The sequence below is a fragment of the Rhincodon typus genome, chromosome 5 (genome assembly GCF_021869965.1).
Source record: "Rhincodon typus isolate 14 chromosome 5, sRhiTyp1.1, whole genome shotgun sequence".
Lineage (NCBI taxonomy): Eukaryota > Metazoa > Chordata > Chondrichthyes > Orectolobiformes > Rhincodontidae > Rhincodon > Rhincodon typus.
In genome coordinates, this window is record NC_063336.1 from 94,317,784 (window position 1) to 94,389,872 (window position 72,089).

A 72,089-nucleotide genomic window follows, 5' to 3' on the forward strand; every position below is an offset into this window, starting at 1 on the left:
CACTAGTCAATGAAAGCAGGTGAAGTAACTCAACAGAGTTATTATCCAGTCACCCTTTCTTTACATGTGGAGAGTCATTGACATTGACCCTGCTCCCTCAGAGCTAGGTCTCAGAATGAACAGAACCTCTGACACCCCTGTTTATATCTGACAGCCAGGGCTCCCTGATTGGACCAGATTAACAGCCCCAATCAGAGAACTCATATTCCATGAGGTCCACTTGGCTGACCTCATTACAATCACCACATCTCTCCCTCTTTGAGTCTGAGGGCATAGGCCTTTGTTTAATTTGTAGCTTCTTCTGAGGTGTTTAGCAGCCCGTCAGGTTCTTCTGACTCTGCCTCTGATACGGGCAGTGTTTAACGCACAGTGCCTCTTACACTTGGAGCTAAATGGGAAAAAATTCATTCCTCTTCAGGCAGCAAAGGCAACAACACTGCAACAGCCGCTGTGTCCATCGCAGATTCTGAGATATTGCCAAAGCTTGACAGAGAGGGAGAACCCACAGGTTCCAGATAGTCAGAAAGCCAGTCGAAGACCCGGGCATGTTTTGCTCCAGCACTATTTGCAAGTTTGCATCTTTCATATGGTCCACATACTCGTTCAGTGCCATCACACCGACCTGAACTTTATTTATACATCACTGGACCTGCCCTCGTGTCAACCTTGCCTCTTACCCATGCAGGTACGCATGGCTCATGTCCAGCTTTGTGAAGAACAGTCCCCCTGCCAGCTTTGCATATAAATCCTCTATGCATATGGATTGGGTATTTTTCCAGCTGCAAAAAGCAGTTTACCAATTATTTAAAATGCTCACAAAGGAAAATCGACTCATCAGGCTTCACAATCAGTCCGGCTGGTGCTGCCCATTCCACAAACTGGACTGTTTTGATGATTCCTTCACTTTGCAGCCTTCTGGTTTCTGCCTCTACTTTTGCCCATAAGGCAAATGGCACTGGGCGGGCCTTGCAGAATTGCTTCCTGATCAATATACAAGATGGCCTTGGCTCCTTTGACAGGCCTTCTGAAAAACTTCCGGGTATTTAATTAGGACTTCACTCAGGCAGTCATTTTCTGATTGGCTCAATAGTTTTCAATCTCGGTGAACCTTTCTCAACCAATTTCACCCCAACAAGCTTAGGCCATAAGCCTTTTACTACAATCAGTCAATTCTCAAAAGGTTTCAGTATCTGGTGCCTCAGGGAAAGTTAGGCTCCTTATAACAAAAACAAAAGTGTGTGTCCACAAGCAGTCAGAAGAATTACTCATTGCTTTTCATCTGCCCCAAAGTCATTTGCCCAGAAGAAAAATCACATTCTTTCCACATACTGGGCCCAGTCTTCATCAGCAGGATCAAATGAGTCAAGCTACCCAAATAATGGCGTAATGCCAGAATTGCTTACCCTAACTCAAAGATGACTGTTATGAACAAATTTCTTCAGGTGCTGGCTTTTGTCTCAGTGCCACTTGAGGCTGGTATCCTGTCACCAAGTCACCCTTTATTTACACGTGGAGACTCTTTGACACTGGCCCAGCTAGCACAGAGTGGACTCCTGGCTGAGCAGAATGCTTGACTCTCCTGTTTATATCTGTCAGCCACCAGTCCCAATCAGAGAACTCATTTTCGATGAGGTCCACCTGGCTGACCTCATTACAATCACTATAGCAGGAAGGTGCAGCAAGAAATAAGAAAGGCAAACGGTATATTGGTCTTCATAGCAAAAGGATTAGGGCCTTTGTGAGACCAAACCTGAGGAATTGCGTACAGTTTTAGTCATCAAGGAGAATATAGAGAAAGCAGGAATATGACATTGAGATAGAGGATTAGCCATGATCATATTGAATGGCAGAGCAGGCTCAAAGGACGAAGTGGCCTACACTTGCTCCTTGTTTTTTGTGTTACAAGGAAATGAGGGGGACCTTGATGGTTGCTCTTACTATTTCAAGGTCCAAAACCGTTCTCGCTACATTGTCATATTGGATAACGCTAAGTGAACACATCAGAATTAACGCTTTCAGACTCCTACAACAAAACAAAAGAGCAAAGACAAAGAAAGGAACAGTGGACCAGAGCAACCAGAGCAAGTGAAGGTGAGAGCTGTAGGGCTGTGTACTCCTCTGTAAGTTAAACAGTATTCTGATTTGGAACAATACTGCTATTTTTTCACTGTCACTAGATCCAAGTCCTCAAACTCCCTCCCTGACAACACCGTGGGTGAATGTACAGCACACGGTTCAACAAGGTGACTCACTGTTACTTTCACAAGGGCAATCAGGGATTCATGATAAATGCTGTCTTAGCCAGTCATTTGCCAAGAATAAATGATAATATGCAGCAAGTAGAAAGATTAGATGCTTTTTCTGGAAACTACGTAAAAGACAAATTAGATACCAGACTGAGATGACAATTGCAGTAACAAATGGTTGCTATCTCAGTGTAGCACATAACAGAATACTCTATTAAACTACAATTGTTATCCTCTCTGTGAATGATTAACAGGGAGTGTACAAGTTTGAAAGGTGTGAATCGCTATCTCACACAAAGCATTGAACAATAATGTCGTAGGAGGTGAATTGAAAAGTATTACTGTGGCAAGTGTCACAGTAAAAGAATATCTGATTGGAATGTTGCTAGCTGGGGCTGGAATAAGATCTTTTTTTCTAATATAGAAGTTGCTGACGAAGAGGACCCTAACATGTTTATGTGTAAGAGTTGAGGGTAGGGGCACAAGAGAGCTTTTCAGGAATTATCTACTGCAGTGAAAGGAATCTTGGATGAAAAAGGGAATGGAGGGATTTCTGAAGTTCTGATGAGCAAAGTGCCATTAAGTGTTTGTTCATCCTTCATCTCCCAATGAATCTTGCTGCTTACATCACTCATACGTCACCACAGGATTTGTGACAAATAGATGACAGATAATAGATGAGAGAAAGCTGTGAGCGTTACTTGTGCATGAACTGGATTAGTGTGAGGGAGAGCTGCACATTCTCAGCCTCAGCCTCTTACCTGCCTGGTCCAGTGGCAGGACAAGTTTAGCTGGCTTGAGATGCATCCAGATAATAGATTCAGAGTGATCCAGGGATGAAAGGCCTGTCTATAAGAGCAGTGGTTGAATAGGTTGGGTTTGTACTCACTGGAGTTCAGAAGAATGAGGGTGGAATCTGATTGAGATGCATAAAATGCTAAAGGGGATTGATAAGATTGAACAGATGCTCCCCCTTTTTTGGCAGTCTCAAACAAGAAGACATTGATATAGAGTGAGAAGAGGTAGATTCAAAACTGAGATGAGGTGAAATTACTTTTCTGAGGGTTGTGAATCTGTGGAACTCACTGCCCCAGAGTGCAGTGGGCGCAGAATGAATCAACAAATTCAAGAAGGAAATAGATATGTTTCTGATGAAAACTGGGATAAAAGGCTTTGGGGATCAGGCAGGAAAGTGGAGTTGAGATCACGATAAGATCAGCCACGATCATTTAAATGGCAGAGCGGGCTCAAAGAGCTGAATTGCCTACTTGCCCTCCTAGTTACTATGCTCCAATGAACTGGGTGAGCAGGATGTCTTCTTTGTCATTGTTGAGCTTTGTGTGTCTCATGGTGCTGATCCATCTCCAAGGATGGTATATTTTAGATTGGATCTCAGTCTGCTGAGATCAATTTTTACATGCAGACAAATCCTTAAGTCACCAAAGGTAGGAGACCTAATGGCCACCCTCACCTAGTCTGGACCGCTTCTCAAAGCAGTTTGTCAGGGTGTGGTCACTGTGACATGCTATTGGTGCCACTGTGAGAACTGGGTGACACCAAGGACCTGTACAGGGTGACTTGCTGTAAAGAGTGTGAAGAGCGAGCTTGTGATCTGTTCTCACTGATACTAAGTGAAATGGAACCGGAATTAAATTCCACTTAGGCAGTGAATTTAGGTTAGTGGAATCCAGATAGTTGTGGAGTTGGTGATCTTGACATGTGTCAGTGGCAAACCATTTGTGAAGCCCTTAAAGACAAATTGAAGAATTTTATAATAATTGCTCCACAGAATTGGCATGGTCATTAGTTATCCTTTCCTGCAAACGAATATATTTTTATGTGAGATAGTCAATGCAAATGGTTTTCCGCAAACAAAAACTGCTGGAGATCACAGTGTGTCAAGCAGCATTCATGGAGAGAAGCAAGCCAGCTTCGAGTTTAGGTGTCCACAGATGCTGCCGGTGTCACAAAACGCAAAACGTTTTTAAAGATATACGATAGATATTTATACTAAAGGCACCATGGGCAATCTAAGCTGTAAAATTTTAAGATTACCACACGGCAAGATGATTATGAAAACAAAAGAACGGCAGACTGCCACGTGCAGTGCCTGACTTGGATGTGTCTGAAGTCTTGGAGCTTGACTTCCCTACGTCATCCTACAAATGGTCTTGGAGGTTTGGCCTAGCAGGGGAGTGTAGCTACGTCATATACCCTAGACCGGCGGAGCGGTCCTCTTCTAGGGGGTCATCCTCTGCGACCGAGCGCTGAGCTTCGGGAGGGACGCACATGGAGCTGTGAGGGAAGGGGGACACCCGCCTAGCCAGCCAGATCAGCCGAATCAACCCTAGCGATCAATGGGGTGACAGATGTCGCAGCCAGATCGCCCTCACACCCACAGTACTAAGGATGCAATTTGCTATATAAATCTCTGAAATCTTCTCCTCTTTTTAGTCAGGGTGAAGTACTTGTTTCCCATCGGCCTTTGCAAATATGCAGATCAGTTGCGCTTCTATTGGTCAAGTCGACTCCTCCTTCTGCTATTGCACTTTGCAACACTTGTTGCCCAGATCGCTACAAATACCCAGCGTTGTAGGTGGTGAGTGAGGTTTGTCGGAAGTTAGGTAATGTATAGAATTTTCCGTTATAATGCAAGCTTAGACTTTGGTTTTGTCTTTGTAAAATGTACGTTTTTTTTCTTTGGCTACTTACAGAGAGACGTAATATCTGAAATTTCACTGCTCCTGACTTTCTGGGTTAATTTTCTGAATTAAATCCTCTTTTAATTTTGCTTTCGTTAGTTCAGAGAAAATGTTGAGAGACAACTTCTCTGGGTTGGCAGGGACCGCTGAAGTGTTACAGTCAGTATGTTTCTTGAAATAAAAACATGATGGAAATATCGTTTATTCACCTGCTCAATACGTTCGTGTTGTTCCGGTTTTTAGCAACGCCAGCCGTATTTTAAGTTTTTTTTTTACTTTTTGTGACTATTCAAAGCCCCTGCATTGATTCTATAATCCGTCATTTTTTAACTGGTGACTCGTCGTAGGTAAAATATATTAATATTATATTCCAGTTTTGTCATTCACCTGCATATTCTGGGATCCCACTGCTCCAAGGTGTGGAAAATGGAGTTCCAAGAGTCCAAGTCCTTGCAAATCAAAGAATTGAATTAGCCTCATTGTCACATGTACTTGACATGAGTACAGTGAAAAGTTTACAAGTCACCACTTATGGCACCATCTTAGGTACCGAAGTGCACATACTTGAGTACAAATTCTTAGGAAAAGAAATTTAAAACATTGGCTGAATGACAAAAGACAGAGAATAATGGCCAACACTTGATTTTTTTTTTGGTAGGAAGAAGGAACTTGGGGTTCCCTGGAGTCGGTACTAGGATCAGAGTTTTTGCTGATTTGTATTAGTAAGATGGGCTTGGATGTATTAGGTGAAATTTCAAAATTTCCAAATGACAAAATTGAGAATTAAAATCAACAATGTGAAAAATATGGACATCAGTAGGGCACAGAAAAGCTGGTCATATGGGCAGATGCCTGAGAAACAATTTGTAGTGCAACAAGGAAATGGCTGGAACAAAAACAGAAATTCAGGACAAACTCAACAGATCAAGCAGCATCTGTTGAGAGAAAGCAGAGTTAGTGTTTCAAGTCCAGTGACCCTCCTTCAGAACTGATAATAGCACAGAAAAGGTGATATATATAAAAATACTGAAGATGGGGGCTCTGGGTGGGTGGAAAGAAGTTAATGGACAGTTGGAGATGGAGCCCAGAGATGGAGAATGACAGTTGGGCAAATGAAGTGATAGATAATGGTAAGCCAGCTTGGGGGTGAGGGAGGAGTGGAGAGAAAGCTGATAACGGGAGGCCATAAGAAAATTGGCTGTGTTGAAAGCAACCTGGGGTATGGGGATGGGTAAAGTTCATTGAAGAAGATGTTTAGGTTTAAAGTTATTGAACTTGATATTGAATTCAGAAGGCTGCACGGACCTCAAGAGGAAGATGAGGTGCTGTTCTTCCAGCTTGTGCTAAGCTTTGCTGGAGCACTGCAGTAAGCCTGAGACAGAGGTGTTGGCAAAGGAACACAGTGGTGTGTTGAAGTAGCAGGCAACCAGAAGCACAGGGTCAATTTTACAGAAAGAACATAGGTGTTCCACAAAGTGGTCACTCAATCTGTGCTTCACCTTCCCAAGGTAAAGGAGACGACATCGTAAATGCAGTCGACTAGATTGAGTGAAGTAAGGGTAGTTTGTTGTTTTACCTGGAAAATGATTCTGGGGCCTTGGATAGTGAGGAGTAAGGAGGTAAATGATCAGCTGTTACACCTTCTGCAAATGCATGGGAATATGCTGTGACGGTGTGGGGAGGTGTTGGGAGTAGAGGAGGAGTGAACCAAGGTGTCCCAGAGGGAACTGTCCCTGCAGAAGGCTGACAAGGGAGGGGAGGGGAATGGGAGTGGTGTCATCCTGCTGGAGGTGGCAGAACTGGCAGCCTATAATCCTTTGGAGTCTGGTGGGGTGGTAGTGGGAACTAGGCAGACCCAATCGGTGTTGTGGGATGAAAGAAAAGGGGTGAGGACAGAAGTCTGGGAGATGGGCTACTCGTGGCTAAGGGTTCTGTAATCCTCCGTTGACGAAAAATATGGTCAGGGATTGCATAATCATGGTAAAGAGGAGGCAGCTAGAGCTCATGAACTGGAAATGCTGAAACTGACATAAAGCATCAGAAGAATCGCGGATGCAACTGGGTAGGGACTGGACAAGGGGAGAAAATATTGAGCCAAGATAGGAAAAGATAAGTTCCATGGAGCAGAAACAATATGTCTGCCTGGGTAGTCCTGTTTGTGGATTTTGGGAAGAAGGTAAAAGGGGGCTGTGCAGGGTTGTGGTCTGTGAACTTGGAGGCTGTTGGGGGGACGATCCCTAGATAAGATGGAATTAGTGACACGATATCCCGATGTTCGATGGTAAGGTTATGGTCTGGGGGACGTGAGAGGCAGTGTCCGAGAGGTGGCACTCAGCCTCTGCAATGTAGAGATCAGTACATCTTTGATGACAGCTTGATCACAAATAGCTGGGATGGGTGTTGAACTATCAGAGTTGCTGTTGCAATGAACTGCAAAAACATGGGTGGAGAGCCAAACGGCTCCTTCTGTAACTGTAATCATTTTGTAATTTGAAACCTGTTATGAAAGATAAAAATATGTAAATGTGGTTGTTTAAACCAGCTTCGCCATAGAGCTGCTGTTTGAAACAAGCCCAGCTTTCTACAAGCTCTTCTCAGTAGCAAAAAGGCCACTTGTCTCTTGAAATCAGAGAGTGGAAGTACAGAATGCTAAATGTAAAATAGCCCTATGTACACTTTGACAAGCTTTTATTATTTTTCCTTTAGAAATAAATGTAAAACCAAAACGTAATAAAAATAAGTTATATTTAGTGACAATGTCTTTAATTGTAATTGAAAGAATTAACTAATTTGCATTTGTCTTCCCACTTTCATGCCAATTCCCATTCTCACGCCAATAAAAGATGCACCCTTTCTGCTGATGTGATCTAGTGTGGACTATGCAGAGTGCTGTGTATCAATGCTGGATATAGCTGTAGTCCCAGCCCCCAACAGTCAAATAACTACTGGCATCCATAACCCAGACTTGGATCCAAAATTAGTTCTTCAGGGTTGTTGTCAGCTGCAGATCTATGCCCCATTATTGTGTTGAGGAAGCTGGCACAGAAGGAATGGGTCACAGAGCTGATTTCATGTTACATCTTTTTCCCTTCTTTATAGGAAAGTATAACAGCACAGAATGTCCAAGCCCAAGCTCCATTATTTTAATGGAAGAGGAAAAATGGAGTCTATTCGCTGGCTTTTGGCAGCTGCTGGTGTTGAGGTTGTGTATAAAAAGAACTAACTGTATTATGCATTGTATCGAAGTTAATTGCTCAACCTAAGAATATACATGGTCATGTTATCAGACTCAAAGTGTGTATAAAATTACTCATTCATGAGCATCAAAAACTAAGAAGCTATGAATGATTATGGGACTAGGTACACTATAATGAGTGTAACTCCAAATTACAGCTCAATGACAGAGGTTTTAAAGTGTTTCTCTCTGTTGCACCATTTGCAGGTATTGGGATCTTCATGTGGTTCTGTTGCAAAAGTGTTATCTTCAAAATAATGTTATCATTGGACAAAGCATTTTTAATCAGTGTATATGGCTGTAATGTGCTATCAAAGACCAAAACTACCTCCTCCTTCATCATCCCATCCTCCACAATCTATGACGCAGGCACCCCAGTTTGAAGGTTTTTTTTTAAATTTAACCTATTTTTTCTAATCAACCTTTTCACATCTCTGGAGCAGGTGGGACTTAAACTTTGGTCTCTTGGTTCAGGGATAGGGACACTACCACTGCAGCGCAAGAGTGCTCCTAAACATTTACTCTTGAATGCTGTTTTCAGTTGATTACAGCTGACATTTAAGGAGTTACAAGTTTGAATGCTAATGTATGACACTGTGTTGTTTCCAGTCACTCACTATGGATCAAGAGAGTAAGTACATTTACAGTAATTATCAATTCTTCAGTATGTCTGTCATACAGGAGGGTCTGGGTTTTTAACTGGTAATAGAGGGTAGGAAATCACAAAATATTGAAATTGTCTCAAAACTTATTTCAAATTTCAGAGCCTTCCTGACCATGTACTGTTTTTGCGTGGCAGTTGTGTTGGTCAGGAATGCTTTGGGTCACAATTCTGCACACACCTCTTCACATTGTGGGAGATTGCTAGTTGCAAATTAGCTGCTGCTTTTCCAACATTACAACTTCATTGGCTGGATAATGTTTTGAAATGTCTTTCCATTGACTTTGTGAATTGCACTAGGTGTTTGTACTTGTCACCCACATGAAAATAAAGTGAAGAGAGTAAAGATTAAGACTGATTTAAGAGTTTAACTTAAGAGTTAAATATGATGTCTGGTGTGTGGACGAAGCCACATGTTGAGATTTTGTGCTGAGTTATCTGTTTTCAGATACAGCAGCACAAGCTGACATTAGAATTGGTCTCCATGTTTCTAACATAGCAACGAGAATGATCAGCTATAATTCTTCCAACTATTTGGTATCTAATTACACCCATGTTGTAGAAACAATAGATTAATTCAAATTTTCTTTTTAGAAGAATTCTTGATCATGACACTCCAGAGAAATACAGCCCGTCTTTACTATGTTCAGTTCTAAGTACAGAATAAAGGCAGTTCACAATCATTTGACACCACAGACCTTAAACCTGCTCAAGTTTAGAGTCCATATGATTCACATCCACATTGAGATTGCACAAGATTCTGAATGCCCTTCATTTTGCACTTTGAACTAAATCAATGATAGTAAGTAAATATTTGATGAAATCACTGAATGCACTCTTACTCATATTAACTATGGCCAGAATTGTTCATAAGTTAATAGTATGAAAAGGCTGGCATAGATCACAGCACACACCTAGGGGGTATTGACTTGAAGAATTGGACCTTCAACACAAAGGTGTTAAAACAAAGGGTGTCATTTGTCAGTCTATTCTGCCTTGTTTCGGTGTCCCTATCAGAACTTAGTTACAGTTCAAAAGAGTCACCTTAAGCAATCACGCAGTTCGCTCTGCCCTTGGCCTGCCTGTGCTGGCAGGTTGCATTTAGCTGCGAATAATTACACCAAACCCTGTTGTGTATACATTGGGTCATTAAAGGATCAAGCCCAAGCTCTATTATTTTAGTGGTATATATAGACTAGGATGTGTTGTGTTATCCCCCTTTTCTTAAGTTTCTGCAGTATATTCTTTCAATGTATTTTGTAGCAAACATATTGTATTACACATTTAAGTAATTAACTAGTTACCTTAAATAGTTAACTATTAGCTGCTTTCAAGCAAGATTTTCTTTTTGTAGTAACCTGAGAGTATAGTGAATGTACAAGAATAGCCTTTTTGTGGGTCAGGAGTCCTCGGGCCATGACTCAGCATGCACCTCTTCTGAGGTGGTGGTCACCATTTGTGAACATAGAACATAGAACATAGAACATTACAGCGCAGTACAGGCCCTTCGGCCCTCGATGTTGCGCCGACCTGTGAAACCAATCTGAAGCCCATCTAACCTAAACTATTCCATTATCATCCATATGTTTATCCAATGACCATTTAAATGCCCTTAAAGTGGGCGAGTCTACTATTTTTGCAGGCAGGGCATTCCACGCCCTTACTACTCTCTGAGTAAAGAACCTACCTCTGACATCTGTCCTATATCTATCACCCCTCAATTTAAAGCTATGTCCCCTCGTGCTAGCCATCACCATCCGAGGAAAAAGGCTCCCACTGTCCACCCTATCTAATCCTCTGATCATCTTGTATGTCTCTATCAAGTCACCTCTTAACCTTCTTCTCTCTAACGAAAACAGCCTCAAAACCCTCAGCCTTTCCTCATAAGACCTTCCCTCCATACCAGGCAACATCCTGGTAAATCTCCTCTGCACCCTTTCCAATGCTTCCACATCCTTCCTATAATGCGGTGACCAGAACTGTACGCAATACTCCAAGTGCGGCCGCACCAGAGTTTTGTACAGCTGCAACATGACCTCATGGCTCCGAAACTCAATCCCTCTACCAATAAAACCTAACATACTGTACGCCTTCTTAACAACGCTATCAACCTGGGTGGCAACTTTCAGTGATCTATGCACATGGACACCGAGATCTTTCTGCTCATCCACACTACCAAGAATCTTACCATTCGCCCAGTACTCTGTATTCCTGTTACTGCTTCCAAAGTGAATCACCTCACACTTTTCCGCACTAAACTCCATTTGCCACCTCTCAGCCCAGCTCTGTAGCTTATCTATGTCCCTCTGTAACCTGCAACATCCTTCCGCACTATCAACAACTCCACCGACTTTGGTGTCATCCGCAAATTTACTAACCCATCCTTCTACGCCCTCATCCAGGTCATTTATAAAAATGACAAACAGCAGTGGCCCCAAAACATATCCTTGAGGTACACCACTAGTAACTGAACTCCAGGATGAACATTTCACATCAACCACCACCCTCTGTCTTCTTACAGCTAGCCAATTTCTGATCCAAACCGCTAAATCACCCTTAATCCCATGCCTCCGTATTTTCTGCAATAGCCTACCATGGGGAACCTTATCAAACGCTTTACTGAAATCCAAATACACCACATCAACCGCTTTACCCTCATCCACCTGTTTGGTCACCTTCTCGAAGAACTCAATAAGGTTTGTGAGGCACGACCTACCCTTCACAAAACCGTGTTGACTATCCCTAATCAAATTATTCCTTTCTAGATGATTATAAATCCTATCTCTTATAATCCTTTCCAACACTTTACCCACAACCGAAGTAAGGCTCACTGGTCTATAATTACCAGGGTTGTCTCTACTCCCCTTCTTGAACAAGGGGACAACATTTGCTAGTCTCCAGTCTTCTGGCACTATTCCTGAAGACAATGACGACATAAAGATCAAAGCCAAAGGCTCTGCAATCTCCTCTCTAGCTTCCCAGAGAATCCTAGGATAAATCCCATCCGGCCCAGGGGACTTATCTATTTTCACACCTTCCAGAATTGCTAACACCTCCTCCTTATGAACCTCAATCCCGTCTAGTCTAATAGACTGTATCTCAGTATTCTCCTCGACTACATTGTCTTTTTCCTGTGTGAATACTGACGAAAAGTATTCATTTAGCACCTCTCCTATCTCTTCGGACTCCACGCACAACTTCCCACTACTGTCCTTGACCGGCCCCAATCTTGCTCTAGTCGTTCTTTTATTCCTGACATACCTATAGAAAGCTTTAGGATTTTCCTTGATCCTACCTGCTAAAGACTTCTCATGTCCCCTCCTGGCTCTTCTTCGCTCTCTCTTTAGGTCCTTCCTGGCTAACTTGTAACTCTCAAGCGCCCTCACTGAGCCTTCACGCCTCATCTCTACATAAGCCTCCTTCTTCCTCTTGACAAGAGATTCAACTTCTTTAGCAAACCACGGTTCCCTCGCTCGACCACTTCCTCCCTGCCTGACAGGTACATACTTCTCAAGGACACGCAGTAGCTGTTCCTTGAACAAGCTCCACATTTCAATTGTGCCCAGCCCCTGCAGTTTCCTTCTCTATCCTATGCATCCTAAATCTTGCCTCATCGCCTCATAATTGCCTTTCCCCCAGCTATAACTCTTGCCCTGCTTTATATACCGATCCCTTTCCATCGCTAAAGTAAATGTAACCGAATTGTGGTCACTATCACCAAAGTGCTCACCTACCTCCAAATCTAACACCTGGCCTGGTTCATTACCCAGTACCAAATCCAATGTGGCCTCGCCTCTTGTTGGCCTATCTACATACTGTGTCAGGAAACCCTCCTGCACACATTGGACAAAAACTGACCCATCTGAAGTACTCGAACTATAGCATTTCCAGTCAATATTTGGAAAGTTAAAGTCCCCCATAACAACTACCCTGTTACTTTCGCTCCTATCCAGAATCATCTTTGCAATCTTTTCCTCTACATCTCTGGAACTTTTCGGAGGCCTATAGAAAACTCCCAACAGGGTGACCTCTCCTTTCCTGGTTCTAACCTCAGCCCATACTACCTCAGTAGACGAGTTGTCATCAAACGTCCTTTCTGCCACCGTAATACTGTCCTTGACCAACAATGCCACACCTCCCCCTCTTTTACCACCTTCCCTGATCTTACTGAAACATCTAAACCCCGGAACCTGCCACAACCATTCCTGTCCCTGCTCTATCCATGTCTCCGAAATGGCCACAACCCTTTAGGAAAATTGAATAGGTCAAGAGGAGAAGGATAAAACCTCAACCAGGGTACAATTCTAATAAATCTCTTCTGTACCTGCTCAAATGCCTTGATGTTCTGTATAAAGTGTGGTGCCTATAACAAAGCACAGTTCTCCTGCTGACGCCTGACACATGTTTCATAAAGATTTAACGTAATACCCTTGCTTTTGCTGTCCATGCTTCCATTCATAAAGCCAAGGATCCCTTATATCCTTTTAACAGCCTTCCCAACCTTGTACTGCTTCTTTAGAGATTTGTGTACACACATTCTGGCATCATCTTTAAAATTATAGTGCATGATTTACCTTGCCTCTCCTTGTGCCTTCGATTAAAATATATCACTTCATACTTGTCTGCATGAGAATTCACTTAACCGGCCTGCATTTTAGTCATCTGTTAAGTCGTCTTGAAACCTGTTTTGGTCATGCTTGACTATATTTTTGAGTTCTCCTTCAGCTGCAGGCTTTAAAATTATGCTGTAAATAGCCAAACCCCATTTGGCAATGAATATTGAAAAGCAGAAAGCACTAAAATGATCCTGTGACCGTCACTGTGCACACCTCCAGTCTGAAAAGTATCTATCCGTCGTTCAGTCCTGTATGCTGTACCTAAAGACTCATTGTCTGCTGATGCTGCATCCTGACCTGTTTTCAGTGGGTGATTTGCCATTGCCTTCCACCCACAGGAATGAGTTGAATGCACTGCCTGTGGGGACCTCACTGCCCATGCCTTGCCAGTAATAAGCAAATGAAGCTGGTGAACCCTTTACACCCTCTGCTGCCAGCCTCATTGAGAGTGGCATGATTCAGGCAAGATTGAATTTCCAGGTCACAATCTGTAAACAGCTAACCTATCAGAAGTCCTGAAATCAAGGCCCAAGACTCAATGTGATGCTCCATACTTGTTTTAGACCTAACATAAGAACCATCTGTCCATGTGGAAATGTGTGTTTGACTCTTCTGAATGAAATAATTAAGATTGCAATTATCAACTTACAATACAAGGCTTCTTTATAAAAGTCTGGCCAAGTTTGTATCTTTCACAATAATCTGAAGGCCCTCAATTTGCTTGTCTAATTTACATTGTGTGTTACAGTAACCAGTCAAAGGACAGTGGGGTCAAGTTTAATTTTAGATGAATGACAAGTGGCTGTCAAATAGAATACACACACAATAGCGATCACTTTGAGGTCAGGGCTTTGTTCCCAAGAAGTGCATTGGCTCTCCAGATTGCAGGTTGCCAGAGGCAGCATATTATCCAACTCTGCAGATAGAATGGTGGAAACGATCCAGGAGGTGAGACCTGTAACGGTGAGATTCTTTTTGAGCCATTGCGGGGCATTTTGTTGTTCCTGCCTGTTCTGCCCACCTCCTTGTGGAGTTAAAAGTTTCTTCAGTTGTTTCCAGTTATCCCTTTAACAACCTTTGTTTAGGCAGCTTAATGTATCCATCTATGTTTGGACCATCAGCCATAGTCAGTGCAATTGGTCAGTTTACATCTCAAATGTATGTTGTGGGATCCCAATTTTTACATCACAAGTGGTCTCCTGCCCAAACTCAACACATGTTCCAGTTGTTTGAACCTTTCCTAGTTGGCAATGCTTACTACTATAGATAGAAAAGATGTCACTTTACCCAATGCCATTTCAGGCCATATTACTCCAGTTATGCCAGGTTCAGGCAGTTAATATTGACCCCTGTAGGTGTTCAGTTGTGCAGTTACAAGAAAATAATATAAATGAGGGCAACTCTGAAATTGGACTTTCAGATTCCAGAGAGCTTTCTTTTTATTGAGCTGAGAGATCACTTGCAGGCATGAGGAGCTTTGCTTATCACATTTGGTTTAACTTGTGTGCCGATTTCTTTCCAGTAGTAAAGTCTAATTGCCTGATGCTTTTCCATTTATGAAAGAGGATGGATGCTCAAGATGGGCAATCCATGTGGAGTTCCAATGTGAAATAAATCAGTGATAGAGCAATTAATAATTCTTGCAGCATGCTAACCTTTCACTCCACTCATTTGAAGAAAACAGTAGGTCTAGGTCTAGGGAGGATATGGAAGTTCATGTCAGCTATTTGTGACACATCATGCGAAAGTCAGGAAGCTTTTGAGAGAATGTGGCATATTATTTGTAGCTGGGATACGAGGTTTGTTCCAACTTTGGCACTAAATTTGAAATAGTCAAATACCTAATTGGATGACTGCCTATTATAAATCTGTGCTGGTCTTCCATTCCATGTAAGTCAACAGGAAGGAAAATCAGTTGTGCTGAACATTGGATGACGCCACAATGAATTGGTTAATAATAAAAGAATCTCATAATTAGACTGAATGTTATGCAGTTTCAGTATTTCAGACTAACCTTCAACAAAAGTTTGACAGTGAAAGCTGTCAGTTTTTAGTGTTTGGATATAAAACTCACCCTGCTCAATATACATCCATACAGATTGTTCAGTATTTCTTTTCCAGAGTTGCAACAAAAAAATCTGCATGTTTAAAATATTTTACCAAGTATCTTGTACGAATTATTTATTTCAGTTTGAGGAAGAATACCTTGAGACCAGGGAACAGTATGAAAAGCTACTGAAAGGTATGTAGTATCTATTAAAAGTCAGTGGGGTAGAAATTGGGATATTGTCTGTTTGGGCATAAAATGAGTTCAAAGCATGCCAGTTTAGGAGTGGGATTTGTCACCACTCACTGAGTTAGCCTGCTGGAAATCAAGTCCTGCTTTTCCCAGAATCATCTAATAAGTTAAAAACTTTTAAAAGAAGTATGTAAAAATCCTCAAGCTACCTGATATTCAGGCCCAGGTCAGTAGAAGGTATGGACCTGGTTTTTGTAATTAACAAGAATCACTCTTGATTACAGGTTATTAGATTCTAGGTTCAGGTAAACAATTCCACTAAATTAAATAAACTCTATGAATTAAAATTCTAAACCCGTTACAAAGTCCCCTTTATACACAGTCAGACAGTCAAGGAAACAAATAAAGAAAACAACACACAAGCGGAGATGAAGTGGGGAATATAGTCATTGTTCACATGATCTGTTGGGTTGGTTCAGGAAATTTTAGTTTCTACAAGGATGGGCCAATTTTGAGTGATGCTTCAGCTTCTGTCTTTAGGATCAGATGAAAACACTTCTATTTCAGGACGGTTTTTACACATTTCAGATTTGAAATTTGCTTTATTTTATCTGTACTTTATTTCCGATTTGAGTACCTTTTTAATTGCAATTATTTTCTGACTACAATGCATTATTTTTGAATATTTGTAATTTTTTTGATCAGTCCTAAGACTATATTTCGTTTTGTTCTTCTTGACAGATGGAGCTCTCCTGTATGAGCAGGTACCTATGGTCGAAATTGATGGAATGAAATTGGTCCAGACCAATGCTATTCTGAACTACATTGCAGCAAAACACAATCTTTATGGAAAAGATATCCAAGAAAGAGCACTGTAAGTCACGTTTGTACAAGTCTTCTCATTTGAAAAATTCATGTTGTTAAAAGTGAAAACAAAACTACGCCATTAATCTTGTTTGAGCGCTCAAGGATTTGCATTTTTAGTCTAAGCCAATTACCAGTGCAATGCTGAGAGAGTGCTGCATTATTGGAGGTGCTGGCTTTAAGATTAATGTTATGATGAAAGCTGTTCAGATGGGGTGTTACAATTGAAGGAATTGAATGCGCAAGCTGGAAATAATCTACCAATCTTTGAGGCAAAATACGATTGAGCAATGCTAAAAAGAAACAGTTAACATAGTACCTGTATAACAGATCGGCACAAATGGTGAGGAATAATGTGGCAGGTCATTTGACCCATTTAGCCTGGCCTTGTTTTGAAACCCAATGTCTCACGAATGACTCTAACATTTGTGACTCTGGCCTCCTACCTAGATGATTATTGGCCAATATTTGTAAAGTGCAAAGTGACATTAATCCAAAGTTTGCTTATTTGGTACCTGTTTTTTAACCCTGATCACCTTGTCCCACAGTTATGCTTTAGTTGAAATTGTGATCTAAGATAATGTTTTCAACCATGCTTCGTATCTTTTTCTTTCCAACATTTCCACATATTCTCCTCTTTCCAAGGCTGCAGATTTCACACTTCTGCAATCTTTCTTCTGATACTTGACGCAGGATTGTTTATGTTCTTTGCTTCTGGAACTTATAGATTTCTCATGCCTCAATGATCAGATCTAAACAAGGTGCAGCTTAACCAGAGCATTGTGTGTGACTGCATGACACCATCAGACATGTGCTCTATTGATTTGTCTGTACATCTTAAAATTTTGTTTGCACCAGACAGAATAGCAGGGTTTTGAGCACAAAAGTGGGTCTCTTCAGTATTAAAATTAGCAAAAGTGCCAATTCACTAAATCTTTCCTTGTAGTTTTGTATCTAATTATAAAATAACAAACCATTATTGCAACACAAAAATCAATATTTGATTTCTGCATAATATTCATCTAATGCTCTCTGTTTTTCCAACCCTAAGTATGTTTTGCAGCAAATTGAGATGGTATTCAGCTTTGAAAAGTACTGCCAATTACTTCCTTGGCAACATTTCATGATGACTAAATTTACACTTGTCTATAAGAGCGTCATGAAGAAAAACTGGTCATAAGACTGCTGCTGCTTCATTCTTTCCAATTTGCTTTGGCAAGTTTATTTTGTCACAAAGGAAAGGGGTATTTTCTGTCTGCAGCTCAAAAACTGATTATTTATTTCACTGACTTTTCATACAGTGACTGCATTAATAAGTATTCAGTGATTTGAGACACTTGGGGGCTGCAAAAGAGGAAAGTCATAGGTAAAACGGTGTGACTGATATCACTGAGTTTCATATTACCTGGCCTTCCCAATGTTCCTGCCACTATCACTCACTCCTGCCCACAATCACCACGTTACTGCTGTTAGGTATGGCCTGTTGGGAAGTGGGCCTAAATGATTTAATCATAGAGTAACACAACACAGATGTCAATGTTGTAGCTGTACCACAACAGCTTAGCTAGGGGAGTGCAAACCTTTGAAACTACATTTGGGATGTTGTCAGAGCCTGTAGCTTTCACTGTACCCAGTGTCTTCAACAATTTCTGGATATCTCATGAAGAGTATCAAATTGGCCGAAGACTGGATTCTGCAATGCTGGACACCTCAAGCCAAAGTCAAGATAGATTATCTAATTGGCACTTCTGGATGAAGGTGGCAAATTATTCAGCCTTCTCTTTAGCACTAACTAAGGATGTTTTTGGAGCCTTTTCCTCCTGTTAGTTGTTTGATTATCCCCCATCATTCACAAGATGTGTATTGATCTCATCTATTGTTGGTAGAATAATTTTTCTCCACTGAATGCTGCCTTTGCTGTTTAATTTTCAGACATTCCTGCATTGCAAATTCACCAGAGTGGCACCTCACATTTTGGGTGCTACTCCTGGCATGTCCACATTAAACTGGGGTTGGGAGGAGACTGGAGGGATACCCTATCATGTCCATTAGTTGTAATCTCTTTGTTCTGGGATGATACTTGGAATGTGCATAGTGCTCTAATTACAGTCTGACCAGATATAAGTTTATATCCTTTATAAGTTTAGGATAATTTTGCTGCTATTGAGTTCTATACACCTAAAAATAAATCCCAGAGGTTTGTGGATATTTTAAATTCCTTTGTTTTTTTAATAGTGTGTTCATCTCTATCCTTTGATACTTTTGCCCTTGTCAGAAGCTTCCTTTTCCTACAATTCTGTGATGTTTCTATTTTTCCAAATGAATGGATCATCCTTGGGTGATTGTCTGTGGGGGAGTTTGCTAAAGAGAAAACTGAATAATTTTCCACCTTCATCCAGAAGTGCCAATTGGATAATCTATCTTGACTTTGGCTTGAGATGCCCAGCATTGCAGATCCAGTCTTTGGCAAATGTCTGCATGGGCTTCCTCCTGGGGCTTCAGTTTCCTCCCACAGTCCAAAGATGTGCAGGTTAGATGGATTAGCCATGGGAATGCAGGGTTACAGGGATAGGGTAGGAGGGATGGGTCTGGGTGGGATGCCGTTCAGAGGAGCGATGTGGACTTGATGAGTCAAGAGGCCTGTTTCCACACTGTAGGGAATCTATGATTCAGTAAAAGTTGGTGCCTAATGTTGGCCTGACTCTCTCAACCACCATTATCAACAAGAAATCTTAAGGGTTATTCAGGAATATTGTCAATGAGAGTATGAAATAGTTGGGCTTTTTCTGTTGAAAAAGTGTTGATTATGACAGTGTGATGTGTGTGTCTTTGAAGATCGTCCATATTGTAGTTAGGGCGCATTGAAGCAAGTTTGGAAGAGTTAGACTGATGTAAACAAATCAACACTGGAGCGCATGCTGTGTAATAAACTATCTTGTTTAATGGCGAATAAAAGCAGACATGGTTAAAGAAGTTCAGTTATTATGGTCACATGGAAGCTAATTGTATTTGTTTGTTTCTCTTTTTGATCACAGAATTGACATGTATGCAGAGGGAGCCAGAGATCTGATGATACTGGTGATGCATCATCCATTTCTTCCTTCAGAACAAAAGGACAGTGACCTCACACTGATAAATAATAAGGCCAAAAATAGATACTTCCCAGCATTTGAAAAGGTAAGTCAGTGTTAGACTAGCTAAAATGTTAAACAAGATTAAATTAATCTCATTTCACCTTTTTGTTTGGCAATGTTTGCAACTGTGGGCAACTACACATGTGCACTCATTCGGAAATGTGCATGTGCACAGTTCCAATCACAATATATCATCACATAGACTTTACACGTGACGTCACGGTCAAACACAAGTATGCACACGTACAGGAAAGTGCACATAATTTTGAACGGGGGTTTGGCATTGGGGAGAGAGGAAAGGGGATGGGGAATCTCAAGAGTGAGGAAGGGAAAAGGGGACAGCTGATGGGGAATCTCCTGGTGTGGGAAGGGTAAAGGGCCTAGAAGGCAGGGGGATGGGAGTGGCTACAAAGAGGCCCCAGGAGTTGTGAGGCCCTCTCCCCCTCTCTTTCCCTTCCGCACACCCCTCTGCCAGCTCTCTTCTCCCACCCCGGAAACATTTTCTTCTCTCCTGGGTCCCGATCTCCCCCTGTTCCAATCTCTACCCCATGACCCCTGAAATTTATGAAGGATCTCTAAAGCAGTGCATAGCACACATGCCAGTGGCTGCAAATGCAGCCTTTTTTAATTCTTTAATGTGATGAGTACTGCAGGCAGTCACAGCATTTGTTGGCAATCCCCAAATGCCCTTGATTGGACCTCAAGGCAATTTCCAACATTAGTGAAGAGCAATCAACCACATCGCTGGGTGTGTAATGAATCACATGTAGGTCAGACCAAGTACGGAGGCAGATTTCCTTTGTTAGAGGACGTCAGCGAACCAAATGTGTTTTTGCATCAATTGATTGTCTCAGTAATGATGAACGTGAAACTAACTTCCAATTCTAGATTTTAACTGAAGTTAAATTACATCGTATGCTGTGGTGGGTTGACACTCATATGCTCAGATAATCAGGCAGGCCTTCAGATTGTTTAACCAGTGACATTATCTCATCAGTCTGACTGTCTTGCACAAATCAGATACTATCACTACCAAAAAAAACAAAGATGAGAGAGGTGGAATAGATCTAGAGGACTGATAGGCAAATGAGTGGAGGGGTGAAGTAGCCTTAGTGAATAACGATGAAATTATATAAATGATAAGAGAGAGAAGTTGGCAGTGGAGAATTGAGTAGAATTAAATAATGTTTAACAGTAGGAGTTATGTATGGATATCCAGTAGTAGAAGTGAAGTGGCAGAATGCAGAGATTTAGGCATGCACATTGTCAAAACAAAGTGTTTTTGTTGGTATGATGGTCATATCAAGTCTGCAAGGATAATTGAGAAGTGGATTTTGTAACTTGTTTTTAAAAGTGAATGGATATTGAGCCCTCTCAAAATAGTTGTTATCAGGTAAGTTCTATTTGTGATTTCGGAACAGGCAGAGACATCAGGCTGAATCCTCCCATATTTTGGCCAGGTGTCTTTTTTGGTTTTCCCTCTGTGAGCTGTAGTAACGTTTTCTGCATTTTGCACATCATTAATTATACAATTTATTTCCATGGCGCCTTTCTCATTGATGGTGTGCTTGCTGTGTCAGAAATGCCTCTTGCTGGCAGGATCTCCTGGCTTAAATGCCACTGAGTGTCTTATCCAAATCTGAGCTGCACACCAGTTCAAAATGCTGCAAGCCAGGAACAAACATTCCAAGTCTGTTGCCATTCACATTACTGAGAAAGGGAAGTTGGCACCCAGCTTCACCAACAGGGGATCTGGAATTGGTGGAGAGAACGGTACGACTGGAAAGAGAAGAAAGAAATAATGGAAAAAAACTGCATTTGGTTTTGAACATTAACAGAGGCTGTTTGCCTTTGCAACATCAAAAACCTGCATTCGGTAAATGATGCGTTCACCCAATTCACATTCCTTGGAAATGGGTATCAGGTAAGTCCTGCCTGGTTTGTTGTTCCCAAAATTCTATCATGGTGAAAGTGATGATGCTTCTGTGTCCAAATTCTATGCTGCAACCATAAGCCACAAATTTAACAAACCAACTTCCTTGGCTGTCATTTTAGGAAGAAATAAACTTCTCAGCATCCGATTTTATTTGCATGTTTAACATAAAATCTTTATTTATTTTTAACTTGTAGGTTCTGAAGAGTAGTCAAAATGGATATCTGGTTGGTAACCAGCTCACCGTTGCTGATCTTAACGTTCTTGAGGTGATCTTGATGATTGAAGACAACGCACCCAAAATTCTGTCAGAATTCCCACATCTGCAGGTAGGCTTTGCATCTTAGATTGGAAAGTTTTCATCACGAAAGGAACACAAGGGGACTTGACAGAAAGATTGTGAATGCACTAAATGTAGAAAAAATTAAGATTCAGAAAGGACTGTGAAATATATTGTGACTTCCAGAGTAAACAAAAATACATTCAGATTCATATGGTTACTCTATAGAATTAATATTTGAATGATGCGTCTTGATGTCTTGAGATTGCATATGTTATTAAGTGCTTTATTGATGCAGGAACTGAAAGAGTGAACACGATTCTTCTGGAATTCTTCAGGCTGTCTCTGGAAGCCCCACTGAACTTACAATGAGGAAAAGAGTTTAGAGTCATGTCCTTTGTCCAGTGGCACAGTAGAGCCTTTAGCGACCTGTGAGCGCCACAGGGGTTCATCATCACTCCAGATACTGATATTTTGATTCGATTTTGATAAGTTTCCATTCCAATTCTATTAACTCTTGATTTGTTTTTGTTACAGTACCATACCAGGGGCTGTCTAACTAGATTAAAGTTTTGTTTAAAATAGTACAGTCTTATCCTACCTTTCTTTAGGTAGGAATCCAATTTAGTAGACCTAACGTAAGAATGAGGTTTGAGGCTGGGGGCTCACCTTCCTGCCTTATTTAAATGCAAAGGAATAGTTTTTAAACTACAGAAGCATGCAAGTTCGGGATGGATGGAGGATTAGAACTGAGAAATTTAACAGCGTGTTGAGAGGTCTGCTCCAAACCACCAAATTATATGTTTCATTGTAATGTGTTAGGTTGTGTTCAAGTAAACCTCTCATGGCAGCTGGTGTCCCACTTAACGTATGTTAATCACTCAATTAGTGCAATACTGACTTTTTTGTTTTGAACCTTAATTTAGGGTTCATGGGTTTCACAGCTTTGTGGAACTTGCCAGTAAAAGCAAAGGAAATGCATGGTGACACTTCAGTAGACTGAAACCGCGTTTGGAGAATTAGCCTGTAGTTCTACTCTGATGGTAATGAACATTGACTATCAATATTCAACTTCCATCATTTGACTTTAATACCTGTGACTTCTGTGGCCCAAAAAAAAGTTTCTAAAAAGGACAAATATCCACCTAAAATGGTTGCTGTGATCATCTGCCTGGCTTGAGCCAAGCTCAAATACCCCATCAGCGTCAGTCAGAGCTGAAACTAACATCATTATGAAAAGACATGGATCTTGGTTCTTGATTGATTCACAGCTTTTCAGAAGTTACTCCTTGAGATGAGAGGTTTTCTGTGGAACGTGCAGCTTGGGCAAACCATACAGACTCAGGAATACAGACCATTATCGACTGCTGCTTCTGAGTGGCAGAGGTGAGCAAAGGAAAAATGGATTTGTGAGCAAGAACCGGAAGACGCTGTTTTCTCTTTCACCCCCTAGATCAGACATAGTCGGTGAAAAGCAACTCAAAACAACAGCAACTGACGACTCTAGGACATCTGTAGATTTGCCATTATGGAGGAAACAAGGCAGCAGCTAAACAATTGGACTCGGGTCGTTTCATTCTTCCATCTCAAAAATTAACCTGCGACTGCTTTAACTGTCTGTAGCAGAATCCCTGCTCCCCCATTCTTTGTAAGCTCGTTATCTGCCTCTGTATGTGTGCTTGTTGTCATGAGTTTTTTGAGTAATAAAACTACGCTCTTTATTACTCAAGAAAACTTTGGAATCGGTTCTCCTTCATTTTTGATCTAGTTAATGAGGTTGAATTGATTTACAATAGCCCCATGCTAAATAGAGAAAAAAAAATCAATATTTCTTGCAGTTGGCCGAGAGGGAGTCAACAAAGAGGAGCTGTGACCTCTCGCATCCTAGTCACAACTGTACTGAGAATTTAACCTGCTTATGGGAAAGACTTTCCCTTGGTACTTGTAGTCTTTCAGCACTTTATACATTTTGGAGCTCTCAGCTCCATTTTGAAGGTTTGATAGTCTGACCTGCACTTTGGAGCTCTGATCTATAAAAATGAATTTCAGTGCAATTGATAATCCACTAGAAGGCAGGTCAAACAATCTGACAGGAAAACAATGAAATCAGAACACAGCCAATAAACCTGAAAATAAGATATCGAAGAGTCACAAAAGACTGACAAGGTACAAGTTTGGCTAAAGCATGATAATATTATACAGATGTTATCAGAATCAGCTAGAAGTGAAAGTGAATTCCCAACCATTCCCATTTATTTGCCTTTTGAAGAGGGGCCATCCAGTTAAATCTTTTCCTTTTAGATGATCACATTGAGATAACAACTAAAATTCAGTTTGTTTCATATTTTAGTGCATAGTGTCCTCAATACCACAAACCTTTATGTTGCATAAATCTAACGTATTAGTTGCAAGTTTTGAAGTCAGATTATGGGAGTTTTCTTTTAAAATTGGAAAACTCAGCAGTATTCTGTCTCGGGTTCTCTCTCCCTGCCTCCCTGTTAGTGTAAGATTTTTGAAGAATTAAATAAAGCTCTTGCCTGTTTGTTTTAATGGGTTGAAATCTTGGTTTTCTTCTTCACATTTTTGTATACCAGTATTGTGAAAGTACTCGTAGACACACACACACACACACACACACACACACACACACACACACACACACACACACACCTTCAATTCAAATCTTTATTTGAGATATGCCAGTAATGTGCCTTGCTGATCAGCTTGTGCCGCTAAAGAGTAGATGTGCCTAATAAGAGTCTTCCAATGATTTCTTCCAGAAATTCAAGTTGAAAATCAGCAATATCCCAAGAATTCAGAAGTTCCTGCAACCGGGCAGTCCCAGAAAGCCACCATCAGATGACCATTACGTTCAGGTTGCAAGAGAAGTTCTCAGATTTTGAGAGGAATGCCATGAACGGCATATCTCAAAGCTGAATTCCAATTTTAAAGATAAAGTGTCTTTAATGTGAACGTAAGATTCCAAAGCACTTCATAATCATATTGCACTAAATATTGTTCAAATCATCATAATTTTAATATTTTAAATATCAATCTGCATTCATAGCTGATAAGCATTTTTTGATTCTCTGAATAATTCTATGCTTATCATGTAGAAAAATGCTTTTGAAGAAATGTATTTCTGAACTTCAGATTAAAATGTTGATAAACGGCTATGTAAGGGCAGGAGTAAAACCTATATACAAAGTTTGAAAATGGTGTTTTGTCATTTCTATTATTCAGCAATGCTGTGTTATTTTTTGACTGAAGCATATTATTATATATTATTGGATACTTTATGCTAATTCTCTACCTCCCTTTTTCTGAAAATTACAAAAGTTAGTATCTCTAGTTGTATAATAGAAGTAAGTATTTTCTCTTAGTAAAGCCAAATCCACTGTTTAGAAAAAGCTTGGAAAGTTTTGATACAAAGACTATTTGTAGTCCCCAAGCCCCTTCTGCGTTTGCATTTATTCCAGGATCAAATTGCCACCCTTTCAGTTTGACTGTCAGCCAGAGTGGAATGTAGTCCTTTCACTGCTGTTGCACTCTGCCACGTCAGACATGTATTAAATTCAGAGAAATTAACGCATTAGCACATTAGAGATCCTTGTAATTATAGAGCTAAAAATTGTAAAGATAGGGTGAGGCAAGTCCGTAAGTCTATTCTGAGGAAATTGCAGCAGAGCGTTCTTTGTGCTGTGGTTAAACCAGAAATCTTTAAAGGGATTTGAACAGAAAGTATTTAGAAAGATAATTGTGGAGTTAGGTGCCATTAGTAGAACCCAGGTAGAATCTTATACCTTTGAGTACAGAATGGGGATGGATGGGCTTGAGATTTTATATTTTAAAGATTTACCCATTGGCCACAGCAGGTAGGCCATTCCATCAAGGAGCAATCCTGTATGGAGTGGCTAGCAGCTACAGTTGTGACCTGCATGTCTATGCTACTCTGGTGAGCTCATGAGGGAGGGGATGTATGTAGCCCTGGAACAAAGAACATTCCCCTTATTCCACACAATTCTAGGTATAGCAAGGAAGGCAAATGCAATGTTAAAATTCATTTCAAGAGGACTAGAATGCAAGAGCAAAGATGTATTGCTGTGGCTGTATAAGGCTCTGGTCAGATTGCATTTGGAATATTGTGAGCAGCTCACCACCACCTTCTCAAGGGCAACTAGGGACGAGCAATAAATGCTGGCCTTTGAGGGGGTCCAGAGGAGGTTTACAAAAGATACCTGGGATTGATCCCAGTTAGCAAGGTAAAACCATTTAGGATTCAGGGGGAGCTAGCCAACTGGATACAAATTGGCTTGATGGTAGGAGACAGAGGGTGGTAGTGGAGGGTTGCTTTTCAGACTGGAGGCCTGTGACCAGTGGTGTGCCACAAGGATTACTGCTGGGTCCGCTGCTTTTTGTCATTTATATAAATGATTTGGATGTGAATATAGGAGGTATGGTTAGTAAGTTTGCAGGTGACACCACTGACGTTTGCACCAGTCTCCATAAATGTTACCATTCCCACCATTAAAATGTAACTAAACCCAAAGCTGTAAACTTTTACAGTGAGCACATTCTGTAAAATGAAAACCTGTCAAAATAGGTGGTATAGTTGGCAGCGAAGAAGATTACAAGAGGACCTTGATCAGATGGGCCAATGAGCTGTGGCAGATGGAGTTTAATTTAGATAAATATGAGGTGTTGCATTTTGGTAAGGCAAACCAGGGCAGGACTTATACAGTTAATGATAGGGCCTTGGGGAGTGTTGCCAAAAAAAGAGACTTAGGGGTACAGGTGCATAATTTCTTGAAAGTGGAGTCACAGGTATACAGGGTAGTGAAGAAGGCTTTTGGAACACGTGCCTTCATTAGTCAGAACATTGAGTATAGGAGTTGGGATGTTGTGTTGCGGCTGTACAGGATATTGGTGAGGCCACTTATGGAATATTGTGTACAATTCTGGTCGTCCTTCGATATGAAGGATGTTGTTAAGCTTGCAAGGGTGCGGAAAAGACTTACAAGGATGTTAGTAGGACAGGAGAGCCTGAATAGGCTGGGGCTATTTTCCCTGGTGCTTCAGAGACTTGAGAGGTGACCTTATAGAGGTTTATAACATCATTAGAGGCATAGATAGGGTGAATAGCCAAGGTCTTTTTCCTCAGGTCAGGGAGTCCAAAACTGGAGGACATAGGTTTAAGGTGAGAGGGAAAAGATATAAAAAGGACCTGAGGGGTAGCTTTTTCATGCAGAGGGTGGTGCGTGTATAGAATCAGCTGCCAGAGGAATTGTGGAGGCGGTTACAAATACAACATCTAAAAGCCACCTGCATGGATATATGAATAGGATGGATTTAGAGAGACATAGGCAGTGTGGACTAGGTCAGATTGGGATGTCTGGTCAGTGCAAATAAGTTGGACCAAAGGATCTGTTTCTATGCTGTATGACTCTATGAAGGGCTTGTCATGTGAGGAGCAATTGAGGACTCTGGGTCTGAACCCACTGGAGTTTAAAAGGATGAGGAGGGGATCTGTGGGCTTGGGTGAAAATATTTCCACTAGGAGGAGACACTTGGACCTGAGGCCACAGGCTCAGAGTGAAGGGACGACCCTTTAGAAGTGAGATGAGGAGAATTTCTTCAGCCAGAGGATGGTGAATATGTGGAACACCGTGGATTGCAAGTCATTGAGTGTATTTAAGACAGAGATAGATAGATAGATCCTTGATTAATAAGGGGATCAAGGGTTACAGGGAGAAAGCAGGAGAATGGGGTTGAGAAACATATGATGGGATGGGGGAGCAGACACAGTGGGCTGAATGGCCTAATTCTGCTCCTTCATCTTATGATCTTATGGACCCATCCAGGTTTTCAAGGCAAGGATTTACTTTATAGGAGATGAGTGGAGTTAAAGACAGGGAAGACAGACTGATTGGACCTACATTCCAGGCAGAATCCAAGAGCTCTCCGAGAGTCCAGGTGCAGATGGAGTTGTAGAGAGAAAGGACATGCTTGTTGCACAGGAGATGTTTAGGGCCATGAAACTAGAATTTTAAAATGACAGATGGTGCCAGAAGGGTCACATGTTGGTATGAAAAGACTGAGCAAGTGGAGAATAAATTGTGTTACAGTAAGAAGCAATTGGTTCTATGGATCATGAAGAGGCTAAAACAATGATCAGGAACATGGGTCCTTCAGCATATTCATGTGATTGTGGGAGCCGAGTAGCAGAGAGCACAAATCCTAATGGAGACCCACAGTGGGAAATCTCAGTTGACTGAGTTTGGACCTCACTTACATTTCATCTCTGTCCTTCACAGTTTAAGACTGGATAGTGAAAAACAGCCCTGTACATTTGAAAATGTTAAGGCAAATTTAAAACGCAGCATGGGATCCTGGGTTTCTAAATAGGCCATAAAGCACAAGAGCCAGCAAGTTATGCTAAATCTATATAAAAGAACAACTGCTAAAAGACAAGAATTTCAGCGAGTGTATGAGAGAGATTTACAATAGTGTGTTTCCAGGGATGAGGCATTATAGTTATATGGATAGACTGCAGAAGCTGGGGTTGCCTCCTTAGAGGAAAATGAGATTTTCTAGAGATGTTGAATCAGAGATAGTAGGAACTGCAGATGCTGGAGAATCCGAGACAACAAGGTGCAGGGCTGGATGAACACAGCAGGCCAAGCAGCATCATAGGAGCAGAGAGGCTGACGTTTCGGGCCTGGACCCTTCATCAGAAAAGGGGGAGGGGAAGGGGGTTCTGAAATAAATAGGGAGAGAGTGGGAGGCGGATAGAGGAGAGGATAGGTGGAGAGGAAACAGACAGGTCGAAGAGGCGGGGATGGAGCCAGTAAAGGTGAGTGTAAGGTAGGGAGTTAGGAAGGGGATAGGTCAGTCCAGGGAGGACGGACAGGTCAAGGGGGCGGGATGAGGTTGGTCAGTAGGAGATGGAGGTGCGGCTTGAGGTGGGAGGGATGTGTAAGCTAAAGGGTTTACATAGAGTAAGTAATGAGAAATTGTTTTCAAATGCTAACAAATCAATAACCAGGGGCAGGGATTGAAAGTGATTGGCAAAAGAGCCAGAGGTGACATGACCCAAAAAAAATTGAACCAATGTTTAGGTTTTGGAATGCAGTGCTCGACAGGGCAGTGAATATAGATCCAATAGCAGCCTTCAAAACAGATAAATTCATGAAAGGGAAGGAATTTTAGGGATGTGGTAAAAGAGCAAGGATTGGGGCTAACTGCTTCAAAAGGGCTAGTGCAATTTTGATGGGATGATTGACTTATTTCTAAATTCTAAATGATAATCAGCAACATAGTATGATACAATATTATGAAATTAATGGCACATCTACTGGAACATCTTGTTCTGTGTTCTCTCAATATTCCTATTTACTATTGAAATTTCGACTGTATTAAACTGGATGCAGCTCAATCTATCAACTTCTCAAAGTTTACTGGAATGAAAACGAACAACTGTCAATGCTGGAAATCTGAAACAAAAACAGAAAGACTCAGCAGGTCTGGCAGCATCTGTAAAGAGAAAAACAGAGTTTACATTTTGAGTCCAGTGATTCGTTCGGGCACCAGACTCAAATTGTTAACTCCGTTTTTCTCTTGACAGATGTTGTCAGACCTCCTCAGTGCCTCTAGCAATTTCTGTTTTTTGTCTCCAAACTTACTGCCTTCCTAGTTTTGTATTCATTCAAGATGCATAATCTATGGGCCCCATATAAACTGGAGCCTGGTTCAATCACACATCTGGAGTAAAACTTAAAAACCTACAAGTTGTATAATTCAGTTTCAATTTCAAAAGTTACCAAAATGTACTTTGCAAGTGAACTACTCCCAATTTTGCCTCTAGTCGCACAAGTTTTGAAATATGCAACTTTTATTTAATTTTTTACTTCGGTGGGTGTAATGCAAATACTACATCCCAATCCACTGTCATGAACATGAATTGACATGGCAAAATTTTGTGCTTATCAGCACCATAACACTTAAATAGAAAACAAAATTTCCATGCTGTGAAAAAGAAAAGCCAGATCCCAGATCTGATATACAGCTATATCTCATCTTGTGAACATTATGTGTGCTGTGTATTATATATGCAAGGCACTGCAGAAAAATGTGAATAAATAAATGTAAGCACCCAACAGAATTATTCTGAGGAGAACAGTTCGTGGAAGTAATGTAAAAGTTCTTCACCAGAAATACTTCACCTCCACATCAGATAACTGCACGCATTTGGTGCATTATAATGTTGAGAAGCTCATGCAAATCGAGGAGTGGCTCACAAACATTGCTTAGTGACTGTACTCTGCTTTCATTTTTTAACAATTTTGTGAGAGTATTTTGAGTTACATAAGCATGTAACTTCCTTTCATGGAGCTGTAATACTGCAAAAGCAGAGCAGTAATCGTAAATTACAGGTGAGTGCTGCAATATACAAACGTCATCACTTTATTCACATGTAACACAGCTCAGTTGAAATGTAGAAATGCTATGGTTTGTTGTTGGATACCCATGACAGGGTTGAATATGTGCACACTGGTAAGAATTTTAATAGATTAACCACTTCTTTGCTTAGTATCATAACCCTGGTGCTAATGGTACACAGTACACTTCCATGTAAAATTAGACAATGCTGGAAATACACTGCAAATGTAGCAGAAGGTGTGAAAAGAAAAATAAAGTGTCAAACATGACATGCTGGTGATCCTTCATCACAGTTCACTTTTCCCTGATCATAGTCATACCAAGCTCATTCATGGCCATCATCAGCAAGGTGGCAGAGAATGAAATTGCAACTCTCCTCTGATGGAGGAGGAAGAGAAAAAATGGATGTATTCATTTCAGATGATTAAATTTACTTTGAAGCTGGTATTAATTTGATTTCTTTTTAAATGTAATAGCAGTATAAATAACTAAATGTATATTTATGTGTATATAAGAACTGTTCTTAAAATTTTCTGCTCAAACCTGGGATATTGAAATACTATTCTTGTGATGTGGTGACACTAGCAAACTGTCTTTTAGTAACCACTCCTAGCTGTCACAAAGACATGAAGAGTCATTAGCATCATCTAGATTTAAAGATCAGACCAGGCAGAGGTGGTAGGTTTCCTTTCCTGAAGGATATTTATAACCCTGTTTAGCAGCTTTCATGCCCAACTCATTGATTTTGATAAGGAATCATAGAGTCAGAGACATACAGCACAGAAACAGACCCTTTCGATCCAACTCATCCATACCAACCAGATATCCTAAATTAACTTGATCCCATTTACGAGCATTTGGCCCATTATCCCTCTTAAACCCTTCCTAATCATACACCCATCCAAATACCTTTTAAATATTGTAATTGTACAAGCCTCCACCACTTCCTCTGGCAGTTCATTCCAGACACACGCCACTCTCAGTGAAAAAGTTGCCACTTAGGTCCTTATAAATCTTTCCCCTCTCACCTTAAACCTACGCCCTCCAATTTTGGACTTCCATACCCTGGGGAAAAGACCTTGACCCTTTCAATGCCATTCATGATTTTATAAATCTCTATAAGGTCACACCTCAGCCTCCGATGCTCCAGGGAAAATAGCCCCAGCCTATTCAACCTCTCACTATAGCTCAAACCCTCCAACCCTGGCAACATCCTTGTAAATCTTTTCTGAACCCTTTCAAGTTTAACAACATCCTTCCTATAGCAAGGAGACCAGAAATAAAAACAGTATTCCAAAAGTGGCCTAACCAATGTTCTGTACAGCTGCATTATGACCACCCAACTCCTGTACTCAATGCACTGACCAATAAAGGCAAGGGTACCAAATGTTTCCTTCACTACCCTGTCTACCTGCGACTCTACTTTCAATGAACTATGAACCTGCACTCCAAGGTCCCTTGATTCGACAACACTCCCCAGGACCTCACCATTAAGTGTACATTTCCTGCCCAGATTTGTCCCACCAAGATGTCCCACTACATTTATTATTTATTAAACTCCATCTGGCACTCCTTGGCCCATTGGCCTATCTGATCAATGTCCTGTTGTACTCTGAGGTAACCTTCTTTGCTATCCACTACACCACCAATTTTGGTGTCATCTGCAAATTTACTGACTATATCTTCTATATTTATATCCAAATCATTTACATAGATGACAAAAAGCAGACGATAAAAGTCCTGCAGCGCACTGTTGGTCACATGCCTCCAGTCTGAAAAGGAACCCTCCACCACCACCCTCTGTCTCCTACCTTCTAGTCAATCTTGTATCCAAATGGCCAGTTCTCCCTGTATTCCATGTGATCTAACCTTGATAACCAGTCTACCAAGTGGAACCTTATCGAACACTTTGCTGAAGTCCATATAGACAACATCCACTGCTCTGCCTTCATCAATTTTGTTCGTCCACTTTTTCAACAAACTCAATCAAGTTAGTGAGACACAATTTCCTACACATACAACAATGTTGACTATCCCTAATCAGTCCTTGCCTTTCCAAATACATGTACCTCCTGTCTCTCAGAATCGCTTCCAACAACTTGCCCTCCATTGATGTCAGGTTCACCAGTTTATAGTTCCCTGGCTTTTCCTTACCACCTTTCTTAAATAATGGCACAACGTTAGCCAACCTCCAGTCTTCTGGCACCTCACCCATGGCTATTGTTGATACAAATATCTCAGCAAGGGGCCCAACAATCACTTCCCTCACTTCTCACAAAGTTCTAGGGTCCCAGGGATTTATCCAACTTTATATGTCTTAAGACATCCAGCACCTCCTCCTCTGCAATATGGACACTTTTCAAGATATCACTATTTATTTTCCCAAGTTCTCTAGCTTCTATATCCTTCTCCACAGTAAATACTGATGCAAAATACTTGTTTAGTATCCCCCCATCTCCTGCATTTCCGCACATAGGTGGCCTTGCTGATCTTTAAGAGTCCCTGTTCTCTCCCGAGTTACTGTTTTGTCCTTAATATATTTGTAGACCCTTTTGGATTCTCCTTAACCCTATTTTCCAAAGCTATCTCATTTCCCCTTTTTGCCCTCCTGATTTCCGTCTTAAGTATGCTGCTCCTTACCTTATGCTTCTCTAGGAATTCGCTTGATCCCTGTCTTTCTGGAAAAGGATACAAATGTTGTTATCCTCCTTTGCTGGCTAGGTAGCTTATATAAGATACATAGGCTGAGTAGTGTTTTTCCAAAACAATTTCCTTCTGTTCTTAATGGATCAAGGATTGAAGTAGATAACTCCTTATGTTATCAGTTTTGCTTGAATAAGTTACAGTCTTTTCTACCCTTCAACTTCTTGCTTTTTTTTGGCTTCCTTGAAGTGAATTACTTGACACTTCTCTACATTAATTTTTCTGCAAACTCTCTGTCCATTCGCTAACCTATCTTCTCCCAAATATGTTTTAAGTGAAATGTCTTCATTCGCTATTTGCTGCTTTGATGTCACCAGCAAATTCTTGCATGTGATACAACTAAATGCATTTGCAATTGCTCTGTTGCACATTAGTCAAATTCTGAAGCAGTATTACGATGTTCCCTATTGTCAGTGATGAGAAATATTAACTTGCCTGGTTTTCTAATAACAGACTCTCATTACTGCCATCTAAATTCAAGCAGCTACTCTTAATAAAGGTCAAGAAAAGTATTCAGGCAAACTGAAGGAAGTAAATTGTCTTAAAATAGCATCTCAGAATGATTATGACCAGGGCATTTCACCCATTGTATATCGACGGGCTCTCTGAAAGAGCAATACATCTCGTGCCAACCACCACCCTTCTGTTGCCCTAATCCCAGCTCCGCCCACTCTCCAGGTTTTCTACCTGTAACTCTGTACATTCTTCATTTTCAGACAATAATCCAAATTGAACGCTTGAATGCAAAGACTGAACCTGGCAGTAACAAAATTACACAGTAACAAATAACCATTCTAAACTCCTCCAAAAGTGGCTCAAATTGAAAACTTCATCATGAGGTTGCGAGATGCCAGTGTGAAGAACTGAAATCATCAAGATCATACTGTAGAGGTGCATCCACAAAGGTTTCAATCATCTCCAACATGTCCAAGTAGAGGCCCAGCTCAGAGAGTTGACAGAACATACGAAATTCCAGGGATCCCCTCTCACCCATCTCATGCAACATCATCCTTTCCACTTGTGGCAGGATGTGTGGGTTCAGCATTGGGCTGTTAATTATCTTAGGACTCACATCTCTGGGGTCAGCCACTGTCCTGAGGGACCACCCTGCCCCCTCCCCCCCCCCCCCCCCCCACCTTGGAAGAAGGGAGGAATGATCTGAGGTTTGGGCTGAGACAAACTGTTGGTTATCTAGGTCTGCTGAAGATGGTCTGCATTAACCTTCAAAAACTGAATTACTTCTTTATTCAAAGAAGTTTTATGGGGCATTAAACAATTCAACTTTCAGCCAAACAATTTAATCTGAATAATGGATATTCAAAAGGATCAAGAAAAATGATCTCACTGAAGAAACAGTCTTACATGTTGATGACGACAAATAACTTCCTGGTGATGATTACCATAAGGAACATTAAATTTTGCCAGCTACATAACTATTAAATGCTGCTGAGGGAAATGATTAATGCATGACTTTTCTTCATTCTCCCTAAATCACCAGTTCTAATGAGCATTGCAGATACACAACTCATACAAATCCATATTTTACATTTCTTAATTTCAGTTGTTTAGCACTGAGAAGCTAGGGAAGAGCTCACAATAGCAACATGCTGCAAGGACTAAGAGTTCACTTGCTGAGAGATTAAACCAGTCTTATCTCAATTTTTAAACTTGCCTTCCCGAAAATGTGAATCACCAATCTACAGCAAGTAAATTAACTGTGCGAGGCAACTAAAATCAGCAGAAACCTGAATTATTTTTCTTTGAATTGACTGTAAATCTATCTTTCAAGCAAAAAATGAAAACTCCTTTTAAGGCTCAATTAAGAGATATGTTGCCCAGTGTGGATTTTCTGAAGATTATCGGTAATATAGTTGGGACACTTTTAAATAAATTTTTGTTCAAACAAACCAACACTGGAGATATGCCCTGTAATTTTCCACTTTGTTTAATGGTGAGGAATATAAAACAATCATATTTTGTACATTAATGACCTACACACTAATTTAGGAGGTATGATCCATAAGTTTGCAAATGACAAGAGAATTGGTGGTGTGGTAAATAGTGAGGAAGAAAGCCTTATACTGCAGCATGATTCAGATGAGCTGGTCAGAAGAGTGGGAAATGGAACATAATCCTGAAAAGCGGGAGGTCATGCGGTTCGGAGGGATTAATAAAACAAGAAAGTACACGTTGAATTGTAGGACGCTAAGAAGATCGAAGATCAGAGGAACCTTGGTGTGCACATCCATAGTTCCTAAAAGTCCACAGGTAGATAAGGTTAACAAAGTATATAGACTACTTGTCTTTATTATTCGAGACGTTGAAACCAAGAGTAGGGAGTTTATGATGAAGCTGCAGAAGTTATTAATTATATGTTAGTTAGGGCATAACTTGGAGTGCTCTGTGAAAGAATGGTTAGACAGGGGTTGCATTCCTGACAGCAGAGAAGGCTGAGAGGGACCTGACTGAGGTGTATAAAGTTATTAGGAGTACAGATATGGTAAATAAAGAAACATTTCCCCTTAGTAATGGGGTCAATAAATACTGGGCATAGATTTAAGAAAAGGAACTGGATACTGAGGGGATTTAAGCAAGTATTTTTTTCACCTAGTGGCTGGTGGTTATCTGGAACTCATTGCCTGAAAGGGTGGTAGAGGTGGGAACTATCACAATATTTAAGAAGTATTAAAATGAACACTTGAAATGCCAAAGCATACAAAGCTATGGGCCAAGTGCTGGAAATTGGGATTAAAGTAAGGTGGGGATAGCTGGCACAGACATGATAGGCCAAAAGGCCTCAATCCACACTGTAAAATTCTACAATTCCAATAACAGTAGCTGCTTGTTGTGAGGAAACTAGTTGAACTTGCTTACATCTATTTCTGCAGCAGTCTTGTGGTATAGAGGGTAGTGTTCTTGGCTCTGAGCCAGAAAATCTGGGTTTCAGTCCCACCCCCAGGACTTATTGGAATAGTTTTCCAATCCACTTGTCTTCATCATATTTCCAGTTTGACATTTGTTGGTTCTAAAATGATGCAGTTGTCAGTTCACTTGCTGTTCAGAAAGATATAGTAGAACGACTGTAAGATTCAATTCCTGCTTAATAGTTGCTGTCTTTGCTGTGTAATGATCTCTGCACAATCCAAGTATACTGCATTTTCCATTTAATAATATCTGTGTAACTGCCAATTCCCAGAATTCAAGATTGCTTCGTGTACAAGAACTTTTCATCATATCTGTGCATTTGAATTGGTTGGTCTTATGCTCTTTGTTGTTCTATATTTTCTGGCTTTAAGCTGTTCATACATAACCACTCACTATTTTCCAGCCTGTATGGTGTTATCAGCATAGTTTCATTTCATGATTGTATGTCCAAGAATTATCTGAGTTATGGCTAGTCCCTAAGGTTCTTCATAATGTAGTTATTTCTTTTCATCTTTCTGGCATAATGTAGCATTTGACTAAAGAGATGTTTTTGTCTGTTTAATGTTTTAATTTCTACTGACACTATTTAACACTACCAATATGATGTTTGGTTAATTGTTTACTTAATATTTGATAATGTTTTGGCAGGTTGACATTACCAACACGATCATTTGAATTCTGAAGTTGGACTGCATAATTAATTCCATTCATCACTGACTCTGAACTGTCCTGCAGCAAAAGATTTTGTTATTTCAGTCCAGGTTTGACACCCGACATTTTTCTGAATTTTCAATCTTCTATTTACAGAGTTGCAGATGCAATGGGTATTTGATATTTCAATAACTCATATTTATTGTTCTTAAAAACCACTTGTTACATTAGGTTTCAGAGATTTATTTCTGTGACACTAATGTCAACAATTCCAGTAAAACGTTGATGTCCACATTCCAAAAAAGATACATGTGGAATAAGGTATGCATGAAATCCACTGAAATTGAAACTGGCTAAAAGATCTGACAAAGTTAAAAAAAAGTGCATTTCTATTGAAACTTCACAATCTCAAGACATCCCAAAATTCTTTGTAACTAGTTGTTGCAGACAGGAAGAGAGGCAAACTGAACTCTTTTATTCTCTTCACTTTCTATCCCTAAGCAGAGTAGTTTAAGTTTGAATAGGTATGTTTTGGAATTTTTATTGTTACATCAATTTAAAGTGGCATGCACAAATTTGGAGTAATGTTTAATACAGAGTGGTCTTTGTGACTACACACATACTTCACCTTTACACACAAACATCCATTGACACACACATGAAAGAAATAAACTTTTGAAAATTTGAATCTTGCCTTTTTTCAATTTTATTTACTCAAGCTAAGAAACTATGCAGGTCTTTACTATCTCATCAAAAGATAGACACCCACATGTGCTGGAATTTTCCCCTAACATAAATTTTGGTCAAAGCAGTGTTAATGCAGTGCTACTTCAAAAATAAAACTTCTAATAGATGAAAGAACAATCAAATTTTAATTGAATTGTGACAAAATTTGCAGATGGCACAATAGTGGAAGTGTAATAAATAGTAAGGAAGATAATAATGGGCTTCAAGTATTCTGATTTTATTATAAGGTGAATTATGCTTCAGTTGTATGGGCATTGCTTAGAGCACACCTGGAGTATTTTGTACAGTATTGATCTCATTCAAGGAAGGATGTAAATGTGTTGGAAGCAGTTCAGAGCTTTACTGAATTAATCGTTAGAATGGATGGGGTGTCCTGTGAAGAATGATTGGATGAGGTAGGGTTATATGCACTGGAGTTTAAAAGAGTAAGAGGCAACTTGATTAAAACATAAAAGATGTAAAGGGATTTTGTGGAAATGATGTTTCTTGTGGGAAAGTCTAGAATTAGGGACGACTATTTAAATAGCAGTCGCTCATTTAAGACAGAAATGTGGAGTTTTTTTTCCTCAAAGAGGGTCTTGAATCTTTGAAACCCTCCTCCTCAAAAGACAATGAATGCAGAGTCTTTTGAGGCAATGCTAGATAGCATCTTGATAAGCAAAGGCTAAAAGGTTATCAAGGATAGATGGAAATATGGAATTATCAAATCAGCCACAATCTTACTGAATGCGTGGAGAAATATTGAGGGGCCGAGTGACCTAGTCCTAATTTATAGTTCCTTTTTATGCCCATATTCACTGAAAACAGCTATCTGATAACTATTGATGCTGGATGAATATCCCATAACTCCTTATCTCAGCACTGTGAGGGCATCTTTAATACACGCAGTTCTAAGACGCTGCACAACTATCACATTATGGATTGACAAGTCATATTGGCATAGTTGACAGACCCCACATTCGAAAAATAAGTGGCAAATGGTATCAATTTAAAAAGGGTACAAGAACTGAGACCTGAACAAATCATTGAATGTGTCAAGATAAGCTTTACTAACTTGGTTGCGAACCTATGTGCAAAACCATATCTTTTAATTTTTCGCTACTTTTGGTTGGGGACTGAAATGGGAAAAAGCCATGAACTGTTGCAGGAATTGCTGCACTTTTAAACACATATTGAATGTTGTTTGCAAAACTGATTATTCATGATGAAGTGCTGGGGACAGAGTGGGAGAATCTAGTTATGGGTGAGCTAGAACTAAAGGGTGTGTACAAGTGGAGCTCTAGCTGGGACCAAGTAGCTCATTGGTCTGTGAAATGGTGACCAGTTATCAATGTCCACCTGCCAACTACATGATTGACACTGAACAGCCTGTCAATGTGAATTGTTACTAAGAAGCTGTTGCACCTCTGAAGGGGAAGGGGTTGTCTCTTATCTCTAATAAAAAAAACACTTCAAGCCGGTTTACTTGCACCACCCCACCCAGCAGATTCAAGACCTGTCTGCTTTTTTAAAATCGAATACCTAGGGTGAAAACAGGCCATTCGGCCCAGCGAGTCCACACTGACCCTCCAAAGAGCATCCTACCAAGATCCATTCCCCCACGCTATCCCTGAAACCATAACCTACATATCCCTGAACACCAAGGGGAATTTAGCATGGCCAATCCACCTAACCTGCACACCTTAGAACTGTGGGAGGAGACTAGAGCACCAGGAGGAGACCCACACAGACACGAGGAGAATGTGTAAACTCCACAGACAGTCGCTAAAGGGTGGAATCAAACCCAGGTTCCTGGTGCTGTGAGGCAGCAATGCTAACCACTGAGCCACCGTGCTGCCCCTATATGTGGTGGAGGTTGTGGCACAATGGCTTTAACCTGCAGCTGGACAGAGAACTGAAGAATACCTGCAAGATGCTGTAATATTACAAGAGCAGTTCAATAACCCCAATGCACAGGTGAGTGGTGCAATATGCAAATAGCATCAACTTATTCAGACTTGACAGATTGGGAATATTCAGATGAAAGTTGAGAGCACCATGTGTTTAGAAACCCATGTTGAATGGTCATGACATTGTTAAAATTTAGCTTTCATAGGATGCAGGCATGGCTGCCAAGGCCAGCATTCATTGCCGACCCCTAATTGCCATTAACTGTAGCAGTTAAAAGTCAACCACATGTGGAGTCACATGTAGGCTAGACTGGATAGGGAGAGAATTCCTTCCCAAAAAAGGATATTAGTAAACCAGGTGAGTTTTGCAACAATTGATGATAATTTTGTGGTCATCATTTCATCAACTATCTTTCACTTCCATATAATTAAGTGACTAGAGTAGTGCTGCCATGTAATCTTAAAGAGAGATCTCTTAGGGAGTGCAAATACACTTGGATTTTAATTTTTGGACAATGAGCGAAGCTAGACACAGTCATCAAGATGCTGTCAATTTACTTTGAAGTTGGGATTAATTTGACCTCGTGATGTTAAAGTTAAAATAGCCCGAATAATTACATGTCTATCCACGTCATTACCTACATATGGGAGAAAGAAATGGATAACAGCTGTCTTTAATTTACTGCGCCCAGGTTTGGGACGTTAAAAAAAAAAGTTGTTCTCCAGAGATGACACTAGCAAGGTGACTCACATTCACCATTCATACTGAATACCAATCAAGATAGAGGTGGCAGGCACCCTTTCTTGAAGAATAACTATTTAGTAGCATTCATAGTTGATGGAGATTAATGTTGACACAATTCTGGAAAAGAAAAGAATATTGCTACTTTCCTGTGCTGGCAACATAGCTTGGCAAGATATTTTTCTAATCAACGCATTTAGAGATGTTATTACATACCTTTGCACCAGGTGAGATTTGAACCCAGGTCTCCTGGCCCAGAGGTAAGGACAGTACCACTGCACCATAAAGTATAAGTTACATACTGACAAAACAAAGTGTGGAGCTGGAGGAAGCCAGGCAGCATCAGAGGAACAGGAAAGCTGAAACGTCTAGCTCCACACTGTGTTATCTCTGACTCCAGCATCTGCAGTTCTTGCTATCTCAGTTACGTACTGCACTGCAGTTTAACTGGCAGCACTCGAGTCACAGGGATGTGGGTTCAAGTCCAACGCTAAGACTTGAGGATGAAAACAAAACTGGTTGCTCCATGCCAGCACTGAAGAACAGCCCTTTGGCTAACATTTTAAGCTAAGGTCCTTTGTGCCCTATTGGCTGAGAATACACGATCACAATTTCGAAGAGTAGAAAATTTAAGCCCAGAACTCAATCAATACTGTACCTCAATTAACATTTGGTCACTGTGACACTGTTGTTTATGGGAACATACTGTGTGCTGTGGCTACGATGCTTCCATACTTTAATACAAATATTTTCTCAATTCTGAAATTCTTTTTAAAGCAACATCGGTCTTCTGGTCTTTATGATATTCAGAAAGATAAAAGCAAGAATTAAGGCAGGTAACTCAGACAGGTAGAAATTGTGGTTGAGGACAAACTTAGCTGTTTGTCAGCTTACTACAATTGGTCCATTAATCAAGTAAAACAGTCCAGGTAGGAAAGAGCAAAGTATATTTTTATTGAAGAAATACAGACTTACTTCTTACAAAGACAATGATAGTTTTAGCATTGCTATAAAGCTTTAACTTTCTAGGAACATAATATCAATTGCATTGGAAGGAAAATTTAGTCAATTAGACTTACTAGAGGCACCTATAAGTTATATCAAGATAAACACGGAATTTGGAGACCATCACCAAATCTCATCTTGGGTTATGGCATTATAATTCAATTGCATTCTGACTGCCACAGCTAATATACCAAACCCTAAACTAGAGCTCATCACTAAGTCATGCAATAAAGAAATTAGTTTATTGAATTCTCATATATCTCTTGTGGTGGTTGGATATTGTGATCAAGTTTATTTCCAAGCACATGTTTTCATCAATAACTGGAGTCCTAAACTTTCTTCATGAACATACATAATATCAACTGCACTGCTTTTCCTGGGCATTTGTTAAGGCACTGTCAGAAGTAAATACAATCTTGCTGGTCAGCTTAAGTGGAATTGTCTTGCCTCCTTACTTCTAGCAGATCCTTGAAATACAGATTGTACAACAACAATGTTAAGTCACTGCATGTGTGAACTCCGACAGAAAGAGAACTACAGAAGCAGGGTCTGACCAAGTCTCAAAAGATGAAGCCAGATGCATTTACCTAAACCATATTTTTACCTAACTAATTTCAAAATAGTCAAGAATTTTGAGATGTAACTTGAGATTGGGAATGCTTTTAGTAATGACTTCTAAAAAGACTGTTGCACTCATTCTCCATTTTAAAATGAATCTTGTCCTTAATAATCAGTCATGATGTAATTATTGTTCTTGACAAGATCTGTTGCCTAGATAAAAGCTCCACTCTTTGCTTCACCAGTTTATCTTATATTTGCTAACAGTGTCCAAGATACTTCACTTCTCAGTGGACAGAACACTTATCAGGCACATGTGGTCTTCAGTGGAAAAACATAACTCTGTCTGTAGGCCACTGATGGATTATTGACCAGATGGCATATGGTTATAAATCCTCCAAAGATTCACCTTAAACTTTATCTCACTGTGTGTAGAACAAACAAGTGGGTACAGAGGTGTGTTTTCAAATCAAAAGTCTCAGAAGAACCATCAAGTTCAGCAAGGTTTAGTTATGGAATATATTACATGGATTCAAAATTTCTAAAAAAGACAAAACATATCACGTGCCCATTACATCTGTACGTAAACATCGGAGGTCTAAGAATTACTTCATCAATAATACCATCTGAAACAGAGTTTTGACGAAATTCATGCCAATCTAAGTTACATTTTTGGATTCAGTAGCACACAAAGTAATACATTGTAAACACAAAGAACAATTATTGCTACAATATAGACCCCTATGATTAGAGTGTTACTTTATAACAAGTTTGACTTTTCTTGAATCATTTTGCAGAATAATTACCATCTAAAAGATTACCGTAGTGTTTATATATTACATTGTAGTGAGTTGATTGTAGATTTATAGCATCATAAATACCAATCGTAGAACCATAAAAAGGCTGCAAGGAAGAAGAAAATAATTTTGAGAGAGATTTTACAGCACACAAACTTAGATAACATGGTAATAAGGAACAATAAATATAAAGTACACTTTTTTATTCCCAAAGGCTTCTACCATTCCTCCACTCTCAGGGTCAGAACAGGGTTACGCCACATCAGGATCAACAATTCCCAAGCACCAGATCTCTGCTGAGAGATTTCAAGAAATTAACTATTTGTATCCTGCAGTGTCACTTCTTTCAAGTGTCAGCATTTGCTCTGTGAATTACACTCCCCTGCCTTTCTGTTCCTTTAAAGTGCATGACCAAACACTTCTCTACATCGAATTTACATCTGCCAACTGTGTGACCGTTCCCTAGCCTATGCCATCCTGAAGTTAGTTTTATCTTTTATGAACACTTCTCCTTTTTGCTGTAAAAATGGACCAGACGGACCATACCCCAGTGTTCTGAAGGAGATAGTTGTGATTGTAGATGCATGGATCGTAATCATTCAGGAATCACTGGAGACAGAGAAGATCCCACAGGAGTGGAAAACGCTAATGTAACACCCTTATTTATGAAGGCAAGGAGGCAGAAGATGAGAAATTATAGACCAGTTAGCCTGACCTCGGTCGTTGGTAAAATTTTAAGAGTCCATTATTGAGAATGAAATTGTGGAGGGCTTAGAAGTGCATGGTAAAATAGGGCTCAGTCAGCACGGCTTCATTAAGGGGAGGTCATGCCTGATATATCTGTCAAAATTCTTTGATGTAACGAGCAAGTTAGACAAAGGAGAGCCAGTGGACATGATCAATTTGGATTTCCCGAAGGCCTTTGACCAGGTGCTGCACAGGAGGATGCTAAATAAGTTAACAGCCTATGGTGTTAGGGGCAAGTTACTGGCACGGATAGGGGATTTGCTGACTTACAGAAGGCAGAGTGTGGATAAAGGGGTCTTTTCCTGGATGGCATCGGGTGACCACTGGCGTTCTGCAGGGGTCAGTGTTGGGACCACAACTATTCACGTTATACATTAATGATCTGGAAGAAGGAACTGAGTGCATTACTTGTAAGTTTACAGATGACCCAAAGATAGGTGGAGGTACAGGCAGGGCTAGAATACAACAGCAGTGATGCACTGCTGAGATTGTATAAGGCTTTGCTCAGACCGCGTCTGGAATATTTTAACCAGTTTTGGGCGCCGTATCTAAGGAAGGATGTGCTGGTCTCGGAGAGGGTCCAGAGGAGGTTTCCAAGAATGATCCTGGGAATGAAGGGCTTGTCATATGAGAAGTGGTTGAAACTCTGGGTCTGTTCTCAGAGTTCAGAAGGATGAGGGGAGATCTCATTGAAACTTAGAGAAAACAAAGGCCTGGATAGAGTGGACATGAAGATCTTTCCCCTAGCAGAAGAGATCGAGGGCACAGCCTCAGAATGAAGGGATGACCATTAAGAATTGAAACGAAGATTTTCTTCAATCAGAATCTGTGGATCTCACTGCCTCAGAAGGCTGTGGAAGCCAAGTTACTAAATGTCTTTTAGGCAGAAATAAATAAATAGTTTATTGATTAGTGAGGGGTTATGGGGAGAAGAGGAGAATGGGGTTGCAAAACATGTCAGCCATAATCAAACAGTGAACAGACTCGATGAGCCGAATAGCCTAATTCTGCTCTTACATCTTGTGGTCTTATGGTCCAAACAGTGTCTTCATATTTTTATGGGTTTTTTTTAAAATTGTGGACTGAAATAGGGTAAGAACTGTTTTAAATCCAGAGATTGCAAGAATTGCTGCATGGTTTGAAAGCAAATAACTTGATACTCAATGTGTCACTGTTTGTACCCCTGTGGGTTACAGCAGTGGTTGTGGACAAACTGCAGCAGAAAGGTTTTGTGCATAAGGAGCTTTGGTTTACAACAAGTAGCAGATCTGTTTGTGGACTCATGATCACCAATGACAAAATTCTTCTGCCTGCCAACAACCACGTGATTGGTTCTCAGACAGGTGAACAGCTTGGGGCTGTGAACAAGATACACAGAAGCCTTTGGGGCACCAACAGTTTAGGAGCTCTCTCTCACTCTCTATATTCTCTGCAGTAAAAGCCACTTCCGGCCTATCTTTCCTTCAGCAGTTGCTGTAAGCTCTGATCTAATTGGTTAGTCAGAGAGCTTTTATAAGTGAACTAGCCACCCTGTGCCTCTTGCAAACCTGTGGAAGCCATCTGGACAAGGACGACCGAGAAGCAGTGTTCTGACCAGCACAAGAACCATCTCAGCAACCATTGTGAAGAGGAACCACTGAACTGCTTTACCAGTTTTCCCTTTGTCCGTAACATGCTTTTTATTCTGCCAATTCGTCTGTGCAAGAGGGAGTTTATAAAGGAATGACAATTTTAGTTGGTAGAGTTATATGCTGACAGTTCATAAAGTAAGCTCTTGCTGTAGGTAACCTTTTATCTTATTTAAAGAAAAATTCTCTTGCACAAATTTTAGGAATTGCTCCATCTCTTTACATTACACTATTGCAATGCAAGAGCCCATTCACTACTAATAGATATTTTTTTTTAGATCAACCTGCTCAGGCATTTTATGACACATCTCTGAAGCGGGTAGGATTTGAACCTCGGTTCTCTGACCTGGACGGACGGACACAATTATTGTGCCATAACAGCCTCAACAGTCTATTTGTTAGTAGTAAATGGTAGATTTTGTTTGGTATAGAAACCTGGTCAGTGTTTTCAGTAAACTCGAACCTAAAAGACAGGTAAATTGGGGAATTTTGGATACTTTTAAAAATCTCTTAACTTTTGTGACGACTCCAGGAATACTGGGGCTTGATTTCCAGCATTCGAACACAGAGAGGTGAGACATTGTTTGCTACATCCGCTACATCTGTGTCAGCGGAAAATTTGGTGGTCTGCTACAAATAAAGTTTCAGTTGGTTCACTGAACATAAGTCAAAGTCTGGACGATGAAGGTTAGAAATATTACCTGATGCCAGCGATGAGACCAGCAGGTATTACCTTTCCAGACCTTTTATAGCGCACTCCCATTACTGTGGTCAAAATTCCTGCAGTTACTGTTATCGAAGGGAAAAGAATATTTAGGCAAATTGAAGCAGCAATTAATTTGTGCATCAAAAGCTCTATATAAAATTAGTAATAATTATATCTGGACAATTAGAAATCTTCTTGCCATAACAGGAAACTCTGGAAGCACCACTTGTCAGAAACACTGTTAACATATTTACTTCAGAGTTGCAATTTTCATTGTTTAATTCCATAATTTCTGTGTAACACCATCTTGTAGAAGTACGATAAAACCTTCCTCTCAATTGACTGAAAGTAGGAATGCTGCAATTGTTTTGTACACCACTCACTAAGACATGTGTTATTTGATTTCTTTTGGCCAGTTCTGGCTTACTTCACAACATTGCAATGCATTTCCATTTCAAAGCCTCAGTGCAAATGAACTGATTAATCTACCTGAATAAATGAATTGACAAATCTACCTGAAGAACAAAGATATATTGTATACGAGTATTACTGAGAAAGACAATGCTATTGAAGATTTTTGACCTGAACTCATCAGGACAGATGCAAAAATGCCAAAGTTGAAAGGGACCCTATCCTTTGATTTCCTCAGAGCCAAACATAAAACAAAAAACTTACTCAATGTGACACAGTGTGAAGAACTGAAATCATTACACCAGTACATAAGGAATAATGACCAGAGGCAGTTTGATGACAACAGTTTGATTAACCCAGACAAACTGATTTCTTTTGCCTCTCGAAAAGAAATAAAGTTGATAAACATTAAACAATTCAATTTTTTATTGGCCAACTTATTGAAATGAATTGTTTCATTAACAAAACCAAGACAAATTGCTTTACTTGAAGTAAAGCCTCAAATGTTGATCACTGCAAATTACTTCCCAGGGCTCATAAATCTAAGGAGCTCCAAGTTGTGCGAGCTACTTAAATGTTGCAGAAATAACTGGATTAATGTTGGCTATAATCATGCTTTACTCTCAGTAAATTACTGGCCCTAATGGGCACTGCACGTAGACATGTGAAATAAAAATCAAATTTATATTTTATTTCCTTTATTCACAGATAAGAAGCTTTTTAAGAGGCTAGAAAGTTGGGCAAGAAACAATAGGGAAACTGCAACAACGCTTAGATCTCACTCACTATTTTTAAATTTGGCTTTGTGAAAATATGAACAACCATTCTATACCAAGAACACGCAGGTAATTAAAACAGCAGAAACCTGTTTGCTTTTCTCTAAAAAAAATTCAAATTAGGTGGAGTAGGCCATTTGATCTCTCATTTTCTGCTTCTCTGTTCACTAACATCATTGCTGACCTGACTACAGCCTCTTCCTGACTACCTGATACCCTTTGACTCTATTGTTAGCTACGAATCTCCTTATCTCTGCCTTCCAAATATTCAGTAACTCTGCCTCCACCACTTTCTGGGGAAGAGAGTTCCACAGATTCAAGAAATCTAAGAAAACAAAGATCTCTTTTTCTCCTCTTTAAATGAGAGGCCCCTTATTCTTAAATTGTGACTCTATGATTGTATATCAAAATGATTTTTAAAAAATTTCAAAGCACAATTGGAAGATGTGTTACCCAGTATGAGTTGTGTCATAATGCTGCAAAGAACAGAAACGTGCCTGTCTTAATCTCTGTTTGGTGCCACGAAAAGTGATGTTACCTTAGCCATCGGTAAGGATTTTGTTCTAATTCTTAACATTATGAGGTGGATTCCTGCTCCTGTACCATTCATTGTGTACGCGTGAGTCTATGGAAGTCAAGTGAAGCCAGGATTTGGCTCAGCTTTGATGCAATGTGAAAGCTGGCCCCTCAGGCAAGGTAGTAAGTGTCAGTGGATAACTAGTATCGGTATTGAATGTTCTGCAATAAAATTCAGGAAAATGGTTGCAACAAGCAATTCTATTAGTTTTTAGTATCCAGCTATTAAACTTTAAGTTAATCATAGTTTGCAGAAAATGAGGGTGCAAATTACAATGGCTTATCTTAAGTGAAACGAAGAGAAATTTTATTATCTGGTACTGAGAGAAAAATATTAAAAATGAGACGTAAATATGTTTAAAAGGAAGTGTCTTGTACAGACAGGGAAAATAAAATTTACACAGTTAAACATTCCTTAGATTCCTTGAGGCATTAGATTCTTAACCACAGTTACTCAGTGATTGATTTGTATTGTCAGCAGTAGTGGAATGTGCAAATAGCTCTGTGGTCCAAGAATTATTATTTGCCCAATTTTCTTTCTCATTGCATATTGTATTCCAAGATGATGAGGGAAATAGGCAGAGAGAGACACACAGAGCACGATGCATCTTTTAAAAATTTACTCATGGGATGTGGGCATTGCTGGCTAGGCCAGCATTTATTGCTTATCCCTAGTTGCCCTTGAGAAGGTTGTGGTGAGCTGTCATTTTGAGCTGCTGCTGTGAATCTGGTATAGGTACCCCCTCAATACCATTCGGGAGGGTGTTCCAGGATTTTAACCCAATGGCGATATAGTTCCAAGTCTGGATGGTGAGTGGCTTTGAGGGGAAATTGCACACAGTGGTGTTGCCATGTATCTGCTGGCCCTCTCCTAAATGATAGCGGTCCTGAGTTTGGAAGGTGCTGTCTAAAGATACTGGGTGAATTTCTGCAGTGCATCTTGTAGACAGTATACATTGCTGTACCTAAGCTTCATTGGTGGAGGGAGTGGATGCTTGTGGATGTGGTGCCAATGTGGGGAGGTGATAGCCTAGTGGTATTATCACTGGAATGTTAATCCAGAGACTCAGGTAGTGTCCTGGGGACCCAGGTTTGAATCCCACCATGGCAGATGGTGGAATTTGAATTCAATAAAAATCTAGATAGTGGACAGGTTTTGGAGAATGAAGAGGTGAGTTTCCCATTGCTGGATTCCCAGACTCTGACCTATTCTTGGAGCCACTGTATTTACATGGCTAGATCAGTTCAGTTTCTGGTCAATGGTAATCCATAGGATGTTGACAGGGCAGGATTCAGTGATGGTAACACCATTGAATATCAAGGGGAAATGGTTAGATTGCTTGTCACTTGTGTGGTGTGCCTGTTACTTGTTACTTGTCAGCACAATCCTGGATATCGTCTAGATCTTGCTGCATTTGGGCATGGACTGCTTCAGTATCTAAAAAGTCACAAATGGTGCTGAATATTGTTCGCTGATGATTGCATATCACCAATTCTGACCTTATGATGGACAGAAGTTGGTCATTGATGAAAATGAAGATAGTTGGGACAAGGAGGCTACCCTGAGGAACTCCTGCAAAAATATCCTGGAGCTGGGATGACTGACCTCCGCTAGCCACAACCATCTTCTATTACATCAGGTATGACTCCAACCAGTTTTCCCATTGGCTCTTGTTTTGCTTCTTGATGCCACATCTTTGTTGCAAATTAATTTTTCCTTCTTGCTTCTCTGCTTGTGAAAGGCTGTTGCTGAAATATGCACCAGTGTGTATTCCTGAGTCTAGCTCTATTATCTTTCAAACTGGCTAATTGTCAGACGGGTCTTTTATCTCTCAATATTAGAACTATCAAACCATGTATGAATTACGCAGGAGATGCAAATTTCTTGACACCAGTTCAGTTACCTGGTTTCAATTAATTTAGATTTTAAAAATGGTAATTTCATTGAAAATGGATTGATTAATTCAACATGGGTCTCGTGCAGTTTGCCTCAATCTGTGGGCAGATAACCACTGCAGCCATTTTGGGTCCATGTTTCTTCCTTTTTAAAAAAACATTTTAGAACATGAAAGGTCTCAGATATAATTAACTGTTAGATGATGGATGCAAAAAGTTAAATATTTTGTGCTCATTTCTATAGTAACAACCACCATAAAATTAAGAAGACCTAAATAATTTCCTAAAAAGAACAATGGTGTCACTAAGTCACTTTGATTTAAAGATATAATTACATTTTTTGTTGCTCCTGCTGATGAACTTGAACATAATATCAGTGTCTGATATTATGTAACCACACTGCCCTGGAACTAAACTAAACTGGAATCAGGAGTGGTGTACCCATTTTTGCTGCATCTCCTTTGACCCTGTTTTTGTTGTCCCTTGATGCTCTGCTCTTAGTCTGGCCTTCCCACCTGTTCTTGTCTCTCAGCCTATGGTGAAGGATCCACGCACTTACAGTCATACAACATGGAAAAGAAAACTCTTTGGTCCAACTTGTCCATGCCGAACAGATATCCTGTATAAATTTAGTCTCATTTGCCAGCATTTGGCCCACATCCATCTAAACCCTTCCTATTCATATACTCATTCAGATGCCTTTTAAATGTTGTAATTGTACCAGCCTCCACTGGCAGCTCATTCCATACATGCACCACCCTCTGAGTGAAAAAGTTGCCCCTTAAGTCCCTTTTATATCTTTCCCCTCTCACCTTAAAATTATGCCCTCTAGTTTTGGACTATCCCAACCCAGGGAAATGACTTTGTCTATTCACCCTATCCATGTCCCTCATGATTTTATAAACCTCTATAAGGTCACCCCTCAGCCTCCAACACTCCATGGAAAATAGCCCCAGCCTATTCAGCCTTTCTCTATAGCTCAAACCCTCTAACCCTGGCAATACCCTTGTAAATCTTTTCTAAACCCTTTCTACTTTCACAACATTCTTCCTGTAGGAGGGAGACCAGAACTGCACACTGTATTCCAAAAATGGCCCAACCAATGTCCTGTACTTTGGCTACTGTATCGCCATTTTAATAATGTTGTATCTTGTCCCGCTGGATCTGATCAAAATCAGATCATAAGGAATGCTCTCTGATTTAAAAATATTGCTTTTCAAAGGCAGGGCTTGAATGTGCAGTGAGTGTGCCTCATGCAGTAGTTAATAGAGTCATAGAGCTATACAGTATGGAAACAGAGCCTTCAGTCGAACTTGTCCATGCTGACCAGATATTCTAAATTAATTTAGCCCCATTTGCCAGCATTTAGCCAGTATCCCTCTAAACCCTTGCTATTCATGTTCCCATCCAGATGACTTTTAAAAGTTATAATTGAACCAGCTTCTACCACTTCCTTTGGCAGCTCAATCCAAATGTTGCATTGCAAAACGTAACTTTACTTCTTTGAGAATAGAAAACTCAGGAACTCACACAATGAGATCTTAACATTTCGTGGGTCATTTGAAACTTGATAAGCACCGTATCCTGCTAGAGATCCAAAAAGCAGTCCAGACATCAAAGACATCACACTCCCTAGTTAAAAAAACAAATAAATGAGTTATTTCACTTTCTTTTCCTCAAAGCCGCTGATTCCATGTATCTTCTATAGATCAGTAAATGCTGCCATGATACCTCATTGTTACTCTAATCAGAAGTACAGATCTTACTGTGGTGAAACTCAGATTACTCAATGCTCAAAGTTACACTGCATTCAGTGTTTCTGAAATAATCAGAATTAAATTTATGATAAAATTTACAAATTAAGTGGAATATATTTAAAATGAAATAAGACAAAATGGTTTGGCGGCTTAAACAGGAACTTCTGCCTCTGGCATACGAGTGTAGAGGCAGCCTAAAGAGAAACAAAACTTTTTTTAAATTCCTGGCTTTAAAGACTTCTAAGTAAAGGCAAGCCTGAAAATGTTCAGGTTTGTCTGGAAATTGGTGCATCAAACAGAAGTTACTCCGACACAGCAGTAAATATCAATTGATGAGAAATTCCTGAACTTGTAACAATAGCTGACAATAGCAGTTTCAAGATTCACACCATTGCTTTTCTCAGGCAAAACAAAGGTGCACACAGCACATTTGCCCAGTCCAAAGTAACATGGGACAAGTTAAAAAATGCAAAGACTAGAGAAACTAGGGCTTTTTACCATTTAAGATTATTGATGGGAAATCCAAGGTACTGAAGATACAAATGGGATAGATAAAACAACTCCAGAATATTACTTCAAACAGAGCCACAGCAGAAGAACAAGATGTGATAAAATCAAACTAATCCAGGGCATATTAGGACAGAAGAAAATTCTTCACACCAAGAGTACTCAAAGTAATAAATGCATTTGACTAAGCCTGAGATGAGGGGGTTATACTCTGAGGCAAATTGAACAGAATGAACAAAAACTCACCTGGATTTTTGAAGAATGAGAGGTAATCTTATTGAAACAGTTAAAATCCTGAGGGAATTTACTAGGTTGGGCAGTGGGAGTGAAACATGATCTAGGAGATACAGTTTAAGAATAACAGGTCTTTTAAGACAGAGACGAGGATTTTTTTTCCTCTCCGAGATTTATTAGTCTGTGAACTTCTTTCCTCCAAAAGTGGGAGCTGTCTTATTAAACTTATCTATCTTACTCAGCCTTGAATATTTGATAGACAAGGGAGTCAAAAGATATTAGGATCAGTCAGGGAAATGTGCTCATGACTACGATGAGATCAGCCAGGACCTTATTGAATGGTGAAATGAACTCGAAGCATCGAATTGCTCTATGTCTATTCATCAGGAGCAAAACCTACAATCCTTGAAAAATCAAGAGATGGTCAGAATTGGTAGTTTTTTTTGGAGGGACAGTTGAACTATAATTAAGTGGCCTTGTTTATTTGTACTCTTTTTGGGAAGTACCAAACACAATAAATTGTTAATAGTATCCATAAAAGTACATTACCTTTCCAAGTATATCCCAGAATGCCACCCACCATCACAATAGCAGCATAGGAATAGCTTATCCAATCGATTGGCATTCTTGAATTCTGGCAGGGGTGTGGGGAGAGAGAACAGAAAGAAAAATCTTATACTTGATACCAGCTTTTCTCTTAAAAGAGGAACACAAACAAAAGATTAAGTGCAGTCGAGAACAACGACTCTCTGTTTTTACATCCTTTTCTATTTAGGGCTCCCCAAGAGGGCAGCTGGGTGGCCTGTTCCCAAGCCTCAGGCAGTGTCATTCACTCAGTCGGTCACTGGAAATGTACAAACATGACCTGGGGTAAGTTCCCTTCTTTGCCTGTGGGAAAGTACCAGGAATGTTTAATATTTCACCTTTCAACAATGCAAGGACATCTGTGCTGGGAATCAAAGAAGATATCAGACTTCCTTCACACTGAAGGATGGCATATTCCTACTACTTCAACTAGCAAAAGTAGCTAACTATCCTGATATTGCAATTTTCTGTGGTCATACAGCAACTAACCATAACAACACCGAACAAGTTGCTCTCTGAGCTGGACTGGCATATCTGGTTGGCCATATTCGTGGAGATTAATTACACGACCTTCTGTTTGCTACAGTCTTGCCCAATCAAACAACGGATATTCACACCTTCTATACTCTTATAGTTATTAGAAAAGACAGAATCAACAAAAATATAAGAAGAAATCTTTTCTCCTGGGTTCCTTGTAACAATATTTAGGGATTAAACTTTAGAACATAAGAACTAGGAGCAGGAGTAGGCAATTCAGCCCCTTGAGCTTGCTCTACCATTTAATATGATTATGGATGATCTCATCTTGACCTCAACTACACTTTCCTGCCTGCTCCCTACAATCCTTTAACCCATTATTATTTAAAAATCTGTTCGTATCTTCCTTAAAAATTTTCAGCATCCTGTTATCCACCACACTCTGGGGTACTGAATTCCACAGATTCACGACCCTGTGACAGAAGTAATTCCTCCTCATCTCTGTTTTAAATCTGCCATCTCTTGGCCTAAAACTATGACTGCACACTCTATATTGCCCACAAGGGGAAACATCACCTCTACATTTACTTTGTCAGTCTCCTTTAGCATCATATATACCTCAAATTAGATCTCTTATCCTTCGAACCTCTTGCGAGGATAGGCTTAAATTGCTCAATTTCTCCTCATTGGACAAGACTTTCATCTCTGGAATGAATCTAGTGAATAGTATGAGCTACCTTCATTGCCATAATATCCTTCTTTTTGTAATAGAACCAAAACTCTATGCAGTACTTAAGATGCAATCTAACCAATGCCTTGCACAATGGCAAAAACACTTCCCAGTTTTTATAAAGCATTCTTATAGCAATAAATGCCAAAATTCCATTCACCCACCTTATTACCTGTTATATGTGTATTCTAGCTGTCTGCAACTCATGCATAAGGACACCCAGGTCCCTCTGTATTGAAGCATTTTGAAGTTTCTCTCCATTTTGATATTAATTTTTTTTATTCTTCTGATCAAAATGGATAACTTCACACTTATCCACATAAAACCCCATCTGCCAAATTTTAGCTCATTCATTTTAGTTATCCATATTCATTTATGAATTTCTTACTTCATTGCAACTTTCCACCTATTTTATTGCACTTTATTATTTCTCAAATGCTCCAAACTAATGCTACAGTTGGAAACTTTAAATGGCACTTGATAACTTTTTGTCAAGACCACTCCCAAACAATATCTTCCTCAAATAACCATATCTAGGGATGTTATTACACATCTTTGGAGCTGTATAAACTCAGACTCTGGTCATGCTGGTTTTACAAAAAAGCAAAAGCAAAATCAACCTGGTCAGACCTGTTACAAGGCAAAAGGACAAGAGGTAGGGATACTACCACTGTGACACAAGACCTCATACAATTGTTTTATAGTTGATTCCATGTCATCAACTGTTTGCTCAGTCTGCCTTGGAAGGGATTCAAGAAGTGCACGTATGAAAATCGCATATCCAGCTCAGAACATATAATGGTATTATCACACCTCAAAACATTGATTAATTAAAAGGGCAAATATGCATGCATCCCACAGAACTAGAGAACTCAGATTAATTGGAAAAACAAATGATTCCACTGTACTCAAAAAACATTTTGTGGCAGCACAATTGTTGCCCTTTAAGGGGCTGAACTAGTTCATCCTGCCTCCTGCTAGTATTCCCTGCTTTGGTTTGTTGGGACACCAGCATGAAAGGGCAGGGAGCATTCAGCACAAAACCCAAGCACTATCTACATCCCACAACAGCACAAGCCACGAGGGGATGCTCAGAAGCACACGAATCAGGAAGTCTGACTGCTCTCAAATATGTCCCAAACAGTAACGACGCAATTAAGCATTACGTAATTAGGTATTCCCAATGTATTGTAACTGAGTAACCTTATGAGAAGAGTAACTGGAAACGTCCTCTGAAGCACCAAAGTCAATCCAAAACAAAAATCAGTGACCATGAGCACCATATTCCATACCCCACCTACCTTTATTTAAATACACCACAGAACTCAACAGCTAGGCAAGTCAGAAAACATCCTTCTCTCTCAGGCTAGCCTCAGATACTATTTCCAAATCAGCTAAACAGTTTTCAGTTCAAAATTGTTACAAACGAACTCTGCAGTACAATATGGAGATACAAGGGCAGGCTCAGTCTGAAAACACAGCGCACAAAATAAAAAGGCACTTCACGGGGGTTGGGATAACCGCAGTTTTCACGGGTTTCTGAGGCTCGGTGCCGAAACATGGTATTTCTGCAATCAACCAGATTTAAGCACTGACGATAGATATCATTCAACATGAGGAGAGGGAAAACAAAACGTAATTTGGCATGGAGTTGTATTTCTCCCAAAATAAAAGCAGCAAAGCTGGTGAAAGGAGGCTGAATTGGACAGATTTAAATCCAATGCAGAGGGAACAGTTCGCAGTCTCTGTTGTAATTTCCTCACCTTTTACAAGCTGGCAAGTTCGCTCAATTGATAAAACATGCCGAGATGCAATTTCTAACGGTTAAAAAACCATTTCCTTTTCATAAAAACAAAATTGCAGACTCATCAGCCTATGCAATACCCTGTAAAATCTGTACTGACTGCACAATACAACTGGGCCAGAAGTGGAGCCCATGCATTTCTCTCTCGGCTACAAATGTTTCTGTCAAATACGACAAGTGATTAAAACTTGAAAATCTTTGCTTCTCCAAGAAGGCCAACCTTTGTTTGTCCTGTCCTGTCCTGTCTTGCTGAACTGTTAGATTCCAGTCCGCTGCAGCCGCTTTTACCGAAAGACAGAATTGTGTATTTATTTTGTCAATTACATAAACATTTCCGAATATCAGCGCATGTTCGACGCCATATTGACTTCGAAAAAGATACTTTCACACCCATTGTCGATTTACTTTGGTTATGCTTCCATTTACCTTTGTTTTTGGTATCACCGAATTTTTTTCTCTCGTGTTGAAGTTAATTCGTGTTTTAAAATTATACTTCCGCCTTCATCCTCCTTTATCATCTGCCACCAGAGGGCAGATATAAAACGAATGGCGAGGAAAAGCTGACATTTTCTTATAAGGTGACTCTAGGGAAGGAAAGACGGCTGGGCTAGGATCAGAGGGAAAAAGATCTGGGTTGCGGGGGGATCCGAGGGCTGAGGGTATGAGCGCTGGGTTGAGATTAGCAGTTCTGAGGATGAGAAGGGGGTCAGACGACCCGAAACGTTAACTCTAATTCTCTCCACAGATGCTGCCAGACCTGCTGAGCTTTTCCAGCAATTTCTATTTTTGTTTGTGTTAGTGTGATATTGCAACTGGGTCCACAATGGGGTACGTATTGGAGCGTGGTTTTCGGATGGGAATGAGGCCAAATAAAAACATTCTCCTCAACCAGAGATAGTAAGAACTGCCGATGCTGGAGTCAAAGATAACAGTGTGGAGCTGGAGAAACACAGTAGGCTAGGCAGCATCTCCTCTGATGCTGCCTGGCCTGCTGCGTTCCTCCAGCTCCACACTGTGTAATCCTATTCTCCTCAACCCACTGCAGGAACTCTTGTCCCTCTCTGCACTTTATATTAATACCCAGTCTGTACACAGATAATTTGTTACCCATGATATATGCAACAATTCTGGCATTTCTCTCTAATTTCTTTGCAAACTGATTTTTCTACATTTCTAATAGTTAATCACACAGACCATTTAAGCAATGTCATTACAACTTTTTCTTGTTCCCTGGCTCTGCCAAAGAGATTGTGTTCTGAACCTCAGTAAGACATTCTCTCTCGCCAGCACTGCAAAGCTGTCCTCAATCAATATTGCACTCCTCCCACTTTCCCAAACATTCAGGATGTTATTCAAGAATATTTAATACCCAGCCGAGCCTTTCCTGACCAAGGTCTCTGTTACCACCTCAGCATTATAATTCCATCTGGCCATCTGTACCTTGCGATTCGCCAATCTTAATGCCCATACTCCACCCATTCATATATGTGTACTGTCACCCTAATTCAAACATTATGTTCCCTCCTACATTGAACCAAGCCAATATTGTCATAATTCCAGCTGACAAATAATACTGCACAAGTCAGATCTTAGTATGAGGCCTGGCAAGATAGACCATAAGTTTTATTTTTTCTTTCTGTTCACCATGGAAGTCAGTCACTGAATATATTCACAACGGTCTTCCAATGTACTTACAACAAAGCAATATATAAGTTTATTATACAAGTTATTTTAATACTATATTAAACAAAACCTATTTGTAACACTCATTCTGAATAATGGAAAGAATCTCAACAATGATCTTACTGATATTCAAACCTCAGTGAAGGGTTACCCACTCATTCAATACTAAAGCCCCACGCTCAGCTTGACTACTGTATTCAGCTTTCTTTTCAGAAAGTCCTCTGCATTCATTTGATGCTATCCTTTTGATCGAATATCTCTCCATGAGATGTAAACTCTGGGATGTTATTACTATTTGTGCTAAGTTTGGGATTCTGGTTTTTAAGTTAGTAATTGGTGAGTTTTCTGTGTCTGAAGTTAATTATTAACTTGTATTACTGTAGCTATGGTAGCAGTAATACAAGTTAATAATTAACTTCAGACACAGAAAACTCACCAATTACTAACTTAAAAACCAGAATCCCAAACTTACCATAAATAATAACATCCCAGAGTTTACATCTCATGGAGAGATATTCGTTCAAAAGGATAGCATCAAGTGAATGCAGAGGACTTTCTGTAACTTTCTTTTTAAAGTAGTTTTTGAAATGTATCTCTGGATGGATACTAAAAGGATGTTTCCTCTTGTGAGATAATCTAGAGCTAGTATTTACAGTTTATAAATAAGGGGCCAAAAACGACAGGGATTTAAGACAGAGATCAGGATTTTTTTTCTCTGAGGGTTGAGTCTCTGGTATTAATAAGTGATCTGGAGGAAGGTATAGATGGTCTGATTAGCAAGTTTGCAGATGACACTAAGATTGGTGGAGTAGCAGATAGTGAAGGGGACTGTCGGAGAATGCAGCAGAATATAGATAGATTGGAGAGTTGGATGGAGAAATGGCAGATGGAGTTCATTCCAGGCAAATGCGAGGTGATGCATTTTGGAAGATCCAATTCAAGTGTGAACTATACGATAAATGGAAAAGCCCTGGGGAAAATTGATGCACAGAGAGATCTGGGTGTTCAGGTCCATTGTACCCTGAAGATGGCAACGCAGGTCAATAGAGTGGTCAAGAAGGCATATGGCATGCTTTCATTCATCGGACGGGGTATTGAATACAAGAGTTGGCAGGTCATGTTACAGTTGTATAGGACTTTGGTTCGACCATATTTGGAATACTGCGTACAGTTCTGGTCGCCACATCACCAAAAGGATGTGGATGCTTTGGAGAGGGTGCAGAGGTGGTTCACCAGGATGTTGCCTGGTATGGAGGGTGCTAGCTATGAAGAGAGGTTGAGTAGATTAGGATTATTTACATTAGAAAGATGGAGGTTGAGGGGGGACCTGATTGAGGTCTATAAAATCATGAGGGGTATAGACAGGGTGGATAGCAAGAAGCTTTTTCTCAGAGTGGGGGACTCAATTACTAGGGGTCACGATTTCAAGGTGAGAGGGGAAAAGTTTAAGGGAGATATGCATGAAAAGTTCTTTATGCAGAGGGTGGTGGGTGCCTGGAACGCGTTGCCAGCGGAGGTGGTAGAGGCAGGCACGATAGCATCATTTAAGATGTATCTAGACAGATACATGAATGGGCAGGGAGCAGAGGGATACAGATCCTTGGAAAATAGGTGACAGGTTTAGATAGAGGATCTGGATTGGCGCAGGCTTGGAGGGCCGAAGGGCCTGTTCCTGTGTTATAATTTTCCTTGTTTTTTGTATTCGCTTCCTGAAAAAGCAGTGGCTGCAGAAATTTTATAAATATTTTTCAAGGCGGAGGCAAATGTATTCTTGATCACCAAGTGGACTAAAGATTATCAGGAATACGCAGGGATGTAGAGTTGAGGTTTAACTCAGATCGTCCATGATCTTACTGAATGGTGGAGCAGGCTTGCAGACCGAGTGGCCTACTCTTGTTCTTTGATCGTATGTACATGTTGAGTTGGCATTTCTCAGTCCAACATGCTTTTTTTCCCAAAAGACAACCCAAGTTGTTCGAATGGCTGTGTTTATTGTTAACACCATGGCTTGGTAGTTCGGTCACTGTGCACATGTTAGAAGAGTTACATCACTACTAAATGACAGAATGGCAATTGTATGGAATAAAGACAGTACAAACCATATAATTACACTGCATATTGGTGCTGTTTCAAAGTAACACCTAAGCAGTCATCCAAGATAGTCAGCCCTCAGCCTAACGTGTATGTTGTCAATAAATGCTGGATGAGCCAATGATGCCCACATTCCATGGCTAATAACAAGTACAGAAACAACAGTAGTGACAATGTAACTGTAACCCTAGGAACACAAGCAGTCAAGCTTTGACTGCATTTGAGAGAGAAATATTAGTGCTGCCTTTAATGGTTTCACAGCTGCCTTTCTCATTTCCTAGCATTAGGTTGACAGTGCTTTTTGGCTAAATCACATCTTCCCTCCAAATAAAAATATAGACAGTGAATCTCACCCTCCTCACATATACTTCGATAAACACCAAATCTGTAGCTGAATTAGCTCTGATTAAATCAGAATTCTGTGCATTCCATGCAGAACACTAGAAAGGAATCCATTTAAGTATGGGTCTGTGCGAGTGGCCTCATCCATACATGAATAGCTATAATCTGGTGATAGGATGACACTGTGCCAGCAGTAGCAGGGTAGCCATCCTTGTTGCCAATGCTAAAATGGCCAACACACAATCCGGTTCAGTGTAAGAAAATCAGTGCACATTCTCCACTTTTCTCTATCAATTTAAGATGTGCTTTTGAACTTCAATTCTTCCCATTCTTTTGAACATTGAACGTAAAATTGGGAAACATGCAAAATAAAGACACCTAAATTGGCAAAAAGACACTAGGTTTGATGATGCTTGATTATCTAGCTCACATAGTTATCAAAATGCTTATTCAAGAAAGCATTTAACGAATTCTGGAGTTTTTCCATTCTGAACTTCAAAGTGTCAGCCTTGCTTCAATTGGTAGTACTCTTGCCTCAGAAAAGATGTTGATGGCTTTAAGCCACATACTGTATTGGAGACTATAAATAGAGGATATAATTTTGGGGATTGCAGCAAGCACTGACTCCCTCTGTCCTTTCTAGTTGTTTAACTACCTTCACCTTTTCTTCCTTAAGACACTCAAACATGTTGTTTTCTCTTAGCTTCTTCCCGTCACTCAAATTACGTCTTTTTTGATATTTCAACAGTTAATATCCTGACTACAGCACATACTCTGTTCTTGTGAGCCACTCACATTATTACTAATGACTGTGATCATGTTCCTACATTTTCTTCAGTATAGCTCTGGTTTGTTCTCTTTGCAGCATCACATGGAAACAAAGAAAATAGTAAGTAGAGTAGATCATTGGCCCTTTGAGCCTGCTCTACCATTTAATATGATTCATGGCTGATCATCCTACTGTGTACCCTGTTCCCACTTGTGACCAATACCCTTTGATCACTTTATTCCAAGAAGTTTATGTCTCCTTCATGAAAACTTTCAATGTTGTGGCCCCAACCATTTTCTGTTGTAGAAAATTCCACAGGCTTACCACTACGTTCCTTCCTCAGTTTTACCCTGTCCAGTCCTGTTAGAATTTTATAGCTTTGTGAAATATCCCAATAATTTTTCTATGCAATTGGCCTTCGCTATTGTCTACCACAGTATCTCCTTTATGGTTTTTCTTCCTATCATTGCCCACACCAGCTCATTATCACAGTTACAGCATGTGCCAGGAGCCTCAGGAACAAATACACAATGTGGATAGAAAACATCTGTTCCCCTTTGTTGAAGGGCCAATAAAAGGGGGTGTAATTTTACTGAGAATAGTAGGAGGCATATAGAGGATGTAGGGAGAAAAGTATTTTCACCCAGAGGATAATGGGAATCTGAAATGCACTGCCTGGGAGGATAGTTGAGCCAGGAAACATCACAATCTTTGAGGGACTTTTGGAACTTGAAATGTCATAACATTCAAGGCTATGGGCCAAGTGCTGGAAAGTGGTACAAGTGTAGATTTACAGTAGTTTTTGCCAAAGCAGACTCTGAGTTAAAAGACCTCTTCTATTCTGCATTAATCTGTGGCGTATTGGATATGCACAAGATAGTCAACAGTATAATGTTAATGAAGCAGAAATTATATTTAGAAATAAGTTTCAACAGCAGGGCAAGTGAATGCAAGTTACACAGAGTTATGCAGAACAGCAGCATAAAAGCAGGCCATCTGGCTCAACCAACCATGTTGGCACATATGCTGTTCCCATCTTTCTTCATCCAGTTCTATCAGCAAGCCCTCGATTCTTTTCTCCCTCCTATGCTCATCTGACATCCCCTTAAAATGCATGGTAAAACAAATAAAAGATAATTAATTACTTAAATCAGGAGGTTCTGCTCCCAATTGGTGATCAAATATATGGAGGTGAAGGGAAAAACCTGGGAATCATTTATGAAGTAAATGGCTCTCATGATGGGGGAAAATAGACCGATGAGCTAAAATGTGCAGAATTTATTTCCTAATTGATTTGTGATGCCTGATTATCAACAGTGTAATGCTGTAAGTGTAATTATTTCAGCACACTTATTAGTTCAAAAATTGTTCACTGTACATCTACTGTTTGAATTTAATCTGTTTCACAAATTTTCCAGTATAGCCACTGGTTACAACACAAATGAATTGTTGTAGTATTGCCTTTGCGGCCTTAGTACAAGAGTGAATCCAGTTTGAATTATCACTCTGTTAACTCAAATTACATTTATTCATGGTAGGCCCTGACCAAAACAAAATCTCAAATGCTGTCCTTTTTTGTGTACAAACCTAGTACTGAACCATTCTCTATGATGGGTAATTGCCAGATTCCTTACAGATATAAATTTGTTGGAGCCTGAGATTTCACACAAACTACGCCATCACCCTGCATGAATTAATTAACACCACTGAACCAGTCCTCTTGGCCACCTATTCTGAATTACACAATATAACTGAACCTTTGTAGCAATTACAAAGTTGAATATGCTACTTCAGTTCCCAGTAGGAGAGTCCATTTAGCTGAAGAGTCATACCAGACATGAAACTTTAACTCTGTTTCTCTTTCTCAAAGATGCTGCCAGACCTGCTGAGTATTTCCAGCTTTTCTGTTTGATTCTGATTCAAGTTATTTCCCTACTTACAGGGAACTGTGTAATTTTACAACAGGTCATTACTACATTTAAACAGTCATGCTCATACATGCAGTTCATCATGGAACTCAACATATACAACTATTTGGTGACAGTATCAAAGACAAAAGACTCAAGATCATGTTCATATCTTGAGTCAAATGTTACTATACGGGGTCCTCCTTTCACACCTTTCCTTGCTTACCTGACATACCTATCAATTTGGATGATACAGAAATAAATACATTTTCTTACTTGACAGCTAGATGGCAACGTTTTCCTACTTTTAAAGATATGCACACGACATTAAAAATCTAAAAATCTACTGCCTCGCTGCATATCTATAAACAGATAATGAAGCAAAATTAAATCTTCGAGAGATTCCAAATGGTAAGTAATTTACAAGAGAAGCTTGAGTATATCCCTAATAAGTGTTATAATTTCATATATTTAAATTATAAATAGAAGCAGACAGAGTAATTTGAACATTTATTCATTCCATATAGAGCAAAGATAGAAAAACAGATAAGCCAATATTATATTTTAGTCATTTAAAATTTATTTAAGCAACGTGTACACAAATTATAATGCTTAAAAATGCTGTAAAAGAAAACATTAGAACGAATATGCGTGCAAGTTGATGGTATATGATAAATGTTGTAAACATAGTCTATTAAAACAAATGTGCTTTTAAAAATTGAACATCAGAATGAACCAACCTGCATTAAAAGGTGATTTTTGTTTTAATTACTTAAGAAACTATGATTAATCACATTGGCATTGCACCATTTGAATTATCCTGAAAATGTGTAAAAACATTGATAATACTTTCCACTAGCTCACTGTTGTGCTCTTGGGGAAAGAAATTCAGGATATGTAATATGCCAGTGATAACGCCTAAAAATTATTATAAATATTTTACTTTGTCTGAATTGTGTGTGAGGTAAGTAAAATTAAGAGCGAGTTTAACTATTCAGCATTCATAAGCACTATTTCAATAGCAGGTGCACCCAAATTGTACACTTAGGAATTATAAACTTTCAGCAAGATTAAAAACTTTGGATTTGTACACTTGAATAGTGGGTTTTACTGTACATACTGCATGTAGGAAAACAAAACAGTTTGAGAAATCACAGGGAAAATTTATTCTAGCTCTCTTGATCCACTAGAGGGAATACCACCTTTTCCATAGGCAAATCCAGTTGCAAGTTACAATGATGCATTTCTAATATGCCTGTATTAAGACTGTCATCAATATCAGTCTGGAGAATGAACCAGTCAGTTACAGGCAAAAGGCACATGCTTTCTGTAAATACAGTAAACGGCACATCAAGGCTTCACACAGTTAAGAAAACAGTTCACAATCACGAAGCAACTCAATTACTAAATGAACAAGCAGTAGATTCTTAATCATTTATCCACACAAAGGTCAACATATACTGTAATCCACTTCATTTTCCAGTGCTTCATCTTTGTGGTTTTGAATGTTAGATGATGATATTCAAGGTGATGTATAAATACAACAGAAGACAGTTTCAGCCCAACAATTTATGTACATTTAGTACATGTGCACATCAGCTGAAATACTGCAGTAATTATACTATTAAAAAAAAATCACCATCAGTTCACAAAACTAAGCAGTCAGCAACTAAAATTAAGCATTTTACCCATCTTTCATAACTATACTTATATTTGCATTGTTTTTCCCTGCACAGATAAACCATGCCTCACAGCAATTTCATTGGATTGGAACGGTTCTTGAAAATGTGATTTTTAATGATACTACAGAGCTTCGGCAGTACGAAGAACTATGACCCACTGATTTAACTCTTTCAGTATTTGAAAGACCAATGCTATAAGCTCGTTCTAAAAAAAATCCTTAAATCCAAACCGAAATGCAATGATGTCTTCTGAAAACAATTGGAACAATTCAACATACAGCACAAAGTAGCAGACTCTATGTAAATGAGTGTGGTAATAAATCACTTCATGCTCCCCAAAACAGTACAGCCTGCAGCTATACATAGCATCAAATCAAGCACATTTCCCTTCTCAACAAATTTAATCCCACACCATTTGAATTCTTTAAACAGCCTACAATAATTTGTTCTTCAACTGCACAGAAACACATCAGGGCTCTAAAACTACACTTAGCAGGTAAAATATTGCCACTAAATTACAGCCATACTGAACAGATACATTACTGGAATATGTTCATTTCAGTCATTAAGGCAAATGTTTTTCCATTAGAGTATAAAATTTCTTCAACTGCAATTTTGAAATCCCATTTTATAGGCAACTTCCAAAAAATGCTATACAAGCAATTACATTAGGATTATTCCAAATAATTAGAACTTGCATCAAAGGATGGAAGTTTAGGGTCTAATGTTAACCCATAACCAACCCACTAATGTTCCATAAATCCATGTCTTCATATAAATTTTCCTTCCAGATTCTGTCAGCAGCATGGGGACTGTCAGACCACCAAGGAAGAGCAGGGATGGAAGCGTCCTCATAAGGCCCAACTGTGATTTGTGGCCTTCTCCAGGAAATTTATATCGTTTCTGCTCATCTTCTGACTCATAAAATTCTGTTAACAACCTGTCAAGAGGATTGGAAAACAAAGGAACATTCAGGTCACATAATAATGTAAGTGATTAGATATGAGCTTAGAAGCACCAGTAGCCCTTCCTCAATTCTTACAGTGAAACTCCAAGCTACAAGTTAGAAGTTGGAATTCAGAAATACATCCAGTGAAAGGTTTAAACTGGATTCCCACTGTGAATTAAAGTGGATAAGTCCATAACCTAGATTAGTCCTGAGAACAAAATAACTTTTCAGTGAATTAGGATCTAGGCCACTGTTCAGTTGTTAATTTTCTTCATTTTGCTGTAAAGCAAAACTTTAGCAAAACTAATTTCAAGTAGTAATTGATGACAATATTAAAACGTATTGGCTACTTATCTACATTGGTGTAAACTTCATATAATGCTACAAAATTAAGTAATACAGGGGGTCCCCAATTTACAAACATTCTACTTATGAATGTGATCTCTTATAGGTGTGTTATTTTAAAGACCCAACATACAAACATTTCCTTAACGTATGAACTGCTGCTTTATGTTGCCCTGCATGGTGTTCCAACTTGTGTACGAATTAACTTGCGAATGGACTCCAGAATGGAACCCATTTGCAACCCAGGAACTGCCTGTGCATTGCAATTGTAAGGAGGTTTTTGATAGTTCAATACACAGATGATATTGTCTGTTGTAAGGGAAACTAAAGTTCAATGCCTCTTCAGAGTCATATATGTGTGTAAATCTTCTTTCCAGGAGTTGGAACACAATGAAAAAATCCTGAGTTCTGTAAATTGTTAAAGATTGGTAAGGATGAGCAAAATGGTGTAACATTTAAAATGGTGTCCAACAGAGGCACTCAAGTTACTGAGGAACTTAAAACAAAATGATAACATATCTTAAAGCCACATCAATTAAAAAAAGGCAGTGATCGTGGAAATAAGGCCATTAAGGATTTGACAGAAAAGCAGTAGTCAACAATACAGGGGTGTGGAAATGGGAAATAATTATTTTGCTTTGTTATCTATTAGAGAGCTAGCACAGGTAGGGATAATATTGAATGATGAGATGAACAGTGAGATAGGTGAAAACAAATTAGTGGATGCCCTGAATAAACTAAATAAAATGGAAAAGGATAATGCCTGCGGTCCCGGTCGATTACATCCATATATTTGAGTGTAAACTACAGAATAGATAACAGAGGTATTATTACACACATTTAAACAAAATGTATTTGACTAACTTTATTGGATTTCTTGAGATAACAGAGAATAGATAACAGCAATGCAGTAGATATAATTTATTTGAACTATCTTCAAAAGGGGCCTCATAATAGGCTCTGTAAAGTAATTCAACTAATGTGAAGTTACGTGAAAAGTGACAAAATGGACTGGTAGCTGGCTTCAATGCAGAAAGCAGATAGTGGGAATCAAAGTAGTTGTTCAGAATGGCAAAATGTCAAAAAGAGTGTTTCATAAGGATCAGTGCTGGAATCACTTCTGTTCAAAACTTACATTCACGATTTGGAATCAAACACAACGTCAGAATTTGCAGATGACGCATTCGGTCTGGGTGGGCATGGGATGGAATAGTCAATCCCATGGAAGGCTGCAATAAGGACATGATTTAACTTGCAGAATGGGAAAATCACGTTCAATGTAGTGAAAAAGTACACATTGGTGAGAAGAATAGGGAACTCACATTACTTATAAAGTGCAAGTCTAGGTGGGATGAGGAAACAAAAAAATTTCAGAGTATAAGCACAGCAATCTCTAAAGGTTGAGGTTAGGATGACCATAAAAATATCAAACAAGCATGAAGATTCTTTTATGGAGGGACAAAATTAAAAGTATGCAAATTAAGCCAAAACTGCATTAAAACATTCGTTAGAATGCAGAGTTTAGTTCTGGTTACCATATTATGAAAGGATACAGAGACATTAGAAGGCTAATGTGACACAGTAGCTGTATCCCTATCTTTAAGCCAAATGCCTAGGTCCAAGTCCCACCTACTCCAGAGATGTGTCTTACATCTGAACAGGGTGATCAAAAATGCCTAGAATTGCAATTGTTCACCTGTTCTGAAGATGTGTCGTAGCATGTCTGAACAGGTTATTCAAAATAATTTTACTGTATAATTATAGGGACAGGGAAAATTTAGAAGGATAATGATCAGAAAGGTGTGAGTCCTTTTTCTCTTGAGAAAAATGATGGTTGAGAAATGACCTAATAGACGTCTGTCAAAGTATGAAGGTCATGTGGCCTGTGTTAGAACTCAATGCCACTTTTTTAAACATCCTGTACTTCAGTATTTTGTGCTTTTAATTCTGGATTCCATCATTTGCAGTTATTATCATTCAAATGTTTTATTGAAATTTTAATTATATAAAAAAAACTTATTATTGCACACACTCATCATCTAAAACATATTATTCAATTGCAATCTCAGTTTCTAAACACAAAGTGGGTACAGGGGTATTCTACCTCACTCCCCCCAACTTTCGAGCCAGAAGCCTGGGTTCAAGCCTCACCTGCTCCAGATGTGTCGTAACAGGTAATTTAGTCTGCACAAGTAAACTAAAACTATCTAGGATCATACAGCACAGGAGATCACCATTCAATAAGACATGTTATTGCTGGCTTTCTGAGGGGGAGAAATTCAGGTAGTTCCACTCCCCAATCTTTTCTCCATAACCCTGCAGACAAATGACTGATTTATTGTCACATGTACCAAAATACAGTGAACAGCTTTGTTTATGAGTGGTCCAGGCAGATCACAGCAAGCAAAAGATGTACAGATCAAAAAGATTTAGTGGCATATAGGTTTTATTGCACGTTACATTATTTGATTCAACAGTCTGATAACGGCTGGAAAAAAATCATCCAGCTGTCTTTCGCAAGCCATGTTTGACTCTGCTTCCACCTTACTCTCAGGCAGCATGTTTGAAGGTCCTAACCAGTCCTGCACAATTTTTTGTTCCCCTCATGTTGCTTTTAGTCATTCATCTGAAACCTCTATCCTCTGGTTTTTGGTCTTTCTGCCATTGGGAAGGGTTGTTCCCTATTTACTCTGTCCAGAGTCCTCATTATTTTGAGCATCTCTATCAAACCCCCTCTTAACCTTCTCTTTTCTAAAGAGAACTTAGTTTCTCTAATCAATCCATATAATTGAAGTTCCTCATCCTTGGAAGCAATTTTGCAAATTTTTTAGCTGCCACCCTATGCCTTTAAAATCCTTTCTAAAATGTGGTGCCCATAATTTGTCACAATATTCCAAGATACCAAAAAAGTTAATTCAATGCAAAAACATAATCATGGAAAAAAGACAATGTATTTAAACACCCTTATGAACAAAGGAGGATGCAGAAAATTGAATTCATATTTGAGATGTCTACATCTAAGATGATGCCTTCAAAAGAAAAAAGTAGTAAAACATCTTCCACCATGACTGTATTTCATTGTGATATTTAAACAGATCTTCAACACCCTAATCTCAATTCTTTATTGAAAAGTTGTTACATTATCTGGTCTATCCCCTTGCTCAATTTTTTTCTTTCTTTGCTCCCTCTTCACTGTCCTCTGCCCATCTTGGCTGTATTTGGAGAAATTTAAAGTAAGCCCTATTCATTAGCAGCATATAAGTTATTTGTAATCAAAGGATTTTGAGGTCTCATAAAACACTAGGTTGAAGCCAACATAATTTTGGTGGAGAAATAAAGTATCTGGGGATTTGTTAAGTAATAATTAAATGAACCAGAATGATTTTAAAAATGTTGTTACTGACTTGTCCTTGATTTCAAAGCGTTCATGTAACCACCTCTTCAAAAAAATAGCCTCCTCTGGAACTTCTTTCACATCCACACGGTCAAAGAAAATATGTATCCTCGGACACTCTCTGCACAAGAATTCTGTGAATCCAAGAAACAATTAACTGTAAATAGAAAATAACAAAAGCATTAACATAGCTATTTGCGCTAACTGTACAAAAATATAATTTTGGCCAAGATAAGAAGCTCAAATGGTTTAGAAGGTCTGTGAAAGGAATGTTTTTGTTAATTTCTGACTTAGTGTTTTACAGATGCTTTCTTATTGGAGCTCATTCTTCACACATGTTCCAAAGAATAAAACAAAAGGGAATGAAGACAAAGCAATCCTCACTATTTTCATCTGATCAGTTTGAAATATTATGATGGACAGATCAAGAACTTTCAACTTCATGACTCTTCAAATCCAAACTGATTGAAAGAAATAAGAAAAATGTGTGCATCAATTGCATCAGTTACGTATTATTACATGGCATAAGAACCAGGGATGGGTGAGACAGATACCTCTACTCCCAGGATTTATAAATATTTATAATTCAACTCAAATCATCAACACTACTGAACAGAATTGCAACAATATTTCCAGAGGTCTCTGTCAAAGATTTCTAGACCTGAAGCAAGTACATAAGACACAGAAGCAGAAATAGACATTCAGCCAGTGAATCTGCTCCGCCATTCAATGAAATCGTGACTGATAACTCAAAAGTCCACTTTCCTGCCATTTACCCAATACCCTCAAGTCTTCATGATATAAAAACTATACGCAACAATGCAAATCACCTATTCAAAAACTCCACTCATTGCAATGGCATTAAACACTATATCCTTAAAAATACTCTGAATAAAAATACTGCATAAAGTCATTTTCTATCAATTCAATTTAATTCTCTTTTCACAGGTTTATTCCATTTTGAACCAGAAATAGAATCATGGGGTAAAGAAGAGATCCTTTGGCTCATCAAGTCTGTACTGCTAAAGCTATACTAGACCCATAGCCTTGAACAGTATGACATTTCAAGTGCTTATCTAGTACTTTTTAAAAGGTTGTGAGGTTACGCCTCAACTACCCCCCTAGGCAATACATTCCAGACTCCCACCACCCTATAGGCAAAAAGATTTTTCTTCAAATCTCCTCCAATCCTCTTGCCTTTCACCTTAAAATTTTTGACTAAAAGTAGGACTGTGTAAGATCTGACTCAAATAATATATTTTCAGATATATTTGGACAAGTCCGAAAGACACTTCTATGCAAATTTATTCAGTAAATCCTGGATCTCCCTCTGATGGCAATAAGAGTGTACCTACACCAAATGGACTGCATTGATTCAAGGAAGTAGCTCACCACCACTGTCTCAAAGGCAACTTGGGATAGGCAATAAAAGCTGGCACAGCCAGCAATGCCCACACCCCATGAATGAATTTTAAAAAAAAAAAGGGACATGCAGGGAACACATCAAGCTTCAAGGATTCATGAACATCAATTGAACTGACAGACGTGTGCTCTCATGTGACTACAGCTGACAGCACTGGCTACACCTCCTGACCACTTCCTGGCTGTAACAATAAGGACTTGCACACAATATATGAAATATTAGCAACTCTCTGTAATAATTTAAATGAAATGAGCATCCTTTGTGGCTGCAAGAATTCTATAGCGTCAGCGTCACAATTATTTAAATATTAAAATTGGTCTCTCTGAAAGCTATACAGCAGACTCTCCAAACGCCATAATAGTTGATAAAATTGCTAATTTGTGAATTTCACAGAATCTGAGAAATGTTTAATTCAGAAGGCCACTCAATTTTCATGCCTGTGCTGACTCTGTGAAAGAGCAGTGCTGACTAGTGCCACATTCCAGCACTTTATCCTTAACCCTGAAAGTTCCTTACACTTACATACCTGCCCATTTCCTTAAAAAATTATTTGTAGAATTAGCTGTCTCTACCTTTTCATATGCAACATTCCAGGTTCTGATGTTTGAGAGAAAAAAATGGTTTCTCATCTCCCATCCAGATCTTTTGCCAATAATTTTACATCTATGACCCCTGGTTATTGATCCATTTGCCACAGGGTAGTTTATCTCCATCTACTCTATCAAAACCTCAGTCTTCAAAACCTCTAATAAATGCCACCCTATGGTCAGTGTACTTGCCTAAATCAGAACATTGTAGGTTTCCAGTGTCATTCCAGGACTTCAGTACAAAAATCCAGGCTGGAACTTCAGTGCAAGATTTAAGGTGTGCCGCACTGTCAAAGATGTTGTGTTTTGATGAGACATTATATTGAGGTCGCATTTGCTACTCAGTTGTAAAAAAAGGCAATGGAGCTATTTCAAGGAATAGGGAAATTATTGCTAGTGAATTGGCCAAAACTTATTCCTAAATTATCAGAAAAACAAATTCTTTTTCAGCATATTGCTGTTGGTCGATGCAAGCTGGCTGCCTATGTTACGACAGTGACTGAACATCAAAAGTATTCACTGACTGCAAATACTTTTGAGTGGACTGTTTTCAAAGGCATTATATAAATTCAAGGCTTTAACATCTTTAACTCAATTTCCTTTCTTCCAAGGAATAAAATCAAAACTCTTCCAGCCTCGGCTCATTAAGAAACATCTCTTATCCCTGGTTATTTCCTGGGAACATCCTGTGTTCCTTAAGGTGAAGTGTGGCATCTAGGATTGTCCATGACAGTTTAGCTATAGCCAAATTAGTGATTTACACAATTCTAGCATGATTTCCCTGCCTTTATAATCTTTTTCTCTATCATAAAAGTAAGCAATCCACATGCTTTTAAAAACCCTTATTACCTTGCTGTGTCACATTTAAGGATGTGTGTGTTTGGACACCAAGGTCACTCTGCTGATCTACATTTTCCAAAGTCACACTCTACATTACATACTATTTTGATGCTCTATTTAGTGGCTGTTTTTAATTCTTCATTTTGGGGCAAGAGGAAGGTGTTGTTGTTAAGTGTTCTGGAGACAGGAGGATCTGCAGCGCTCAGTTAACATTGACACCATTACAGTGCAAATAGGTCATGAGAAAATTATTCAGATCATGTTTATTGTTTACAGGTAAAGATTTTAGAGGTGATCATTTTCAGCAATTCCTTTTTTAGCTTCATTTTTAAACCGCAATACAACTTTCAGTGAATTATTTCCAAGTTGTTTTGGTGCTGTAGAGTGTAGCATCAAATGATGAGTGCAGCAAAGAGCACTAACAATATATTCCAAAAGAAAGAGTGTAAACAAAACATAATCGTGCAGGAGAGGGTGAAATATTATTTCTGTGAACAGGCTGAACATTAGCTATATTTACTCACCTAGTTGGAAGATTATAATCTGACAAAAATTAATAAAATTACTTATTTAAAAATTGGATTCCTCAAGAATAATACGGTTGTTCCATTTTAAAAAAAATGCATTTAAGGATAATTGCACTCTAGTGGTAGGAATAATCAGGATTGTCTCAAGTCTGATGGCTAGTCTTTTGTTGATTATAGTTAACCAGTGATCAGGATATACAATTTACCTCAGTCCTTGAGCATCATGTTGTCTCCCAAATTTATGCCCATCTTTCCTGTAACTTGAACATCTCTAATGAAGTTCCCATTCCATTCTTGCTATAACACAAAAATGCAACTGTGACCTTGAAACAGTATTCTTTCGAATTATT

General features: G+C 39.5%; 3 protein-coding genes across 6 annotated transcripts in view; 1 reads left to right on the forward strand and 2 right to left on the reverse strand.

Annotated features, from left to right (window-relative positions):
- The first annotated feature begins 4,744 nt into the window (after nucleotides 1–4,744).
- Nucleotides 4,745–25,126, forward strand: gsta.1 (glutathione S-transferase, alpha tandem duplicate 1). Of its 2 annotated transcripts, none has more exons than XM_048596756.1 (7): nucleotides 4,745–4,870; nucleotides 8,048–8,150; nucleotides 15,651–15,702; nucleotides 16,441–16,573; nucleotides 19,599–19,740; nucleotides 21,828–21,959; nucleotides 24,691–25,126. In XM_048596756.1, the coding sequence occupies exons 2-7, from the start codon at nucleotides 8,067–8,069 to the stop codon at nucleotides 24,811–24,813; spliced, it is 666 nt and encodes a 221-aa protein (XP_048452713.1). In that variant the 5' UTR covers nucleotides 4,745–4,870; nucleotides 8,048–8,066; the 3' UTR covers nucleotides 24,814–25,126. The 2 variants fall into 2 exon arrangements, with proteins under 2 accessions (XP_048452713.1, XP_048452714.1); XM_048596757.1 differs by having other exon boundaries at nucleotides 4,761–4,845.
- Nucleotides 25,127–40,939: 15,813 nt separating this feature from the next.
- On the reverse strand, nucleotides 40,940–55,966 carry tmem14a (transmembrane protein 14A). Of its 3 annotated transcripts, none has more exons than XM_020510514.2 (5): nucleotides 55,627–55,966; nucleotides 52,154–52,238; nucleotides 50,637–50,738; nucleotides 45,443–45,530; nucleotides 40,940–42,472 (listed from the first exon to the last, which is right to left on the reverse strand). In XM_020510514.2, exons 2-5 carry the CDS (start codon nucleotides 52,227–52,229, stop codon nucleotides 42,433–42,435), a joined length of 306 nt encoding a protein of 101 aa, XP_020366103.1. In that variant the 5' UTR covers nucleotides 52,230–52,238; nucleotides 55,627–55,966; the 3' UTR covers nucleotides 40,940–42,432. The 3 variants fall into 3 exon arrangements, with proteins under 3 accessions (XP_020366103.1, XP_020366104.1, XP_048452715.1); XM_020510515.2 differs by lacking the exon at nucleotides 55,627–55,966 and adding an exon at nucleotides 55,421–55,577; XM_048596758.1 differs by lacking the exon at nucleotides 55,627–55,966 and adding an exon at nucleotides 54,698–54,864.
- A 6,588-nt stretch (nucleotides 55,967–62,554) lies between these two features.
- The window catches only part of agpat5 (1-acylglycerol-3-phosphate O-acyltransferase 5 (lysophosphatidic acid acyltransferase, epsilon)), a 96,476-nt gene continuing 86,941 nt past the window's right edge, over nucleotides 62,555–72,089 (reverse strand). The window contains exons 7-8 of the mRNA XM_048596759.1: nucleotides 68,373–68,496; nucleotides 62,555–64,614 (exon numbers count right to left, since the gene is read on the reverse strand). Of these exons, the coding sequence (XP_048452716.1) occupies nucleotides 64,389–64,614; nucleotides 68,373–68,496 (350 nt within the window). The 3' untranslated portion in view covers nucleotides 62,555–64,388. The remainder of the gene's footprint in view (nucleotides 64,615–68,372; nucleotides 68,497–72,089) is intronic.

Bases quoted from the DNA above. Each gene is read 5' to 3' on its own strand.
- gsta.1 (XM_048596756.1), top strand. From the start codon at position 8,067: ATGTCCAAGCCCAAGCTCCATTATTTTAATGGAAGAGGAAAAATGGAG. The intron at 8,151-15,650 runs GTTGTGTATAAA...TATTTATTTCAG, and splicing joins TGGCAGCTGCTGGTGTTGAG to TTTGAGGAAGAATACCTTGA. The intron at 16,574-19,598 runs GTAAGTCACGTT...TTTTGATCACAG, and splicing joins GATATCCAAGAAAGAGCACT to AATTGACATGTATGCAGAGG.
- tmem14a (XM_020510514.2), bottom strand. From the start codon at position 52,229: ATGCCAATCGATTGGATAAGCTATTCCTATGCTGCTATTGTGATGGTG. The intron at 50,739-52,153 runs GTAATGTACTTT...TTTTTTAACTAG, and splicing joins TCTGGGATATACTTGGAAAG to GGAGTGTGATGTCTTTGATG. The intron at 45,531-50,636 runs GTGAGTTCCTGA...CTTCGATAACAG, and splicing joins AAATGTTAAGATCTCATTGT to TAACTGCAGGAATTTTGACC.